Source organism: Elgaria multicarinata, chromosome 18 (assembly GCF_023053635.1).
Source record: "Elgaria multicarinata webbii isolate HBS135686 ecotype San Diego chromosome 18, rElgMul1.1.pri, whole genome shotgun sequence".
Taxonomy (NCBI): Eukaryota; Metazoa; Chordata; class Lepidosauria; order Squamata; family Anguidae; genus Elgaria; species Elgaria multicarinata.
The window spans coordinates 3858013-3911652 of record NC_086188.1 but is presented as its reverse complement, the minus strand read 5'-3'; the positions used below and the strand labels follow the sequence as shown (position 1 = coordinate 3911652).

Sequence of the window (53640 nt, the reverse complement as noted above, 5' to 3'; positions counted from 1 at the left end):
GCATGCAGAAGGTTGCAGGTTCGATCCCCGAGGTAGGACTAGGGAAAATTCTTGACTGAAATCCTGGAGAGCCGAGGCTGCCAGTCAGTGTCGCTAATACTGGCCTAGTTAGACCGAAGGTCTGACTCAATATGAGGCAGCTCCTAATTCCCTCTGCAGCAAGAGAAAATGGAGATGCCGTCAGCATCTGGCAGTAACCAGCTGTGGAGAAGGTCAGCTTCAAGGCCCACCAGCCAATCTGCTTAGCATCTCACCGGCCTTGTGGCTTTTCCTTCCTCTCTCCCCAGCCCAGGATTCATCTCCCCTCTGCTTGTTTGAGAGAAGCCAGTGGGGCAGGCGAGCAACAAAATGAACTTCCCAGGGCGAGGTGAGCGTATTGTCAGGGTAATGGATTCTCCGACGTCTTTATTGGCAGGGGTGGGCGAATGAATATTTGATAGGGCTGCGGCTTGTGCATTCACCCCTCTCCGCCCCCCCTTTCCACCTCCACCGCCTATCTTGCGCGATTAATATTTGATCACGTCCAAAAGCTACAAGGAGCCGTTGAAAGCCCAACAGAGGAGCAAGCGGGAGGCAGTCGTGAGGGATTGCAGCAGGAGTTGCTTTCTCGCTGGAGGGCCTGGTTTGGCAGAGGTACTGGCACGCATCCCAATCCGTGCCTCTCCCTACCAGCTGCTTTCTTGCACATCAGGCACTGTTCTCGGCTCGGACAAGAATCCCATGTGCCACTCCCTCGGTCACGGCCGCTGGAAACTTCCCACACCTTTTAAAGCCTTGGAATCTGAAAAACAGCAAACCTTACCTGCCTCACCTGGGCTGACCTGCACGGATGTGCTTTTCTCCTGGTCAGCTGCCACATTCATCTGCTCCTGCCCGTTCTCGCCACACCCGTGCTTCCCCGGGGCTGCAGAGAAATGTTGCTAATTTTTACCTACCGCAATCACACATCCAGCATCTAAACACCCAGAAATTTCCCCCACTTCCTCAAGGGCTCAGGGTTCCTGTTTTCCTTTTCATTATCTTGATCGTTGTTGGGAGATGTAAGATGGAGACAAGAGAACCGTATTAAAACAGACCATTTCAAGCTACGGCTCTTCAAAACTGCTGCCAAGTCGAGAGGATCTGTTTGATCTGGGGAATGTTCTCCCCATGGTGGCTTTCCCCAGATCATTCTCTTACTTTCTTGTAAAGCTGCCCTTCCCACGGTCACGTTTGTGATGCCCGTTTCGAACCTGAAGACGGGGAGGAAATTAAGCCTAGGCTCAGTTCTGCCGTTGTGTTTCAGGCGTGACTTTGGCTTTCTTTCACACTAGGTTTGAAAGAAACTGTGCCCGCTTGCTTTGAAGAGAAGCAAATTTGCAAATCGCAAAAGTGGCCATCTGTCATCCAACCATGTCATCACATCACGTGTCCAATGCAAATCACTCCCAGTTTTCTTTTATTTGCACAATTTGGACGATTCCATCTCCCAAGGACAAAACAAGTACTGTGCTTGGTCCCTGTCATAAAATGGCCAAATCTGTGAAAGGCGACGAGATCCTTGGCGTGTATTGCTCAGAGCAGATTTCTTTAAACCCACTTGCATCCTTTTCAAAGCTCTGTTTTAGAGTGCTGTGTAATGTTCGTTCTCTAATGATCAGATCTCAAATGTTTCATTTTATTTACTAATTAAAAACGCATTTATCCCAGCTTTCCTATAAATTCAAGGTCGCTAGCATCAACACAAATGCCATTAAAATGCAATGAAGTCATTAAAGGGAACAACCAGCAGGGAACAGGGAGCAGATAAAAGCAACAGGACAATTACGAACAGTAGGCATAAACAGTAAAAGTATTGTAGCATTCGGAAATGCAGGAACTCATCCTGATAGCCTCCATAGCCACGCTCCCAAGAGAGGATCAGACCAAGGGTCCATCTAATCTAGCTCTCTGTTCACACAGGGGCCGACCAACTGTCAACCAGGGAACCACAGGCAGGACACGGTGCAACAACACCCTCCAACCCATGTTCCCCAACTAGTGTACACGGGCTTACTGCCTCTGATACTGGAGGTTGCACTTCTCCATCAGGACTAGTAGCCATGGGTAGCCTTCTCCTCCAGGAATTTATCCAAGCCATTTTTAAAGCCCTCCAAATTGGTGGCCATCGTCACCACAACTCGTGGTACTTTAACTATGCAGTGTGTGAAGAAGTACTTCACACCCTGGGAATCCAAAAGTGCAGGCAGATGTTGGAATTCAGCCAAGAAAAGAAAAGGGAGGGGAATCTCTTTCTTTCTCTCATTCTCTGACTTCCTCTATCCTAATCCTACACGGACAATAGCAATACTTGATTTGCTTGTGAGTGGCAACCATTAATGTAATCATTGATGTCTGTACTTGTTGCATTTCAGTTCCCTCTTGACGACAGTTTACACACTCACCGCCGCTGCCAACATGAGCATATAAATCTGTCAATTTGAAATTAACACTGAATGCCTCTGATGAAATGTGGGCAGTGTCAACCGAAGCTCATGCCAAACAAAACGAGTTTTTACGGTGACACAAGACTTTGTTGTTGTTACTCCGAAGAGACTAACGGCTACCCCTCTGGAAATCGGTAAAATTTGGAAGCCTTGTTATCACTTGTCGGAGAGTCCCTCCGTGACGCTGGCGCTCTGGCATTGCTCATGCTCTGAAAAATGGCCCGGTGATGCAGTCATTCACGTTGCCGCCTCTGTTACACTACTGCTAGAAAGATGGTAGGCTTTAATTAAATCACTGAAGGCCCCCAAAAATCTTCTGACACCTTTGTGCTGTGGTGGAAGGACATCAAGGAAGGGGTAAGGTAGGTCTCCCTAGGCTGGCCCTTCCAGAAGAGGCCCTCTTCCTTGACCCAGGCTATCATTCCCTTTGATCCCTCCCTCACTTCTAAACTTGACCATCATCCCCCTCAGCTGGGGATGATGGGAGGTGCAGTCCAACACATCTGGAAGACATTGGCCATGTTGTTGGAAAAGAGTGCCCTCTCTGAGGCAGAGTTGCTATGGTAGTTGCTAATGAAATGTTGCAAAGTCGGAATATCTGGACCGGAGCATTCCTAGATAACCAAAAATCAAGTTAATGTTCTCTTAAGGAACAGTGAGTACCTATCTCTTTGTGTTGATGCTTGCCAAAAGAAAATGCAATGTATTCTCTTTTCCAGCTAGAAATTTCCTGTTAGATGGTGTCTACGTATGCAGCACCAAAGAAGATAGTGTATAAAACCTAGCTACCTCCCTTGAGAGGTAGGCACATGCTTTGCAGCAATTAGCTCCTTTATTTATTTATTTATTTATTTATATATTACATTTTTATACCGCCCAATAGCCGAAGCTCTCTGGGCGGTTCACAAAAATTAAAACCATCATAAAACAACCTTGTGTCTCTTATTCTGCAGAATAAACATTGTTAGACCCATACTTCATCTCCTCTCCTCCTTGTGTGCTGTATTGGACTTGGTACACCAGGGAACGAGCTATTTTTGCAACAATGTTAGCTGGGAATGATGGGAGCTGTAGTTCAACACATCTGGAAGACATTGGCCATGTCTAGAAGACATTGGCCATGTTAGCTGGGAATGATAGGAGCTGTAGTTCAACACATCTGGAAGACATTGGCCACTTTAGCTGGGAATGATAGGAGCTGTAGTTCAACACGTCTGGAAGACATTGGCCATGTTAGCTTGGAATGATGGGAGCTGTAGTTCAACACATCTGGAAGACATTGGCCATTTCTGGAAGACATTGGCCATGTTAGCTGGGAATGATAGGAGCTGTAGTTCAACACGTCTGGAAGACATTGGACACATTAGCTGGGAATGATGGGAGCTGTAGTTCAACACATCTGAGGGCACCAGGATGGAGAAGGCTGCCCTAGAAAGAAGGAAAGAAGAGCACTCTGCCCATGCTCAGGGGCTCTGTCCTTTCTGCCTCCCTCCCCTCTTTTCGCTTCTCTCCTTTCCAGCCGGAAAATTCCATCCCCAACCGCTCCTCCTCCTTTTAGTCCGCCTGGACCATCGAGATGAACGGAAGGAGCGGCTTTTCTTCCCTCACCCCGGTGCTTGGCAGGAAGTGGCTTTTTTGCGCAGGCGCGGTTGCTGCGAGGCGCACCGGAAGGAAGCAGACCGGCAGTGGCCGCTTTCCCCTGTGCCACGGACCGGAGGGGACGGTGGGTGTGCGGGGGGGGGGGGGTCGCCGGGTTGCCATGACGACCATGGCTGCAGGGGGGGAGAGAGCGATCAGGTCGCTGTTGCTATAGCAACCATGAAACATGAGGCCTCCCTGGAGGTGGGGGCTGAAAAGGGGGGAGGAAATGAGGGGGGCTGTTGAGGGAGGGGGTCAGTTTTATAAGTGGGGGGAGTCAAGGGGGAGCCCTGAGGGTGTGTGTGTGTGTGTGTGTCAGTCAGTTAGGCCCTCTTATTCATCATCATCATTGTAATCTTTAGTCTTCTTTCCTTGTATTTCCCCTAGTATTGAGGGCTCAGAGTCCTTTATGTGTTTAAAGTAAAGGCCAACGTAGGGTGTCAGATGAGGGGTGGGGGAGGAAGGGAGCCTGCGGTATTGGGGGGGGGGGGCTGGAAAGGGAACAGTTTTGGGGATGCTGCTGGGAGAAGGTGGGATCGAAAGAGGCAGTGTGGGGGGGATGGGGGAGGAGAGGAGGGAAGGTGGGGGTGGCTGTAAGTGGGGGGAGCAGAGGCAAAGGAAGCTAAGGGGTCTGTTGAAGGAAGCTGAGAGGGGTTGGGGTCATGTTTAGGAGCAGAGGTACGGGGTGTGTGTGTCAGAGGAGAGATCTGGTGTAGAGTGGGAGCTGGCAAGAGGAGGGTGAGAAGGGAAATGTAGGTCAGGCTTAGCAGGGGGTTGGACTCGATGGCCTTGTAGGCCCCTTCCAACTCCACTATTCTATGATTCTATGAGGGAGGGATCAAAGGGGGAGTCCTGAGGGAAATGGGGTGGGAAACATGCCTAGGGGGCTTCTTTCACCTCCTGCTCCCTCGCCCCATGTCCTTGCCTGGCTTTCCCTAACCCTTCCCTCGCCCTTCCTCTCCATCAGGCATTATGTCGCTGTCCCACTTGTACGGCAAAAATGACGCCATGGCTGATGACGATGTGGAGATGGAGAAGTTTGAGATCACCGACTGGGACCTCCAGAATGAGTTCAACCCCAACCGGCAGCGCCACTGGCAGACCAAGGAGGAGGCCATTTACGGCATGTGGGCTGAGCATGACTCCGATGACGAGAGACCCAGCTTCGGGGGCAAAAGGTACAGCCGTTCCTGCCGATGCCCTGAAAGTTCTGATCAGAAATGTTCTGATTTGCGAGTCTCTTCTCCAAAGTTCTGTATCCCTCTTTCCAAATTTGTGACAGCATTAATGCTGAAACAAAGCAGATGGTCACCTTTGAGGGGAGGGTATATTTCTTATTCACAGTTAACCCCAAACACAATCCAGCTATTGTAGCAAGCATACGAATTTACATGTTGCAACTTCTGAATTTGGGATATTCATTTGACAACCTGAGTAAATTTCAGCCAGTGGTGAGCTTCAACAGAGTAGAGCAGCTTCACCTCTGGATGCATCTTTGTAGGCCGCAGAAACACCTCTGATTTTCTCCCCCCTCCCCCCAACCCAGGTCTCGAGATTACTCCGCCCCTGTTAACTTTATCAGCGCCGGGCTGAAGAAGCCAGCAGCTGATGAGATAACGGATGAAGATTCTGATGAGGATGAGAAACCTGTGAAACAGGAAGAAATTCCCAAGGAGTTTGTGCCAAAGAAGTTAAAGACGGTGAGTTGTTCTTACTTGTTTTGGCCATAAATCATTGCAAGTTCTTAGTAGTTCTGGAACCTATGAAAGCAGTGGTTCCCAAAGTGGGCGGGTACTGCCCCCTTGGGGGCGGTGGGATTGCATAGGGGGGCACTAAGAGGCAAAGGGGTGGCAGAGGGCGCTCGAGGTGGTCTTTTCCTAGAAGCGCCTCTCCAGAAGGTCTTAAAACCCAGGGACATTTTTATGGGAGAAGGTAGTTTGGTCCTAAGCCATATAGGGGAAGAATCCACACATGTATTAATACCGTTTAAGAAGAGTCCTTTTAACGGTGAATTGAAATGTTTCAAAAGCACCAGAACGCTAATGAAGAGACATACCCTGCTTGGTGTGCCCTGTCACGCCGGCTGCAAAACAGAGGCATTTGCTCTCTTTTCCCTCCCTCCCTCGGCAAGCCTGTGGCGGGTGCTTCGGATTTTGAATAAATATTCAATTAATAGTTACTATTTTGAATTTTATTGTTATTATCTTCCTTAGTGGGTCGTTGAAAACCGCTATTCTGAATAATGATTTTTATAGTGTAGGGTAGGGGGCACTGGGCATGAGTTTGTGGAACCAAGGGGGCGGTGACCTGAAAAAGTTTGGGAACCACTGTATTAAAGGATCTCAGGGAACACTAACCGTAATGAGAAAAATAGACAGTCTCAATTTTGTTGGTGTGGTGTATGTGTAGCCTCAGTTTGTAATACCCCAAATAATTGTGCAGTCCTTCTCTAATAGAGCTGCCAGTACCAACACACATGGGATGAACTAGAATATTTAATTATTATTCTCCCCCCCCCTTCCCCCCCCTTCTTCTTTGTAACCAGGGTGGCAATTTCAAACCCAGCCAGAAGGGCTTCGTAGGAGGAACCAAATCCTTCACGGACCTTGGCAGCTGGGAGAGGCACACCAAGGGCATTGGGCAGAAGCTTCTTCAGAAGATGGGCTACGTGCCTGGCAGGGGCCTTGGAAAGAATGCTCAAGGTGTGGCACAACCCCTCCTCCGCCTCATTGCACGGGCTTCCTTGGAAATGCAAGACAAGTTGGCCTCTGCCTTGCTTTCTCCCTCTTGCAGAATCAGCCTTCCAGTTTGTACATTCCAACTCCATTACGTATAGGCAAAGGCTTTTCAACCCAAACATCCATCTAGGAATGCCACAAATTAGAATTGTAGAAGATACAATGAACGTTGACAGTGTAGACTGCCAGTTAATTTTGATCTGCTTATAAAATTGACATGGTAGTTGTGAACCTGCAAAGGTTGTAGTTAGCTTGGGAAGACGTTGGACATCTGTAGAGCTGCAGTTTGCTTTTCACCTGGGATAAACAGTCCTCTCTGGGTGAGCAGACAAGAATAAGCAGCACAACTCTCTTCCCAGAGTGCCACAGGGCTGGTTAAATTCCTGACCCTTTCAGAGTAAGGGACGCTACACCACAGCACTTCTTTTGACAGGAGTGGGGGGAGAAATTCACTAGAGTTGCAATTGGGATGCCTGAGTAGTGTGCTTAGGGTACCCACTTCCCTCTCCAGGGAGTTGTGACCATTTTGTGTTCTTAAACTCACTGACTGCTGTGAACTTCCTTCCCTAGGTATCATCACCCCAATTGAGGCCAAGCAGAGGAAGGGGAAAGCAGCCATAGGGGCATATGGCTCAGAGCGAACCACCCAGTCCTTGCAGGACTTCCCTGCCGTTGACTCGGATGAAGAAGCTGAAGAGGTACAACGCAGAAAGAGACTTTCGTCTCCAGCTCAGTTCAGACAACACGTTTCTCAACAGTGGTTTTCGAACTCCACGGTGGAGTTTTTACACCACCGTTGAGAAGCGTGTTGTCTGGCGGGAAAGCCCCATGCAACGGTGGAGGTTTTTTGGGGGGGGGGAGAAACACTCCATGCAGATTATCCATGCTGCGTTGAGGAGAGATCCTGCACAACTGTTGGGTGGCGAGCTCCGTGGCGTTTCTGTTCATTCATTTATTTATTTGAGTTGACTTTTCCCCCTGGCGATAGAGCTCCCTGGCAAGAGCGGCAAAAGGAGCGAGTGATGCTCTAGGAGAGCCACCAGGATTGTTTTTGGCAGCAATGGCTAATGGGATACCAGGGGAGGAACTGTCAAACGCCGCGATGGATTTTACTCAACTCCACCGGAGCCCACAGTCATTACAGTGCAGTTAGAACATGTTGTGTGGAGAATACCTCCTGAACACTCAACCGCTGAGTGGAGTTCTCACACTGCATTGACTAACGTGTTTTTTGATCTGAGACCGTCACATTTGGGCCTGTGTTTGGGTGAAACATAATGATTTTTCACCTCAAATGGCCCTCTAACATTTTCCCGTATTGCTGCATTGCTGTTATCTCTGGCTTTGTGTCCAAGAGGCTTCTGAGAAAAGTTCATGATTCAAAATAGGGTCGGGGTGTCTGTTTATAGCTTGTGTGTCTCTCCCCTTTTCATTTTGCAAATATTTAAGTTGGGGTACGTGCAAGTTACTGGAATCTGAAACTGCATTTCATTTGTGTACCCGTAACCAGTCACATTGACAGTCAGTAGAGCTAGGGAATGAAAATCTCACCTCTTGCTCTCAGGTAGAGTCCGTAGAATATCTGGCTGTGGAACAGGGCTTCGGTTATTAGGAGCGCCTGCTGTTGTCCCATACTCCTCTGGAGGAACAGCGCCCTTTTGTTGGTGCTTATCTTAAGAAGAACAAAAAGAAAAATCCCTTGAATGCAATTGGCCAGCTACATCCGCTGCTTAGCCCCATAGGGATAAAAAGGGCCCAGCCTCCCCCCACAATAGATTCTGCCCTGATGTTTGTGGAAGACCTGCCTCTATCTCAGGCTTTGCCCCTCCTCTCCCCCTACCCCAGAAATTCCAGAAGGAGCTCAGCCAGTGGCGGAAGGACCCAAGCGGGGGCAAGAAGAAGCCGAAATACACCTACAAGACCGTGGAAGAGCTGAAAGCCAAGGGCAGGGCAGGGAAGCAGTTATCGGCTCCTCAGAAGGAGCTGGCACAAGTGAAGGTACGGCTGATGTCCAAAGCGAGAGGGGGCTGGTTTCAGGGTTGTTCTGATTTATTCCTGGGGTGGTGGGGGAAGAGGGAACATACAAGCAAGAAAGATGGAAAATATCCTCAGGATGCCAGCCCAGAAAGTTCCTCTTCCATGCTTAGAGAGTTAGCTGGATTTCCTTTCTCCTCGGCTGTGACAGATGGCCTGCTGTTGATGAACGCGGCTTTTTGTGGAATCATAGAATAGTAGAGTTGGAAGGGGCCTCTAAGGCCATCGAGTCCAACCCCCTGCTCAATGCAGGAATCCACCTTAAAGCATCCCTGACAGATGGTTGTCCAGCTGCCTCTTGAAGGCCTCTAGAGTGTGGGAAAGCTCACCACCTCCCTAGGTCATTGGTTCCATTGCCATACTGCTCTAACAGTCAGGAAGTTTTTCCGGATGTCCAGCCGGAACCTGGCTTCCTGTCAGTTGAGACCGTGATTCCGTCTCCTTCATGTCGGGTTCTGCGTTTTCTTGCTCGGCAGGTGATTGACATGACGGGCCGGGAGCAGAAAGTCTACTACAGCTACAGCCAAATCAGCCAGAAGCACAACATCCCCGACGACAACCCCCAGCACTCCCCGCTGGGGAAGGACCCGAAGGCGCAAGCCTTCACCCTGCCGGAACTGGAGCACAACCTGCAGCTGCTCATCGACCTGACTGAGCAGGAGATCATCCAGAACGACCGGCAGCTGCAGTACGAGCGGGACATGGTGGTCAACCTGAGCCACGAGATCGAGAAGGTGGCCGAGGTCCTCGGCCACGAGGAGGCGGACATCCGCGACCTCAGCAAGGTGCTGGAGCTGGTGGAGGAGTGCGAGAGGCGGATGCAGCCCCACTGCGAAGACCCCCTGACCCTGCCCGAGTGCGCCAAGATCTTCGAGACCCTCCAGGATAAATACTACGAGGAGTATCGGATGTCTGACCGCGTGGACCTGGCGGTGGCCATCGTCTTCCCTCTGGTCAAGGACTACTTCAAGAACTGGGACCCTTTGAAGGTGAGTGCAGGGTGTGTGCTGGGCTGCTGGAGTTTGGCCTCCCGTGTGGGTGGCTTTGAAAGCAGCTCTTGAAAGCTCTGAGCAGACGGGGGCTGGCGAATTCAGTGGCGCAGGTGCTAGCCCTCAAACCTGAGGGCTGGACAGGCCGCTTCCTCAGTGTATACTTTGCCAATAAACACACCGGGTTGGAGAATGCAAGTTAAAGTTTATTCGTAAGTGTTGCAACATTGGAGCTCCAGTGGGAAATGCAAATTAAGAGCTCCCCGAACAAAGGGATCCTCTGGAATATATAGGCTCTGGTTACATCACTCGTTAGTAACATAATTGGTCAGTGCTCTTCTCTCTAATGGACTTTACTGGTCCGTGCTCTGTTAACAATAGGGTGACCCTATAAAAAGGAGGACCGGGCTCCTGTATCTTTAACAGTTGCATAGAAAAGGGAATTTCGGCAGTTGTCATTTGTATATATGGGGAACCTGGGGAAATTCCCTCTTCATCACCACAGTTAAAGCTGCAGGAGCTATACTAGAGTGACCAGACTTAAAAGAGGGCAGAGCACCTGCAGCTTTAACTGCTGAGATGAAGAGGAAATTTCACCAGATTATCGATATATGCAAATGACACCTGGTGAAATTCCCTTTTCTATGCAACTGTTAAAGATACAGGAGCCCTGTCCTCCTTTCCATACGGTCACCCTAGTTAACAAACTAGGTTACATTGCCAATACAAGGTAAGGTGAATACAATTCATACATCACAGCTTACATTCGACACTGATGGGTTGAAAGTTTTTCCTTTGTCTAAGATGCACTTAGAATCCGCCATGAAGGAATGTTGGGGGGGGGGGGGCAGTTCTTAACCTTTCACCTGGAGCATAGACTTATTTTACAGAATGAAATTCCCTTTTACACACATCACAGGCAGGTGGGCAAAACACTTCCCGGCACCGTCTGAGCTAGGGGTGGGGGGGTTGGGGGGGGGCTTGCTTCCCCACCGTAACTATGGCCAGTAGATGTTCCAAAAATTGATAACTTCCTTTCTACCTAAAAATTATTAATTTATTAATTTATTGCATTTCTATACCGCCCGATAGCCGAAACTCTCTGGGCGGCTCACAGAAATTAAAACCGTAAAGACCGTTCAAAGTATAAAACAACAATACAGAAACACAATATAAAAACACAACCAGGATAAAACCTAGCAGCAGCGTAGAGATTTTTTTTACAGATTTAAAATACAGATTTAAAACAGCGAAGTTAAAAGGCTATGGCGATAAACTTAAAATACTGGGAAAATAAAGTCTTCATTTTATCGGTTTGCTTGTTTAGTTTTTTTTTTTAAAAAAAAATCTCAGTATTTTAACACCTAAATTTAAACTTTGCTATTTTAATTCTGTATTTTAATCCTATATCAATTTCTGCTGTGTGGTTTTTATCCTGGTTGTGTTTTGTATTTGTGTTTTTAGACTGTTGGATGTTTTATTATGTTCTTAACGGTTTTAATTTTTGTGAACCACCTAGAGAGCTTCAGCTATTGGGAGGTATAAAAATGTAATAAAATAAATAAATAAAACAGTTTTCCTTCTACTCTTCTTCTGTTGAGGAGAATTCTCTCCCAGCCTTTCCTACAACAATCCTGCAAGCTTCATGGCTGAACAATAATTTGAACCCAGGTCTCCCTCTGCCAACACACCATAAAGTTGCCAGAAACACCACATCCCCCTTTCTATGTTACACTTGTGGGCTTGTGTACATAACACACGTGTGTGTGTGTGTGTTCTTTCCTCTCTCCAGGACTACATGTATGGCACAGAAATTCTAGCCAAATGGAAGAGCTTGCTGGAAAACGATCAATTACTATCTCATGGCGGGCAGGACCTTGCCTCGGATGCTTTCCATAGGTGAGTGGACCATCCGTGCACATTTGTGTGTGTGTTTTTCTCTGAGAGAAAAAGCATGCTTCTAAAGCGGCAGTAATTCTCTTTATTTGGCTCTCTTGTAACTTGTTTGTAACCTGTCTGGCAGGGTGGGCTAGAAATACCTAACCATGGGTGGCCTGCTCATTTTGAATGTGGGAAAGGCTTTAAAGCTCCCTGAATAGCTTTGAGCAGGTCTAAGGGTATCAGAGAAATCCACAGTGGAATCAGATGAGTTCAGATTTTTAGTTATTTATTTAGAATATTTATATACTGGTCCCCATTGAAAAGTTTCGGAGTGGTGTACAAGATACAATGAAAATAAAAACAGAATAAAACACTTAAAAACAAAATTTAAAAGAAGCAAAAATAGATTCAAGGCTGCATATTAAGGAAAGGCTTCTTGGAATAAAGATGGTTTCAGGAGGCGCCGAAAGGAGTACAAGGTTAGCGCCTGCCTGACCTCCAGAGGCAGGGAATTCCACAGGAGGGGGGCCACCACGCTGAAGGCTCTTCCCCTGGTGGATTCCAATCGGAGGATGGATCTAGGTGGAACCACCAGGAGCAGGCCCTCGGATGACCTCAGTGACCGGGCAGGTTGGTAGGGGAGAAGGCGTTCTCTCAGGTATCCTGGTCCCAAGTTGTTTAGGGCTTTGTACACAAGTACAAGAACCTTCAACCTGGCCCGGTAGCGAATAGGCAGCCAGTGCAGTTCCCTCAGCAGAGGAGTTCCATGCTGGAAAGGGGCAGCTCCAGACAACAGCTGAGCTGCAGCATTCTGCACTAGCTCCAGCTTCCGGAGCAGCTTCAAGGGCAGCCCCACATAGAGCGCGTTGCAGTAATCCAATCTTGAGGTTACCAATGCCTCTACCACCGTGGCCAGGCCATAGTTGGCGAACCAACCGAAGCTGGTAAAAGGCACTCTGAGCCGTGGCGGCCACTTGAGCCTTCAGTGACAGAGATGGGTCTAAGAGTACCCCCAAACTATGAACCTGATCTTTCAGAGGCAGTGCAACCCCATCCAGACCAGGCAATGAGCCTGTCTCCCGGACTCAGGAACCGCTCACCCACAGGGCTTCCGTCTTGCCAGGATTCAGTCTCAGTTTATTGGCCCTCATCCAGCCCATTACTGAGTCTAGGCACTGGTCCAGGACCTGCACAGCCTCACCTGATTCAGTTGTTACAGGGAGATAGAGCTGCGTATCATCAGCGTATTGCATTTATGAATTCTACCTGTGGATTCCACAGCTTTCCCGCTGTCGGGTGGGTTCCGTGAACTTGCAGACCGTTTTCCTAACCTTTGGGAATTTCGCTCAAATTTCATCATAGAAAAATATGCGATTTTTTTTTAAAATAACCTCTGCCAAAAACGTAAATTTCCCACATAGGCTAAAGTGTGAAAACGCACATTTGGGGGGGGGGGGGGAAATTTGTGCATTTTTCCAGATGTGGATTTGCGCAAATTCACTGACGGGCTGACAATGAAATGAAAGGCGCCTGACGAACAACCAAACGCAGATGGAGCGGACTTTACACAATCCGTACACCCCAGAGCAGGTCACACCCATTTGTCTACCTGGCAAGATAAAAGCTGACAAAGAAATAATTCCTAACTTGCCCCAACTCCATGCAATGAGCAGGGAAAGGAAGTCCGACCGACAGCGTGTCCGAAAACGCCTCTAGTCTCTACCAGAGAAGCCAACTTGGTCGTGCAGGTTTGCTTCCTGCACCGCTCACGCCAGGACCCTTTGCTCCCCCAGGCTGATGTGGGAGGCGTGGATGCCGTACGTGCGGAGCATCGTGGCGCAGTGGCAGCCCCGGAACTGCATCCCGATGGTGGACTTCCTTGACAGCTGGGGGCACATCATTCCCGTGTGGATCCTGGATAATATTCTGGACCACCTGATCTTCCCCAAGCTGCAGAAAGAGGTAGGAGGGAAGCTCTTTTGTGCGGCTCCGTGAATAAGCCAACGCAGAGGGGATTTTAGCTTCAGCAGTGCCTGTCCCATAGAATCATAGAATAGCAGAGTTGGAAGGGGCCCACAAGGCCATCGAGTCCAACCCCCTGCTCAATGCAGGAATCCACCCTAAAGCATCCCTGACGGATGACTATCCAGCTGCCCCTTGAACGCCTCTAGTGTGGGAGAGCCCACTAACTGATTCCATTGTCGTACTGCTCTAACAGTCAGGAAGTTTTTCCTGATGTCCAGCTGGAATCTGGCTTCCTTCAACTTGAGCCCGTTATTCCGTGTCCTGCACTCTGGGAGGATCGAGAAGAGATCCTGGCCCTCCTCTGTGTGACAACCTTTTAAGTATTTGAAGAGTGCTATCATGTCTCCCCTCAATCTTCTCTTCTCCAGGCTAAACCTGCCCAGTTCTTTCAGTCTCTCTTCATAGGGCTTTGTTTCTAGACCCCTGATCATCCTCATTGCCCTCTTCTAAACCCCCTTCAGCTTGTCTGCGTCCTTCTTGAATTGTGGAGCCCAGAACTGGATGCAATACTCTAGATGAGGCCTAACCAGGGCCGAATAGAGAGGAACCAGTCCCTCCCGTGATTTGGAAGCTATACTTCTAATAATGCAGCCCAAAATAGCATTTGCCTTCCTTGCAGCCATATTGCACTGTTGGCTCATATTCAGCTCTTCATGGGCAGAGAGCCTCGGCCGCAAAGCCCTTGTGGCTGAAGGTCTCTGGGTCTCCTCCTCCCTGCTCATCTCTGCTCTTGCTCCAAGGTGGAAAACTGGAACCCCCTTACCGACACGGTCCCCATCCACTCGTGGATCCACCCCTGGCTGCCGCTGATGCAGGCCCGGCTGGAGCCGCTCTACTCGCCGATCCGCAACAAGCTGTCCAGCGCCCTCCAGAAGTGGCATCCCAGCGACTCCTCCGCCAAGCTCATCCTGCAGCCCTGGAAGGAGGTCTTCACCCCGGGGTCGTGGGAGGCCTTCATGATCAAGAACATTGTCCCTAAGCTGGGTGAGTTGCCGGAGCTCAGCGGGTCTCCCCAACAAAGCAGAAAGGGGCGGACGGGGCCGAGAAAGGCCACGGGTATGATGCAGGCGGGAACGTCCCGCAGGAGCAGCCTCCAAATCGTGGACCGAGAATAAAGCGCACGGATTAAATGTGCACGAATTATACTCGCCCATCAAAGGCTTTGGATTCTTAACTAGGTTTGGCTAGGTGTGGGATTTCAGAGGTCGAGGGAGAGGTCAGCCCTTAACGGTCCCTGGACCTGATTTGGGCCACCAGGCGCCCACCTATTGCCTACATTCTTGCAGATTTATTTGCAATTGAGAGGTGTGCGGGGGTGAGTGCAAAGTTGTGGCTGAGACACCCCCACCCCCACCTGCACTTCGCCACATTCTCCCCCTTCTCAGTTGCTCTTAGCGGCAGACGAATGCAGCTTAACTTAGAACAGTGGTTCTCAACCTGGGGCGCTCCAGATGTGTTGGACTGCATCTCCCAGAATGCCCCAGCCAGCAGAGCTGGCTGGGGCATTCTGGGAGTTGTAGTCCAACACATCTGGAGCGCCCCAGGTTGAGAAAGGCTGACTTAGAAGGACGCGGGTTGGTGCCTCCAGACCACTGAGACGTTTGCTCCCCTCTAAGAACCTGGTTGATTATCCCTGGCGTGGAAAGCAGGGCAGGAGGAGCAGCGGCAAGGAGAACTCCAGCTATTGGGCCCTATAGAAATGCAATAAATAAAACGACTAAATAAGCCGTTGAGTCCGTGGGAGAAAGGAAGAGCTGAAGAGCTGCTGCCTGCCCTACACCCCACACCTTTTGGGAGTCCTCCCTAGACAGAGTCCCTATTTCAAGGCTTTTCTCTAAAACCTTTAAAAAGCAACCTGATTTGGGGGATGGGGACGAGGGGTGCTCAAGACACCTGTGGGGTGTTGGCCGTACCTTAGTTGGTTTGCCCTGGGGAGGGGGGGGGGAAGCCCAGTGAGCGTCATCACTGGGAGTGATGCAAACAGCCCCCCTTCCGTCTCCAGGCGGTGTTGCTTTAAGGTGCCTTTGCCCTCTGCTCCTCCTCCTCTTCCTCCCCAGGCCTGTGCCTGAACGAGCTGATGATCAACCCTCACCAGCAGCATATGGACGCCTTTTTCTGGGTGATGGACTGGGAAGGGATGATTTCCGTCTCCAGCCTGGTGGGCATCCTCGAGAAGCACTTCTTCCCCAAGTGGCTGCAGGTGCGTGGCCCTGAGAGGCGGGCTGGGCTCGGGAGCCCCCTGGGGAGGGAGGGAGGGAGGGAGGGAGGGGCGGCCGGGTTTCGCGAAGCGGCGCTCCGCTCGGCTCTTCCGCTTTCGGATGGCTCTCAGCGCAAAGGGATTTCGTTCGGGGTCGAGCAGGGATGGCGCTGCACCGTGCAGGCAGCCCACGAAGCAACCTTGCAGTTTGGCTCGTTCACCTGGACCTGCTTTCTCTACGTCGGCAGGGATTGTTGCCTTGCGCCTTTTGACCAGCGCGGTGTTGGTTTTTGCGGGGTGTGTGTGTGCATTGCGTTGGCCTTGGGTGGCATCTTAGGACACCTTCTCTCTCGATCAGAAATGCATCATTGGCTCAGTTGTGAACGGCTTGTCCTCAGCCAGCAGCCCCCAAAGCGCCCTTGAGCCCCCTGGCCTGCTCTCTGTGCCTAGGGGTGGGATGGGGTGTTGTCATGCTGCCGATACAGTCTTCCTCCTCCCCGTGCAGGTGCTCTGCTCCTGGCTCAGCAACAACCCCAACTACGAAGAGATCACCAAGTGGTACCTGGGCTGGAAGTCTATGTTCTCTGACCAGGTGCTGGCGCATCCGTCCATCAAGGAGAAATTCAACGAGGCTCTCGACATCATGAACAGAGCTGTCTCTTCCAGCGTCGGTGAGTGAGCCGTTGCCAACCTGGCCCTGCGTTCGCCTGCATCCTCTCTCTCTCTCTCTCTCTCTCTCTCTCACACACACACACACACACACACACGTGCACACTTATTTATTTATTTATTTATTTAAGCATTTTTATGCTGCCATTCAGCCAAAAACGGCTCTCACGGCGGCTTACAAAAGTATTTCTTGACAGTCCCTGCCCACAGGCTTACAGTCTAAAAGACATGACACAAAAGGAAAGGGGATTGGGAGGGAGGAGGAGGAGGAGGAGGAGGGGGGAAAGGAAAGCAAATTCAGGCACTACAATCTTAGTTGCAAAGTTCAGCAGTTAAAGTTGGCAGTTGGCAGCAGGAGGGAGGGGGCTCTCAGCTGGAGCTGGACCCAGGCACGATGGAGAGGTGTCTGGCTGCTGCTTCCTCCCTCATTGGTGGCCTCTGCAGAGACAGTAGGTAGCAGGAAGGAGGGGGCTCTCAGCTGGAGCTGGACCCAGGCACGGTGGAGAGGTGCCTGGCTGCTGCTTCCTCCCTCACTGGTGGCCTCTGCAGAGACAGTTGGTAGCAGGAGGGAGGGGGCTTTCAGCTGGACCCAGGCATGATGGAGAGGTGCCTGGCTGCTGCTTCCTCCCTCACTGGTGGCCTCTGCAGAGACAGTTGGTAGCAGGAGGGAGGGGGCTCTGAGCTGGAGCTGGACCCAGGCACGATGGAGAGGTGCCTGGCTGCTGCTTCCTCCCTCACTGGTGGCCCACGCTCCCGGCCATAGCTATTGGCTCTTTGTTTGCTTGTTTAGAATGACATCTGCTTCACCTGAGAGAATGAGATCATTAAATTTATTTATTTATTTATTAAATTTATATACCGCTCCCTAGCCGAAGCTCTCTGGGCGGTTCACAAAAATTAAAAACAGGGAACCTTAAAAAGTACAAAATTTTAAACCATCAAAAATATAAAAACAACAGTATCCATTTAATCAACAACAGTTCTGGGGTCCGTTAAAAACAAACAACTTAGCATATGTTGTTTAATGTTAAATGCCTGGGAGAAAAGTCTTGACCTGGCGCCAAAAAGTTAACTATGTTGGTGCCAGTTGAGCCTCGTCGGGGAGATAATTCCACAATTGGGGGACCACCACTGAAAAGGCCCTCTGGGTGATGGACTGGGAAGCTTCCCTCGGAGTAGGCACTCGGAGGAGGACCTTAGATGTTGAGCACAGTGTATGGATAGGTTCATGTCGGGAGAGGCGTTCCCTCAGGTATGGTGGTCCCAAGCCATGTAGAGCTTTACAGGTTAAAACCAGCACCTTGAATTGGGCTCGGAAACGTATAGGCAGCCAATGCAAGCGGGCCAGAATCGGGACTGTGCAAAAAGAGTAGCTTATAATAATTCACAATGTGAAATGGAGGCTGCGTTCATACGCACATTTGCCCGGGAGTAAGCACCATTGAGCAAAACGGCTCTTCGGAGTAGACGTCCGTAGCAGCCCTCTGTGAGAGGACAAGCGCTTTCTCCTTCACTTGTATTTCCTTAGCCAGCATTCTTTCCAGTCCACCAGCTACTAATTCTCCTGCTCTTGTCGCTCCGGTTTCAGAAGTTCTGTCCCCCCCCCCCCCCCCGGTTCAAAACTAAAACGCAGATGGGAGAGGCGAGACTCCTCTGGCTGCCTCCCCCCAAAGATCCCTCTGTATTGCTAATGCCGCAGATCCACCTTTTGTCAGCTGCCTGACCCCGGATGCGCACATCCTGCGCGCCGGGGCCGGTGGAGGCAACGCGGCTCCCTGGGCTGCCCCTCTCACTTCCGCCTCCGTTTCTTTCCCCAGGCGGCTACATGCAGCCGGGGGCGCGGGAGAACATCGCCTACCTCACCCACACCGAGCGCCGGAAGGACTTCCAGTACGAGGCGATGCAGGAGCGCCGGGAGGCCGAGAACATGGCGCAGCGGGGGATCGGCATGGCCGCCGGCTCCGTGCCCATGAACTTCAAGGACTTGATCCAGACCAAGGCGGAGGAACACAACATCGTCTTCATGCCGGTCATCGGGAAGCGACACGAAGGGAAGCAGCTCTACACCTTTGGGCGCATCGTCATCTATATCGACCGGGGCGTGGTCTTCGTGCAGGGCGAGAAGACCTGGGTGCCCACCTCCCTGCAGAGCCTCATCGACATGGCCAAGTGAGGGCGAGAGAGGCTGGGACCCGAGGGCAGGGCTCTCGCCCCTCGCGTCCGGGGTGGCCGCCTCGCGGGGCAGAGGACCAAGAGTCAGGGGTTCCCAGGACTGGGTTTGTGCCACTGTTGTCTGGGGACGTGCTTGAAACTGTCACAAGCTGCAGAGAGGGCTTGGAAGGAGGCCGTCGGGCCTCAGCCCTGGACTGAGACGGCTCGTTGCGTAATTAAAGCGTGTCTAACTTATTTTGCTAGCCGCTGTAGCACTGAAATGCCAGAGACCCAGAACCAAAAGACTCCCAATGGGCCTTGTCCAACTTAGTCCGACTAAGGTTCTGATAGTTTTTCTGGAAGACGCTGAAGCCGTGATAATAATAAAAAAAACACCACCACTGCACTGAATGCTAAAATCTGATTTCCATGTCACAGCATTGCCACCAAAAGAAACAGTATGGTATTTATTTATTTATTTATTTATTATTACATTTCTATACCGCCCAATAACCGGAGCTCTCTGGGCGGTTCACAAAAATTAAAAACACTCAAAGTATAAAACAACAGAATAAAACCATAAGCTGCAGTAATCTTTAAAAACAAGCTGAAGTGTAAATGGCACAGGCCCTGAAGGGGGAAACAGGAGCCCAATCCTGCTTGAGTCCTGGCATGATCACAACTTGGCCTCCTTTTAACCCACAAGAGAAGGGAAACTCCCTCTCCCGCGTGAGGAACGACACCAGAGTGGAAGAGAGATGAAGCCTCAAGCAGGCTCTGCCCCTGTCTCGTTCCAAGCTCCATTGGTAAGAGAACGTGAGAAGCGGAGCCTTCGCAGAGCTCGTTCACGACTCGCGCTCGCCGTCTGTTTATCTTTGGTCTCCTGCAGAACGGTTCAGCGTCCAAACCCCAAAACATAGATAACGTGGTTTGTTAGTCCTCAGCTAGTGACAGGTAACTGGCTTAAGTCTGGGCCTGCTTCTCCTTTACATCCTCTGGAACGGCAGTGCTGTCATTGTTTCTTCCTGACGATCTCTACCTGATCTTCATCCCGGTAAACTGGCTCTTCGTGGAACTCCCAGACCTCTCGGGGAAGGTCCCTCAGTTTGTGCAAAGGGAAGCAGTGGACAGAGGTGTCATTAAAGACGTCCAGATATTGTCGGTGAGAAGGAAAGGCGTCTTCGTGGGTCGCTGTTAAAACCTAGACGTGGGGAAGCGCAATAAGGGAGAGTTAACGTTTTCCATAGAATTGAACGGGCCCTTGAAAGGGGTGGTTAGGAATCTTTACTGTTAATGTGGTAACAAGATACAGGTATTACCAGCAACAGGTCCAAATGAACTGGCTTTTTGCCATCTTTTGGAAAGCTGCACCATCACCCAAGCAGGATAGTTTGCCTCTTCCTCCAATCTTGAACCTCCCACCCATTACATAACCCACCTTAACCACTGCTTTCCGTTCCGTCAAAGCGTGCTCTCTCAGTATTTGTGTGGTCTAATTTAAGCTACTTGGTAATAGGGGAAAGGAAAGGAACCTCTCGTGCAAGCACTGAGTCATTGCTGACTCCTCGAGGGACGCCTGCTTTCGCTGACGTTTTCTTGGCAGGCCTTATAGCGGGGTGGTTTGCCGTTGCCTTCCCCGGCCGTTATTCCCTTTCCCCCAGCTAGCTGGGTACTCATTTTACCGACCTCGGGAGGATGGAAGGCTGAGTCTACCCGAGCCGGCTGCCTGAAACCAGCTTCCGCTGGGATCGAACTCAGGCCGTGGGGAGAGTTTCGACTGCTTTACTGCTCTGCGCCACACGAGCTAGAACTATTTGCAGAGATGATCTCCGGGCGTAAAAGAAATCCAGCAGCTGACGAGTAGCAAAATTTTAACGTGATTAATGTGCAGAAGAGCCGCGGCCTAACCTGCCGTATCCTGGTTTGGCGGGATCCGAAAGTTGGGGCTCATTAGGACTGAAGCGCTTATCGATGTTGTTTGTAAGCAAAATAGCTTTTAGTTGCTCTGCGAGACGTTTTGCTTTGATCGAGCGTGCTCAGCTCTCCCGAACAGCGAAAGAACAAAGGCCAGCAGTACGAAGGCGTAGGAAAGCGCGAGGATTGATTAGTTTCCCAAACGAGATGCTGATGAATGAGGGAATCCTATTAAATGGGAAACGATTACTCCTATTTAATACAACAGAGCCCTACCTTTGCGATGTAACAATAATCCTGTTGGAATATCTTGGTCAGCACCCTAGAAACAAGAGTGGGGGCAGACAGCATCAGAAAATATTTGGAAGCGGGGGGGGGGGGAACACACACCCTCAACTCCACTGTATACTGAACAGAACATTCTCCCAAGCCCTCTATGCGGGAAGCGGCAGTTGCTAAATTGCACCCGCTACAATCGTGCTGGCAAGAATCCTCAGCAAATTGGTCCGTGAAAAGAAGTTTGGTTTTCAAAATCCAGTGGGGAATTACGAGTGTTGGAAGCCAAATGCCAGATAACAGCCCTGTTCTTGTGTAGGCACTGGGGGACTTCAGGTATTTATTTATTTATTTATTTATTTATTGCATTTCTATACCGCCCAATAGCCAGAGCTCTCTGGGCGGTTCACAAAAATTAAAAACATTTAAAGTATAAAACCATAATATAAAATACAATATAAAAGCTCAACCAGATAAAAACAGCAGCAATGCAAAATTACAAATTTAAAACACCCAAGTTAAAATTTATTTATAGACTGTTAAAATGCTGGGAGAATAAAAAGTTCTTCAGCTGGCGTCTAAAAGCATATAATGTAGGCGCCAGGCAGACCTCTCTGGGGAGCTCATTCCACAGCCGGGGTGCCACAGCAGAGAAGGCCCTGCTCCTGGTAGCCACCTGCCTCACTTCCTTTGGCAGGGGCTTGTGGAGAAGGACCCCTGAGGATGACCTTAAAGTGCAGACAGGCACATACGGGAGGAGGCATTCCTTCAGATAGCCTGGCTCCAAGCCGTTTAAGGTTTTAAATGTTAGTACCAGCACTTTGAATTGGGCCCGGATCTGGACTGGCAGCCAATGAAGCTGGGAAAGGACTGGCGTGATGTGGTCTCGTCGGCCAGTCCCTGTTAGTAAGCGTGCTGCCCTGTTTTGTACCAGTTGAAGTTTCCGGACCGTTTTCAAAGGCAGCCCCACGTATAACGCATTGCAGTAATCCAAACGAGAGGTTATCAGAGCATGGATCACTGTAGCTAGGCTATCTCTGTCCAGATAAGGGCGCAGCTGGTATATCAGCCTAAGCTGATAGAAGGTGCTCTTTGCCACTGAGTTCACCTGTGCCTCAAGTGACAGTTCTGGATCCAAGAGCACCCCCAAACTCCGGACCGGAAGAGGCAACCCCTGACGTTCTGCCTCCCTGCACTGGGATGAGGGGAGCGGAAGGCCCCCGTACCTTTCTTCGATGCCCTTGAAGCTATTCCCAATGATGGCCGTTTTGGAGAGGGCCTCTGCGGACCAGTTGCTCCACAGCAGGTTGTTGTACAGAGCCTTCCCACAGTGAATCATGTAGAAGACGGTAGGATCGCGGACAGGCCGTTTCCCCTCCTGGGGGCAAACAAAGCAGTGCATAGAGCAGACGTCACTCGAGGCCTACCGCCAATCCCTAGGGATTTAATAAAGGCTTGGGCAGCCTCGCAAACAGGTATCTGCCCCCTCCACCCATCAACGGCTGGGCCGGTACCCTGACCGCCTTCCTTTGCGAGATTCTCAGCCCCAGGATTCTGGTTAGCTGCTCCCCTTTCTCCGGAGCTCACCTCGTTCTCCAAGAGCACAGTCAGGCCGAGATCCCGAAGGACTTCGATTTCCAATGTGGCGAAGACAGGGTCAAACACGAAACACCGATTCTCTGGGATCTGCAAAGAGAAATGGAACACGGCGCGATTCTCACGAAGCGACACCCTCAAACTCAGCCTGACGGACCGCTGCCCTCACCTCGAGGTGCTGCAGCAGCAGCAGCAGGAAGGCCAGCTGGTAGCGCGCCTTGACGCAAGAGGAGAAGTTCCCGACACCGTAGCACACGCACTCCAAGCCGCCCACTCCGCCGTTGGGTTTTTGCGGTGGCTGGGTGGTGGGTTCAAGGACTGTCTCAGCTGGTGCGGTGAGACACAGGTTCTCTAAGGCACCGAGCGCTTTCTCCACTGTGGGCTCGGGGTCTGTCCGCCCGGCCAACAGGTGTTTCCTGAGAGAGTTTAAGATGGTTCCTGGATCAGGAGGAAGAGGCTGGAGTGAGTCTAGGAGAAGAGCTCAGCTGGATCACAGCAAAGGCCAACGGCCGACCAGATGCCGAAGGCTACCATCAAGGAATGAAATCCAATTATTGTCCTGTATTGTTAATCCCCAGACCCTTTTCTGCAGAATTAAGTCTGCCTCCGGAGACGTGGCTGTCACAACGGACAGCTGCCTCCTCCAGTCAAACTCTCCCACCTGCCTCTTGTGACAGCGGATCACATCAATGAAGAAGAACGTACCACATTTCTTTGATACTAAGACGCACTTTCCCCCTCCATATAAACATCTCTAAAAACAGGGTGCGTCCTAGAACGCAGGTGTGTTTATTATTTCTTAGAATCAAACAGAATTTTTTTCTGTTGGTGGTACTGAAATTAGTGTGCGTTTTACAATCAATGGCGTCTTAGAATCGAAGAAATACGGTAACAGCCATGCTGGAGACCAAGGGTCCATCTAGTCCAGCATTCTGTTCACCCAATGGCCAACCAGTTGCCTGTGAGGAAACCCACAAGCAATGCAACAGCACCCTCCTGCCCATGTTCCCCAGCACGTAAGCATATTGCCTCTGGTACTGGAGGAAGCACAAAACCATCCGGACTAGTAGACATTGATAGCTGTGCTCTAATTAAGGTTTTGTTTTAATTTGTATTTTGTTGTAAGCTTCCCTGCGTTGGTAGAAAGCCGGGATTTATTTATTTATTACATTTTTTAATACTGCCCAATAACCAAGGCTCTCTGGGCAGTTTACAACTAAAATCACAATATGCAGAAGTCCAGGGGAAACTTGTCTAAAAAGGATACGTTTTCAAGAGGCGTTTGAAGGATATAAATGAAAGAAAGACCTGTTCTTTCACAAACACACAGTAATCCAGGCATGCATTAAGCATCTTCCAGCCCACGTCGAGTACAGTAAGCTAATAATCTTGCCAAGGGAAGAATTGGGCACAAGACTTACCTAGACTAGAATCCCAGAACTCTGAGCTTTGCAGTTCGGAGCTGGAAGAGAAAGACGGGGAGGAGAGGAAAAGGGGCGTTTATTTTAGTGCAGGAGCAATAGTAGTCGGGAGCCACCAGTTTTTCATCCCAGGACCTGCATTTAAATGCCAGTGGGCATGTGGAGAGTGCTCTATCCTTGAGCATGGGCCGAGTTTTCTTCCAGTACTGTTGGGCCCCCTACCAGCCCACACATAATGGGATGAGGGAGTGCAATGTCTAGGCAGACGTGCACCCCAGAACCTCTCATTCTAGACAACAGCAGGCAAATCCCCAGCCTGTGCAGTTTTAACTCACAAGTTCCACTGCGTTCAAAGGGCTTTGGGGCGGGTAACTTGCGGCCCTCCAGCTGTTTGAAGCTGTCATCAGCTCCAGCCAGCATAGCCAAGTGGATCATGGGCCAAAACATCTGGAAGGCCACAAGGTGCCCAGGGGAATCAGAGTAGCATCATGGTTCAAGGACTGAGCCGTGAGCCAGGGAAGCTCCGCGTTCAAATTTCGCCTCCGCCAGAAACTCGCTCGTGGTCGTGCACAGGCTGTTTCTAGCTCCAGCTCCCAGTTTTGGAACCACCCGCCTGGCCCTGCCTTGCAGGGCTGTTGTAAGGATGACTGAGCTAACTCTTGAAGCAGTATTGCCCTATTAGCAGGGTGCAAGGCCTGTGTGGTGCACGCGCAGAGTAAGGATGGGGCTGGAGCCCTGCCGGGTCAGGCCAAGGTGGGTCTACCGGACTCAGCACCTCGTCTCGCGCACTGGACCACCCGATGCTGCCAGGAAGCGGCATCTGAACGGCTAACTGCAAGTCCCATCATCCCTAACTGCAAGTCCCATCATCCTCAGAGGACACAGCCGTTGGTCCACCAATCCTCCTGCGGTGCTGGGCTTTCAGCGTTGGTCACCCAGCCCGGCTCCATGCATACTGGGGATGATGGGACTTGCAGTCCGACGCTGCATTTGGGTCTCTTTCTCTCCCTCCGCCCTCACCGAGCCTCCTGCAGCCGCCGCCGCTGCAGTTCCACCGAGCCAAGCTCCGGGCTGCCCTCCCGCGCCCCCTTCTTGCGCCGCCGCCGCCGCCTCTTCCCCGCCGGGCGGACCCAGCCATCGCCCGCCCCGTCGGGTTCCATGCAGCAGCAGCAGCAGCAGCAGCAGCAGCAGCAGCAGCGCGATACGACCAGGACGGTCCCTTCGCGGCGCCCGTCTTCCGACGTGACCATGCTGCCATAGAGGAAAGGCGGCAGAGCAGCCACGCTGCGACTTCCGGTTCTCGCCCTCACCCTTGGGCGCCGCCATTTGCGGGGCTGTAGAGAGAGGCCGCGGCGGCAATGGAGCCAAATGCCGCAGAATGGGGTGGGGTGGGGGGAGAGACCAGGAAATAGAAGAGCCACCCACTCCGTTTGGTCTCTCTGGAGGGTAAGTTCCTTGAGGGAGGGAAAGAAAGAGATAAAGAACCGCTCTCCCCCTCCTTCCTTTCCAATCTCTATGGTTCTCCTTACCACCGCTTCCGCACACTTCCATGGGGAACCGGAAGTGCTGCCCTGCGCATTTTGGCGACGCTCTTTCCCGGTCACGTGCCGGGGAACCCGGAAGTGGCTGCTGCTGCTGCTGTCCCTTCTCCTCCTCCTCCCCCTGCGCTGCCAGGTCGGGGAAGCGGCGAGAAGAGCGAGGGCGCCTCTGAGCGCGTGCAGAAGGTACCCAGGAAGGGGGAGAGAGCGCGGCAGGGCAGTAAGGCAGTGCCTCTGAGCATGGGCAGAGCGCTTCTCCGACCAACCAGAGATTGGGAGGCCTCAGCCAGGTGGGCTTTGACCCGCTTCTGCCTCCTCTGGTCGCCTCCAGGCTCTTCCCCTTAAGCATCTTTCTCCCTCTCTCCCCCCCTTTTCTCCCTTCCCTCAATTCTGGCCTCACAACAACCCCACCAGGTAGGCCAGAGTGGTTAGCTCACTGGCACCTACCCAGGGAGCTTGACAGCTGAGTGGGGATTCGAACCCAGGCCTTGGTCCAGCGCTGCGGCAGCAAACTTTTAGGGTACGGTGAGATCTGGCGGCTGCCACCCTTTTCCTTTAGCAAGCGCCATCCCTGCCAGGGGAACTGGGGCGTTAGGACCCGGCAGCGTGTGGTGAATGGTTTCATTTGCTGTATTTCTGGTGCCAGGAAGAGGCGATTGTGGGATTTGCACGTTGGCCGTCTGGCCCTGTATCCCTTGACGTGGGCAGGAGGGAAGGAGGCTCCATATAATAATAATAATAATAATAATAATAATAATAATAATAATAATAATAATAATAATATCCACCTCTCTATCGGGCAGCCAATGGTCTTCTGCCGGCCCCAATCCTTGGCACCGGGTAAAGAAACTAGCCCCCCACCCCTTCCGCCTTGCTTGCCACAAAAGGCTGCTTGAGCCGCCCACAACTTCCCCAAACGATCTTCAGTCCTTCTCTTACACCATGGCCCGGTGCAGAGACGGGCTCCTCAAAGGCCAGCCATTTGAATGGACTGAGGTGCACCGAATCCTGCCCAGGATCAGGCCTTTGCATCACTAGTATTGTATTCATTGCACTTAAAAAAAAATCCTGCTTTTCCTCCAAGGAGCTCAAAGAGCATGGAGGGCGTGCCTCCTCACAACAGCCCTGTAAGGTAGGGTAGCCCGAGAAGCCATGACTTGCCCAGAGCTGCTCCCTGAGCTTCATGGCTGGGTGGAGATTTGAACCTGCGTCTCCTCTCTTCCCCACATTGGCTGTCATGCTAAGTTTGGATGCTGGATGTTCATCAGCTGCTCTCGGTCACATGACTTTTGGGCAAACATCTTCATGCGCTAATCTTTTCATTCCTTAATTTTAGGGTGAGGGAAGCCACGCCTGGAGCAGGAATCACAAGACGCTCCGGAGAAAGAATATTCCTCGTGGCCTCTCGCAAATGAGTACAGCGTCCTCGTTCGCAGGCTTCGGCCCAATCCTGCCTCAGTCCCCAAGCTAGAATCCAAATGGCTTCTGATACACTAAAGAAGGAACCTCACCGGATCATGTGGCGGACTTGAATATTTGATGGGCCGCAGCTCTGTCGTTCCTCTTGTCCCAGCCAGGTGAACAGACACATTTCTTGGGTTCTGCGTTTCAGCTGTGGGGCTGCATCTTAGTTGGAGTTGCTTGGCATGAAAACGAGGGGGAGGGTGCCCCGTTGGCACCAGCCTTGTACAAAAGTCCCCAAGCACCTCTCGGGGGAATTTTACCCTCCTGAGCCAGAACCTGACTCTGGACTGAAGCCTTTGGTTTGTTGATGGAACGGTGAGCGTCTCCCTTGGACATGAATCCAGTTTTATTGCACATCTTTGGGGAAAGGAACTCTTCCTGGAGATCATGAGATGCGGTGAAGAAATTCTAAGTTAAATGGCTGCCTCCACCCAGGCTGATTCAGCGTCCAGTGCCTGGTAAGTCCTACTACAGTATTTATTATTTATTAAAAATAAGAAATAAATGTAAATGCATCCCTCCCTATATCACTGGGATCTTAGGGCGGCATACAGGTAAAATTATACGAACGGTATAAAACTATAAAACTCTCTTTTCCCTCCCTCTCTCAGCAAGCCTGCAGCGGGTGCTTCGGATTTTGAATAAATATTCAATTAATTGTTACTGTTTTGAATGTTATTGTTATTATCTTCCTTAGTGGGTCATTTGAAAACCGCTATTCTGAATAATGATTTTTATAGGGTAGGGTCGGGGGCACTGGGCATGAGTGTGTGGAACCACTGGTGACCTGAAAAAGTTTGGGAACCCCTGGACTAGATGGACCTTTGGTCTGATCCAGCATCAGGGCTCTTCTTATGTGCTTAAAACCAAGTGCCTGGATCTTGCAGCAATTCCCATCCAAGATGTGACGTGCCCTCAAGAATCCCGGTGTAGGGCTCCCCGCACCCTGTCCCTTCCAAACCCCCCTTACCCAGGAAATGCCAGGCAGCTGTCTGGGGCATCTTGACTCGGCTCCCTTCAGCTGGAGCATCCTGACTCACGTGGTGCTGATCCCTTCCAGGTGGAACTGCTTTTTCCTCTACGACGGCTCAAAGGTGAAGGAAGAAGGGGACCCCACGCAAGCCGGGATTTGCTATTTCAACCCCCGCCAGGTAGGGGCTTCCTTGGCGGCTCAGCCTGTGGCTCTGGCTCCGGAACTGCTTGGCCTGGGTGGTTCTTGCAGGGGTCGGCAGCTGCGGCAGAATGGTCCTTTGCCCCGTCGGCAGACACGGTTAAGTTAAGGCCACTTGCCGCACCTGGGGCCCTCCACGTACGTTGGACTGCGACTGTGGGCAACTGGGTTGGACTACATCTCTCGGACTACACCTCCTTCATTATCCTCCAGCCAGCATGGGTGCTGGGAGTTGTAGTCCAACATATCTGAGAGGGCGTGAGGTTGGGGAACGCTGCTGTACACACGTAGCTGGGTGCGAGTCCCATTGAATCCAGTGAAGCTTTTCTGAGTCAGCAAGTGTAGGTTTGCACTGCCTGAAAAGTGAAACTCAGGATGCCCCGGGATAATGTCCCAAGATGCCCCAGGGTAATGTCCCAAGATGCCCTGGGGGTAATGTCCCAGGATGCCCCAGGGGTAATGTCCCAGGATGCCCCAGGGGTGATGCCCCAGGGGTGATGTCCCAGGATGAACCAGGGGTGATGTCCCAGCCTGAATCCCCCCTGCCACCAAATCTGAGTATGTGGAAGAGAATCGGGTCTCCTTGGTCCCTTTTTTCCCATGCCCCCTCCTTCCTAACCTCCCTCAGCAAGTTTTATACTATGCATTTCTTGGGACAGGGTCCTATTAAGCCCAGTGGAGCACCGTCTGCTATTTATTCATTCATTGATTCATTCATTCATAGTATTTATAAGCACTTTTGAGGGCCCTCACAAAGAGGAATGATACAAGAGGCAATCAAACAGCTGTGCACCAGCATTCCCCAACCTGGTGCCCTCTACTTGCACTATCAACTCCCAGCATCTCCACGCAGCGTGGTTGGGGAGGGCTGGCGTACACTTACTAAGAGGGAAAACGACTGTGCATCACCCAAGCCAATCCTTGGCACTCTCTTATGAGTCCGGTTACTCAGGCTCTGAGTTTGGCCGACCCCCGCCTTGGAAGCCATGACCAACCCTCCCGTTCTTCCCTCTTTGTCTCATAGACCCCTCTGGACCAACAGGAACTGCTGTGCGGACAGGTGGCCGGCATGGTCCGCTGCATGCAGGAGATCTCCGGCTCTCCGCCAGGCCTCATCCGCCTGCGGAAGCTGAAGTTCGCCGTAAAAGTGGACGGAAGCTACCTCTGGGTAAGTCTTTGCCAGGCAGGGGGCCGTACCACTCTCTGGCTCTCAGAATAAGCTTGGGGAAAGGATACGCCTGGCGGTGGAATCTAGGGTTGTACGAATTGTGTAAGATCAGTTCCGTCTGTGTTTCACGGGTTGTCAGGTGCTTTTCATTCCATCATCCGCCCACTAATGAAATCTTTTTTAATTTCCGAATTTGCGCAGGTACGAATTTGCGCAAATGTGAATTTGCGCAAATTCCCTTAAAATGCTCATTTCCTCTCTTTACCCTATGAAGGAAATGCTCGTTTTTTGGCTGTTTCTTTTTTTAAAAAACAATTGAGTACCTTTTGATGGCAAAATTCGCGCCAAATTTCCAAAGGTCCCCGAAATCTGCCCAACCGGGGGTGGGGGGGGGAAGCTGGCCTGCTGCAGAATCCACGGGGCGGATTCATAAAAAACCGAACTCATTTGGTTCTGCTTTGGATTCCTCCAACGTCCCTAGTGGAATCTCCAGCGACGGAGGAAATTTCCACGTCTGTTCCTGCAGCCTGGCGGGAGCGTGTTGGCGACGCACCCGTGGAGGAGGTCTTTCACAGTCTTCCCACATACGTTTATTTATTTTATTTATTGCATTTCTATACCGCCCAATCGCCGAAGCTCTCTGGGCAGTTCACAAAATTAAGACCAACAGTATAAAACCATACAATATAAAAGCACAACCAGGATAAAATCAGCAGCAGTGCAGAATTACAAATTTAAAACACAAATTGAAAACAGCAAAGTTAAAATTAATTCATAAGCTGTTAAAATACTGGGAGAATAAAAAGGTCTACAACACCTATTGGACTACATGTTGGACCACGACACCTATCGTCTTCCCAGCCAGAAGGCCAATAGTTGTGCTAGCTGGGGATTATGGGAGTTGTAGTCTAGCACATTTAACCAGTGCTAGTTGGACGAGGCTAATGCCCTAGACGGGCCTGTCTTGGCGTGACCCCTCAGCGCTCTTCCACACTAGAGGCCTTCAAGAGGCAGCTGGACAACCATCTGTCAGGGATGCTTTAGGGTGGATTCCTGCACTGAGCAGGGGGTTGGACTGGATGGCCTTAGAGGACCCTTCCAACTCTGCGATTCTATGATTCTATGATTCTGCCCTTAACACCTCTTTCTCCTGGATGCCAGGAAACTGGCACTTATCTTCATATGCGGTGGAATTGTGAACGCGTACAGAGGTTTTGGCAAACAGCGTTTAAGGAGATAAATGAAATAATAGGATGGAATTTAGAGATATGTCCAAGTGTAGCATTGTTGTCAATGAATGAGAAGGTTAAATGTACGCAAACTTGTAAAGAATTAATAACTAACCTATTGACAGCAGCTAGATTGATGATAGCCAGGAAATGGAAGGAACAAAGGGATTATCAATTAGAAGAATGGTATAAGGATGTCTGGGATATTTCTATTAACGATAAGGCTTACATGTAGTACTAAAGTTAAGAAAGGAGTGTTGAAGCGAAATGATTTTGAAGAGATATGGAGACCGTTTGTGGAGTTTGTGTTAAAAAAAAGGGGAAAGGGTGTAAACCTTTGCAAGAATCGTTACAATTTTGGAAAGGAGAATAATGGTCCCGGGGGCCGGGGGGGGGTGCGCTTATTATTTTTATTATTTTATTATTTTATTATTATGTAGTATTTTAAGTTGTTGTATTGTTCTTATTGTGTTGGGTTTATGTGATAGTTAATGGATGTTTGCCCGGACCTTAAGATCATCTACAGGGGCCCTTCTCCGCAAGCCCCTGCCAAAGAAAGTGAGGCAGGTGGCTACTAGAAAGAGGGCCTTCTCCGCTGTGGCACCCCGGCTGTGGAACGAGCTCCCCAGAGAGGTCCGCCTGGTGCCTACACTGTACTCCTTTCGTCGCCAGCTGAAGACCTTTTTATTCTCTCAGTATTTTAACACTTCATTTTAACTTAAGTTTAAATTTTACTGTTCTAACTCTGTATTTTAATCTTATATCAATTTTGCTGCGTGGTTCTTATCCTGGTTGTGCTTTTTATACTGTATTTTGTACTTGTGCTTTTAACCTGCTGGTTGTTTTATCATGGTTTTAATTTTTGTGAACCGCCCAGAGAGCTTCGGCTATTGGGCGGTATAAAAATGCAATAAATAAATAAAATAAAATGTTTGTCATATAAAATCAAATAAAAATTAAAACGAAACACCTCTTTCTCCCGCCTCCTCCTCTCTGGCGCAGGTGCTGGGCTGCACGACCGACCTCCCCGACGTCAGCTGTGAGCGCTTCCTGGAGCAGCTGATCGGACTCTTCCGCTTCTACAACGGCCCCCTTCGTCAGGCCTACACGGTGATTGCCCGTTCGGCGGGGCGGGGTGGGGTGCGGCGGGGAACCTCTTTCAGCCCCAGGGCCAAATTCAGAGAAGGTTTCAGGGGGGGTGCGGGGGGGAGCGCGTTCCAGCATTGGGCGGGGCCAAGTTTCGGCTGAGACATTGACGTGGCCTCTGTGTCCACCCCAGGAGCGGACCCCGGAGGAGCTGGGCCAGGCGTGGGAGCGGTATGTGGAGCACCTGCAGCACCACACCAGCGACCTCCACCGGATCTTTCATTCCCTCTGGGCCTTGGACAAAACCAAAGTAACTCCCTGTAGGATTTGCTGACATTTCAGCCTTTGCTACTTCTTCTGAGTGCTTTCACCTCCTTCTTTATCCCCCCCCCCCCCCACACACACACCCTGCCCCCGAAAGCAGTTTATTTATTTATTTTATTTATTACATTTATATACCACCCCATCGCCGAAGCTTTCTGGGCGGTTTGCAAAAGTTAAAAACAGTAAACATTAAAACATATACAAAATTTAAAACCATCAAAAACAACAGTATCCATTTAAACAACAATTCTGGGGTCCATTAAAAACAAACTTAATGTTGTTAAATGCTGTTAAAATGCCTGGGAGAAGAGAAAAGTCTTGACCTGGCGCCTGAAAGATAACAGTGATGGCGCCAGGTGAGCCTTGTCGGGGAGATCCTTCCACAGTCGGGGGGCCACCACTGAAAAGGCCCTCTCCCTTGTTGCCATCCGCCAAGCTTCCCTCGGAGTAGGCACTCGGAGGAGGACCGTAGATGTTGAGTGCAGTGTACGAGTAGGTTTATGTCGGGAGAGGCGTTCCGTCAGGTATGGCAGTCCCAAGCCATGTAGGGCTTTATAGGTTAAAACCAGCACCTTTAATTGGGCTCGGAAACATATAGGCAGCCAATGCAAGCGGGCCAGAATCAGTGTTATATGTTCAAACCTCCTTGATCCTTCCAGAGGATCCATGACAGCCAGGCATTCCCGGCCCGGCAATTTAAAAAACCACAACACCAAAAGAGAAACAGGTGAGGAGGAGGAGGGGGGGAAGCGTTGGCACGGAAGGTTGAATGGTCTCTCCTTGCCCCTGTCCAGGTGGAACCGCTGCTGTTGCTGAAAGCCGCCCTCATCCTTCAGACCTGCCAGCGCACCCTGCACGTGCTGGCCGGCTGCATCCTCTACAAGGGGCTGTGAGTATCCTTGGGGCAGGTGCCTGGGAGGGCTTCCCTTGGGGCTCCCTCGCACCCCGTCCCATCGGCGCACTCCTCTCTGCCACGTGGCACAGGCCCAAAGCGTCTACCGCCGGGACACAAAAACCTCCCTCCTGCCCTGGGGGACGGGTGTCCGTCCCTTCTCCAAGGTCCCAGGCCGGACATCATACTGGCTGTGCATGATGGGACTTGCAGTCCAACACCTCTGGAGGGTACCCGGTTGGGGAAAGCCGCCCTAGCCAATGCACCACACTAGGATAAATCAGGCCAAGCTCTGCTTCATTGTCCAATTTGGGGGTTGGGAATGAAATTCCCTCCCTCGACACACACACCCTGCCCCGATTCTGAGCCAGAGTGAGAGCGTTTAGTGCAAATATGGCTCAGCCCATTCCAAACTCCCATTTGCGCTCGTCCGAAGTGGTTCAGCCACAATTATTATTATTATTATTATTATTATTATTATTATTATTATTATTATTGGACCCGAACCATATAGAATACAATCACTCCGTGCATGCGCGATTGCACAGTCTCCCGGCTCGTTGCGCCCTTGGAAAGGGAACAGCACCTCCCACTCAAGGCAAACCCAGCCGGGGACTCCCAGGTGTGTTTGAACAGCGACGGCTGCAGTCCGGGCTGCCTCATTCCCCCCAGGAACTCACAGGCGTCTCTCTTTCCCCCACCCCTCCTTCTTCCCCCACCCAGGGTTGTCAGCACCCAGCTGCCACCAGACCTCACTGCCAAAGTTCTGCTGCAGGAGGCAGAAGTGGAGCCAAAGGTAGGTTTCCGCTCAGCAAGGTGGTGGCTTTGGTAGGTGCCGGCTCCCTATTTGGGGGAAAGATTCGGCACGTTGGCGCTTCGCTGTGCCGGTGTGGAATCCGAAAGTCGGGTTTCTCCCGTGCAATCCTGGCCATTGTTGCCTGGTCATTGCAGAACCCCTGCCCGCGACCTCCATATTTTCCTCCGAGGCACCCGAAGCTCCTAGTTCTCTGGAAAGATTGCTTGCCAGAAGCAGGAGGCTTGATAAAAATGTGCATAAAAATGGTTCATTTTGGCTGGCGGGGGCAGAGTTTCCAGAATCCTACTCCAGAAACATCGCAGGTATTTTCTCTATTGGCGATTCTCGCTCTCTGCTCTCATTTTAGGACGAGCCAGGAAACGCGGAGGTGGTGCAGAATGACGGTGAGTGCTCCCCGCGAGGAGAGAGGCCTGCCTGGCTGCCCAGTGCCAAATAGTGGGGAACCAGTACTTTGCGTGATTTCCCTCATTCGGCGTGTTTCAGCCTGCGATTCGCCCCTTGGACGCCCAAATAACTACAGGTGCAATCCTATACACAAAAGAAGTCCTATGTTTCCCAGCATGGGGCACCCTGGGAGGTGTAGGACTTCTTTCCTGTCTAAACACGCCTAGGATTGCTTCCCAAATGTCCCAGGGTGATTATCCTTCGGGGATCAGGCCCGCGGAGACTTCCTTCCGACGTCTCCCCAAGACCGGGGCCGGATAAATCCCTTGCTCCTTTTCCTAGGAAGCGCCCCGACGTCTTCCGTGCAGCCCCCTCTACCTCAAGGGGTTCGGATTACGCCCGTGTACCTCTTGGAAGAAGAAGCAGCCACCCTCCGGGACTTCCCTGTGGAGTGGATGACCAGGTACGGCAGCAATCGCAAGCGTGTGAAGGGGCTTCTTCCGGGCAGCGCTGGGGTCTCGCTAGCCATGGCTTTGGTTACCCCTTTGAGACTCAACGTTTGCAGGTCCTCAGCCTCTGTTTCTCCTACACCCTGGATCTTGGCTGCTGTATCCTGGCCGCCGGCTGACCTTCGTGGGGCGGAGGCAGCGTCCTGTTGGCTGTACCGGATGCATCCCGGCCGTCTCCTCTAATCCTTTTTTAGAGCCCTCCAAGCGGACCTCCGTCTCTACATCCAAGCGTTGCAGCACCTTCCAGAAGTGAAGCCGGACTCTTCCTCCATCTCTCCCACCTGTCACTTCCGTTGGGTCGCCCTCCTTGAATTTCAAAAGAGGGAGAGTAACGTCTTTCTCTCTCTCTCTCCTTCCCCGTCCAAAACGTAGCCATTCCCACGGTGGCCAAGATGGCACGACTTCCCCAGCTGCGGCCGGCGGGCCGGACGGCACCAGGCTGGTGAGGATGGCCCTGTACGTCCACTGCGTCCGAGGCTTGGTCCTCTCACTCCTGGCTGAAGAACAGTTTGCGGATGCCGGAAGCTCCATTGAGGACGTGGTGAGAGACGTTTGCTCTTTTCGATCGACCCCACGGCGGTTTCTTGCGGCTCGAAGGCCCTTCCTGAGCTCCCCACGGCAACGCGCCTTGCCCGCTCTGTCGATTTCAGTGAATGACTGTGCTCCCCCCCCTCCCTCTCCTGCCTTCTCTTGCAGTATCACAGCAGCCTGGCCTCTCTCAACGGCTTGGAGGTCCACCTGAAGGAGACGCTTCCGAAGGACGGCCTCCCCTCCGCCAAGACCACCTACGGCTTCGCGCACTACGACTCCATCCAGAACATCCTCACCAGTGAGTGCTGAGCCCGGGGAAGGGGACGTGGGTTGCTAGAGGCAGCCCGCGCTGCAGGAGTCAGTTCGGCCCGGATCCATCCTGCTCCTCCGTTCTCCAGTGACTGGAAAGAGATCTTGGGGTTGTGGCGGACAGCGCGATGGAAACGCCGACCCGGTGCGCGGTGGCTGTAACCAAAAGGCAAACTCCACGTTAGGCATCGTTAGAAAAAGAATTGAGAATAAAACTGCCAGTATCCTACCGCCTTCATACAAATCTACGGTGAATCACAGAATAGCAGAGTTGGAAGGGGCCTACAAGGCCATCGAGTCCAACCCCCTGCTCAATGCAGGAATCCATCCTAAAGCATCCCTGACAGGTGGTTGTCCAGCTGCCTCTTGAAGGCCTCTAGTGTGGGAGAGCCCACCACCTCCCTAGGTAACTGGTTCCATTGTCCTACTGCTCTAATAGTCAGGACGTTTTTCCTGATGTCCAGCCGGAATCTGGCTTCCTTTAACTTGAGCCCGTTATTCCGTGTCCTGCACTCGGGGAGGATCGAGAAGAGATCCTGGCCCTCCTCTGTGTGACAACCTTTCAAGTATTGGAAGAGTGCTAGCCTGTCTCCCCTCAGCCTTCTCTTCTCCAGGCTAAACATGCCCAGTACTTTCAGTCTCTCTTTATAGGGCTTTGTTTCCAGACCCCTGATCATCCTGGTTGCCCTCCTCTGAACACGCTCCAGTCCACACTTAGAATACTGTGTACAGTTCTGGTCACCACACCTAAAAAAGGATATTATGGAGCTGGAAAAAGTGCAATGAAAATAATCAAGAGGCTGGAGCATCTCCCCTATGAGGGAAAGTTGCAACAGCTTGGATGGTTTAGCTTTGAAAAAAGGAGGCTCAGGTGAGACAGGATAGAGGTGTACAAAATGATGCCTGGTGTGGAGAATGTGGATAGGGAGACACGTTTCTCCCTGTCTCAAAATACTAAACCCCAAAGGGGGTCGTATCCCACGAGGCTGGCTGGTGGGCGATTCAGGACAGAGAAAAGGAAGGACTTCTTCACACGGCGCATAGATATGTTATGGAAATGTTATCGGTGCTGGCCACCGATTTGGATGGGTTTAAAAGGGAGTTGGATAAATTCCTGGAGGCAAAGGCTATCCACGGCTGTTAGACCTGATGGCTATATGTTACCTCCAGTAGCCGAGGCAGTGAGCCTGTGTGCACCTGTTGCTGGGGAACATGGGCTAGAGGGTGCTGTGTGAAGAGAATGCTGGACTAGATGGACCCTTGGTCTGATCCAGCAGAACTCTTCTTATGTTTTTATGTAGATCCTGCTTGGCTGTTAGCCATGGTGGTGATATGGAACCGCCACGTACGGAGAGGGGGACGCCCTACCGCTAAAGCTAGAGGTGGTCTTTCAGCTGCTTGCGTGGCTCCCTTGACGACTTTGTTTATTATTTATTTATTTATTTATTTATTGCACTTCTATACCGCTCCCATAGCCAGGGCTCTCTGGGCGGTTTACAGAAATTCTAAAATTGAGATAAAAACAAGTATACAAAATTTAAAATTCTAAAACATAGGACATACACACATAAAGCATTAAAAAACTAAACTAAACATGTGGGTGATTAAGATGTGCCGCCATATGCCTGGGCAAAGAGGAAAGTCTTAACCTGGTGCCGGAAAGATAGCTGCGTTGGTGCCAGGCGAGCCTCATCAGGGAGATCGTTCCATAGTCTGGGGGCCACCACCAAAAAGGCCCTGTACCTCGTTGCCACACACCGAGCCTCTCTCGGAGTAGGCACCCGGAGGAGGACCTTAGATGTTGAACGTAGTGACCGGGTATATTCACGTCGGGAGAGGCGTTCCATCAGGTATTGTGGTCCCAAGCCGTGTAAGGCTTTTTAGGTCAAAAGCAGCACCTTGAATTGGGCTCGGAAACATACAGGCAGCCAGTGCAAGCAGACCAGAGCAGGTGTTATATGGTCGAACCTTCTGGTTCCCGAAATCAATCTGGCCGCTGCATTTTGCACGAGTTGCAGCTTCCGAACCGTCTTGAACGGGTGGCTCCCCTTCCTTTCTCCCTTTCCAGCCAACTTCCTGCCGACCACCGTCGCTCAGGACCGGCCTTTCCTGAGAGCCGCTAGCCTGATCCACGCCAGCTTCAACCGGATGCCCTCAGCTTCAGAAATCACTGTCCGGTAAGGAGAGGGTGGCCCAGGGCATGTGCAAAGAGCACGCCGACACACAGCTGGGTGGATGTCCCTCACCTGAGAGCTAAAGCGCTGCAGGGTCACGCTGGGCCCAGCTGGGGAGGGACGGACCTGAGACGGAGGCGTCCACGTAGCCCCCCTGGAGCGAGAGCAAGGTCTGGAGCTCCGAGTCAGTGGCCGCGCTTGGATGCCGCCGGCTCTTGGCACTCGTAAGGTCGGAAGCCACGGCTTTCACTGCCCGCTGCTCACCGGGAGCAGGGGGCTTGTCGGCTCGCAGCCATCAGGGGCAGTAATTGGCCGAGGAAGGAGGTTTTGCCGTCGGGCACCGCTTGCTCGCTGGCGTGGAAACAAACCGTGACGTTTGTGAGCAGATGGTTGCGTTCCAGCAGGCTGAGCGAGGCGGCTCTGCTCTTTGCTTGGGGGCCGATGGCTGTATTGGTATTTTATTTCCATTCCTCATTTCTCCACCCCCCTCTCCCTCTCCCCCTCTCCCCACGCTCCCCCCAGCTTAAGGCAATTTAGAAACACGCGACACCCGCACCGTGACCCAACCGAAATGAACATGCCCCATAAAAATTCAGGTTGCAAGCTTGGGTTGGCTAATTGGCATGCTTAATCAACTCAGCCTTTAATTGCTGATCCCTACTGCCTGCCTCTCTCCCCCACAGGAGGAAAGCAGGCCAATTACCAAGCGAGTCCCTCGCTTTGCGGATCGGATCCTTTTGAAGCGCCTCGCAGGTTTCGCGTTTTCGTCTAAAAACAGCCGTCTATTTTGCTGGCTCAGGGGGTGGGTGGGGGTGGGGAATCCTTGCAGAATCCACGCCCTTCTCGGGGCTCGTTCCGCATGGCCGTTCACGTGGTGACCCAGCCCCTGCGCACGTTAGAAGATGACGCTGGCAGCTGCGGTTAATTCACGACTCTTAAGAGGGTTTCCTGCGTCGCAGATGGGGTGGAAATAACTCAGAGAGCTTTCCCTCCTCTGAACCGGGAGCGTTAAAGATTTTGTAAAGGACTAAAAAAAACCACAACACGTCATCATGCTCAGCTTTAATTTTAGCGCATAGTATTTAACATTTTAATCAGGGCTGTTTTAACTGTCACCCACGTAACTAGACGCTGTCCTTTTCGCTCAGCCTGCTCAGAAAAGCATCCTTTCCTCAGCACTGTGTTTAAATCTGCCTGTCTGCTTTACACCTTCTGCATATTGTAACATCCCCACTCGAAGTGCCCTCGTCAGGATCCTGACACATCGACTTGGCTGAAAGACCTCCGACCAGTTAGCGGCCATTTGTTATTTTTTAAAAAATGCACCGGCGTTTGTGTGTGCCTAGGAATGCTAGGTTCCGTTTTAAAATGGGTCATTTTCAGGCTAAAATGACATGGAAGTTTCCCACGTGGGCTTCCCGTGGCTATTAAAAAGTGAGTTGGTGCTTTGCTGCCCCTTTCAATGGGGTTTAAAACAGGGTAAGGAATGTGCGTTCGGTGGCCTCTCAAGTATCTAGTCCTCAAGCCTGGGGCAACGTGCTTTCGGTCATAGTCCCCTCCCGCAACCAGGGAGTGGATCTTAGAGGATTATGGAGAGACTTCAGGCCACCTTATCGGTTGCTCTTCTTCTGCATTTTGGTCGTGCCCTCGTCCCCATTTCCCCCCCGTCTTGACTACCCCCCCCCTTTCTACCCCTCCAGAAATGCCTCCTCGGCCGTGTACGCCTGCCAGAACCCTGTCCAGGAGACATACTTCCAGCAAGTGGGCTCCCCGCTCCGCAACTCGGGCGTTCCCAACCCCCAGGACAGTGCCTTCGCCTTGCCCGGCAAAGCCAAGCAGAAGCTGCTGAAGCATGGGGTGAACCTCCTCTGAGTTGGGACAGCCAGCGTTGGCGGAGCTTTGCCTAAGCTACGAACTGCCGGGACGTTTTCGTACGGCGGTGGACGTGTTTGATGGTGGTGGGTTTTTTTAAATCTGTCGAACGCTGCCAGGACTTTTATTCCGCTCCGTGCTGCCTCAGCTGTTCCCCCAAGTGCTCAGTCAGCCCTAGCATGGGCTCAGCCGGGTAGGTCTCGTCTCTCCTGAGCTCAGTAACCCCAAGCAGGTGGAGTAGGCATCCGTGATCACTGTGCGCAGCGAACGTTTGCTCCTATGCCAAAGAACATGTGAGCCGGCTCCGTCCCTGTCGGGCAGCCCTGGCTACACCCACACCTCGCCCCGCCCCACCCGCTTGGCCCAATGCAAATTCCAGATGTGAGGAAGCCCTCTGGATAGGACTGCCCACACGGGGCTAAATTTGTAGCTCACCTCCCCCTGGAATTTCTTTGGAGGGGCGCTTCTGGAAAGCCATGTGGTACAGTCCTCCCAGGACTGCACCATTTCACCCAGCTCATCCAAAGCCCTCTCATCAAGGAGGACGGCTCTGGAGGAGCTCACTTCCTACGCCGAAGGGGTTTTCCGGGTAGGGGGTGCTTTGGAACCCCGTATCATTTCCTCAGCTGCAGATTCAAGCGACCACAGCCCTGGGAGGGCTCTTTCTGGACAGGAAGGCTGAACGGCTTCTCTCGCTGCATCAGCAGTCCCATCAGCTTTCACCCTCCCGTCACCGTGCCGCTGAGCCACGGGAGTCTTGTTCCCCCAGCCCACGCAGACACACCTGGCTTTTTAGCCAGCTCTCCTGCCTCCCCCGTGGAACTGTGCTGGCTGCAGCTGGGGAGAGGCCTCTCTCTTTGCACTGGCTGGTGGTAGCACTGCTCCACGGCCGCGTGGAAGGGGCCCGGCCTCAGCAGGGCCAGCCACCCCCCATGGCCTCTCTCCTGCCCCCAAACCCCTGGCTTTCTTTCTCCCTTCTGAACTGGGTTGCACCCCCCCCCTTCGTCCTCCCTCTGGCAAGTGGGACCAGATGGCTTCGTGCACTCTCCCTCTGCCCCCCGACCCGACCCAACTCTCCACTCATCAGAGCAGGCCAATCCACTCAAGTATCTTGGTGGCAGCAGGCATTTGCAGTGGAGAGGCGACCAAGCTCCTTCCTGCGGGGGCGAGACGGGAGACGTTTCACGGCACACCTCAGCACTATACTCGGCACCGTGCCGGGGACAATAAAGTTGGCCCAGGGCTTTGAGCTTTCCCATGAACTGTTCTGACCATGTCTTCGTTGCGCAAAGGGCTCAGGCCGGCCTTGAGAGCACTCCCTGTTCCTGCGGGGAAGTCCGGCCTGCAATTCCGCTTCAGTCACGCCGGAGTCCTTCCCGCCCTGCAGGAGGAGAGCCAGGGGATCAGGGCCTTGAGAGGTGGCGTCGGGGCGGTGCGAGCGACTCCGCCTTCCAGCCGTCAGGGGTTGTTTGCGTAGCAACAACGGCAAGGAAGCTCAACACCTTCTGGTTGTTTCTAGAAAAGCCACGGCTGCCGGCTGCCACGCCATCTGCCGGCACCATCCACGGAGGCAGCGGGCGAGCCCTCTCCGGCATGACGCTTGGAAGAAACCCTTCTCAGAGGGAGACCTTGGCCACGTGCCACACACGCCCGTCGCTCCCTTTGGCTTTCATTCCATTCACACACACACACACACGCATAGGATGTGACTTCTGGAATTGAATTCACTGCCTCGCCAACGTCGGCTTTCGTTTCTCGCTGAGCACAAGCTCCTAGTCCTTACCGCTTTAAAGAAGTGTTTCTGCAAGAAGTGGGGCCAGGCTTAGTAGAATGGTGAAGGGCGGAAGAGGCTGCAGGGGGCCTCCAGGAAGGCAGGCCAGAGCACGCACGCTCTCCGCAGCTAGCAGAAGTTAGAATAAATACACAAAACGGGCAGACGTGTCAATGTCAACATCTACCTTGGACACGGACGTGATAGTGCGGAGAGAATATGGCCATTCTCCCTCTCTCCCTCAAACCACACCCTCCTACCCACCGGCGCTGTGCGAAAGGGAGAATTTCAACAGCTGCAACTTCTCCTTCCTGGCGTTGGGACGGCAGAAGAGTCCACACCTGCAGAAGCGATCCCTCCAAAGCGGGAACACCCGCCCCCCCCCCCACCTCCCCGTCCCAACCAGATCCCGACACCTGAGCCCAAGAGCGGGTACGAAAAGACATGGGCGTATTCCCACCAGGAATGGAAGTGTCGGTTTCCCAAACCTTCCCTCCGAACCCAGGCACGGAGGACGCGCAAGACAAAAAAAGAGCAACCTTGTTCAGCACAACTGTTTATTGACTAGCCCGGTTGCTGCTGGCACAAACGTTAACTGAGCCGCCACACGCTTTTACAGAGCTCCTTTGCCTGCATGGAAAGACCCTCCAGCTATTCAGTCAGACGGGGGCGTTAAATAAGATCATGCACGGCTGCTTTTTCCATTTTGCTTTTCCCCACACAAGATTGTGACGTGTGAAAACTGCTACTGCGATGGAGTTGAAGAGACAGTCGCCCTGCCTCGCTCTGAACTCCAAATCCCTTCCACTGAGGATTTCCGGAAAGCCTCCTCCGCGCCCGCCTCTTGTCTCCACACCCGCCCGCCCGCCGGCCGGCCTGGAGAGCGTGCTGCGTTCCGCCTTCCTTTCCCAGGAAGCCCAACGGGTGCTAGACGCGTACCCCGATCCACGCAGGGGCCCAAACCAAAGAAACAAGAAGGCACAAAGCAAGCTGATGCAAAGCTTGAGAAAAGGGACCGGGGGTCCCGCGTGACGACACCCTCCGCAGCCCCGCACTTCTGCGTTGCTCCGCTCTCGCCCACTTCCCCTGCAAAGAGATGGCAGAGGGGGGCATCTGTCGTGCTTCAGCCAAGGGGGAGATGGACGATCTCGGCCCACGCTAGGCTGTCTGGACCACCGTGAAACCACAGCAGGGAGGGTGCTGGCTGTGACACTGTTCCTTCTCTTCCCCTCCCACTCACTCCGACTTTCACTTGCGTTCCTTGGGTGGGCCGGGGGATGGGGTGCTTTGTCTTTACAGACGACCACACGATAAAAGTTGACACGGCTACATTCATCATCGACACCACCCCTGGGGCGGTTAGATTTCTAAGTTCTGGACACCGTAAAACACAGTTAGCGACGGAACGCACACTACAGCGGCATGACGCCGAACCACAGAGTAAAAAGGAGGTGGGGGTGGGTGGGAATGGCAGCCACCCCTTCCCTCCCTCCCTCCCCACCTAACCCCAAGCAAAGGATGGAAAGGAGGAGACCGCAAGGTGGACGTTGCCATGTACAAAAATCCAGCATGAGGAACGACCCCCCACGCTGTGTGTGTGTGTATGTGTGGGTGTATCTGTGTGCGTGTGCTTGCACAAGGGCTGGCACGCCAGCTCGGTGAGGAGGTTGCACCAGCAGCCGCCACTTCCTCCTCCTCCTCCAGGCTGCTGGGCTGCCCTCCAGCCTGTTTCGCCAAGAGGAGTCACGTCATCGTCCCGGAGCGAAGATAAAATCGAGGGCCTGGCGTTCGGCAGCAGCCACATTGGGATGCCAGAGGTCCACCATGAACACGGCCCGGGGGCCTTCCTCGGGGGGACCTGGGAGAAGAAGAGAAGAGCAAGGGAAGCCAGTGAGACCTCCGTTCTCCAAGAACCAGCCTTGGGCCCCAGAATGCGTCTCAGAGGGGGGGGGGGGTGGAAAACCAGCTGCTACGGATAGTTCGCAGCGGTCCTTCCGTGGTTGGGAGGTGAACTGGCTTGCTGACCCCACCTCATCTCACCTCTCATGTGAATCTTGCAGGAGAAAGCCTTCCCCGACCAAACGCATGCCAATTTCTGGCATGCTGCCTTTGTATTAAAAATCAATAAATAGAGTTGCTAGTCCTCAAGGTGGTAGCAAGGAAAAACTTAGAAACGTCTCTTTCCGCTCCCCTCGTGTTCCGTTACCTCGTGGGCGCAAAACCGCCCGCGCTGCAACCTTCCAAATGATCTGACGTTGCAGGGCGTGTGCAAACTTATTTCGTCACCTGCTCGCGGATTCCTTGTTGGCTGCTGTGTGGACGGAGTGCTGGACTGAGACGGCCCTTTTGTCTGATCCACCCAACTTCTAACTCAGAGCTTTCCAAACTTTTCATGTTGGTGACACACTTTTTAGACCTGCATCATTTCGCGACACAGTGATTCGGTTTTCCTAGCAAACCGGAGGTTAAACTAACCCCTTATACGAGATACGGACACATAAATACATTACAATATGTTCGCGCGACACGCCGACCCACTGCAGCTGACACGTTAACATGTCACGACACAGAGTTTGGAAAGCTCTGCTCTAACTGGTGGCTCTAGCAGAGAGAGGACTTTCCTAGCCCCACTTGGCCAGCTCCCTCTTGAACTGGGGACCGCCAAGGGCTGAACCCGGGACCTTTTCCCTGCTCTCCCCATGCCTTTCATTTATTTCATTCAAACTTCTGAATTGTCCCCTGAAGGAACAGCCGGGCAAAGGGTTCTACCTGGACCTCTGAAGCACAGCATCCCTTGTCCCCCTCTTTAGGCAGTAAGTTGGCGCACTTGGGGGTCCTGGAGGCTGCTTGAGCATAGCGTCCGCTCAGATGCCCCTGAGTTCAGCCCCCCTGTGTCGCTTCTCCCCCCCCCCCGCCTCCCCAGTCAGGCCAGGAAGCTCCCCGAACCACGTCCTCGATGGCCACGAGTGGCAATGGGGAGTTCTGCCCCACGATTCACAGCCCCGCCCTCTCCTGAAAGTTCCACTTGCCACAGCCACGGTAGTGGGGGACGCCTCCCCGTCTCAGGCAAGCCCCTTTGCGTTCAAAGCTCCACTGGGTACAGGATGGGGTGGGGAGGGGAGGGGAGGGGAGGGGAGGGGGAGCCATGCACCAGTCGAAGGGGCGTGCACTTGCCTCCGTGGAACGCCGTGTGCAGGAAGGAGTCGTCGAAGAGGAGGCAGCGGCCTTCGGCCCAGCACTGGGGCTCACCGCCCACCACGAGTTCACAGTTGCTGGGCGTCTTCAGTCCTGCGAGAAAGAAGAAGAGGGGAAGGGGGGGGACCTCAGAAGAAGCCGCGACAAAGCCAGAGGCCGGCAGCCGGGCCCAACTTGCCTTTTAAATAATAATAGCCCTATTTCTTCGATTCTAAGACACACTTTTTTCCCCATATAAACATCTCTAAAAATGGGGTGCGTCTTAGAATCGCATGTGTGTCTTAGGGTTTTTTTTCTGTTGGTGGTACTGAAATTAGTGTGAGTCTTACAATTGATGGCGTCTTACAATTGAAGAAATACGGATAATAATAATAATAATAATAATAATAATAATAATAATAATAATAATTCTATTTGTTACCTGCCTCTCCCTCTGGAGGGAGGCGGGGTACAACACAAATAAAAAAACCATAAAATACAAAAAACTAATTGAAATATTTAAAACGAATACATTATTAAAAGCAGCAAATTATTAAAAAGGCATCTTAAAATTCAACTGGGTCGGCCTGCCGGAAGAGATCAGTCTTTATGGCGTTCTTAAATTCTGGAAGACTGTTAAGTTTATTTAATTTATACACCGCCCCATAGCCGAAGCTCTCTGGGCAGTTGACGAATCTCTCCGGGGCAAGCCATTCCACAAACTGGAAGCGGCAGAAGAAAAGGTCCTCTGGGTAATACCTGTCAGCCTTGTTTTTGTTGGCTGGAGAAAATTCTTCCCAGAGGACCTGAGTGTGCCGTGAGGATTGTATGGGAGGAAGGCGATCCCGCAGGTAGCCTGGACCCAAACCATGTAGGGCTTTAAAGGTGATAACCAACACTTGACCATCTGTCAGGGATGCTTTAGGGTGGATTCCTGCACTGAGCAGGGGGTTGGACTCGATGGCCTTAGAGGCCCCTTCCAACTCTACTATTCTATGATTCTGCGACTTTGTACTTTGCCCGGAAACTAATCGGCAGCCAGTGAAGCGATTTTAAGACTGGTGTAATGTGGTCCCCCGCTAGGGGCAGATCCACACACAGGCTTCGGGACGCCCTGAAGGCGCTTTAGGGTGCCCCGAAATCGATGATGTACACCCTACCTTAACCGTTCCAAGAAGAGGAAGAGGAGGAGGCGGCCCCGCATCACCCCTCGCGGGGACGGGATGAAGAGTTGCTGCGCCCGGCGGCTTCGCCGAGGAATCAGCTGCCGCCCACCTACCTGCCGGCCTCCTTTTGCAGGCGAAAGAGCCACCCGGGCCCATCCAGCTCGGAGAGCTCGGCAGAAGAAGCCGCCGCTGGCTTCCGCCCGGGTCATAGAGCTTAAGGTTAAGGTAGGGTGTACATCATCGATTTCGGGGCGCCCTAAAGCGCCTTCAGGGCGTCCCGAAGCCTGTGTGTGGATCTGGCCTAGGTGTACCGTTGACCAGCCTGGCTGCCATATTTTGAACTAGTTGAAGTTTCGGACTAGGCACAAAAGTAGCCCTATGTAGAGGGCGTTGCAGAAGTCGAGCCTCGAAGTTACCAACGCGTGCACGGCCGTCTTTAGGTCTTCCGACTCTAGGAAGGAGCACAGCGCCTCCCCTCGAGCCGACGGGCGTTCGCAGGCCGCTGCCTCATGCGGTTGCTGCACGTGCCTCCAAACTGCTTCACGGGATCAGATGCGGGACTGTGTTTTCTCTTCCGCTCCTGGCGCTGCATTCGAATGGGGAGGTTTTGTCTCGCTGTCGCGACTGACTGCCATCAACGCAGCCATCCATCATGAACAGCTTGAATCCTTTCCTTTTCTCTCTCTCTCTCTCTCTGTGTCTTTTTGAGCCATCGACTCGGCCGGTGACCCGGATCCCTTGGGGACGGTCAAGCCAGGCCCTCTGCACCCAGCACCACCCAGGCAGGTTGTGGCATCGGCCTTAAGGAAAAGCCGGTCCACAGGCGTTCCTCCTGGGCAGGTGCAGACGGACGGGCTGGCTGGCAGCACACACGGCAGGCCTCTTTGCGGTTGCCATGGCAGCAGCCCAGCCTGGCAGTGCAAAATGAGCCGTGCGAGCAATGGGAACGTCAGCAGTGTTCAGGTACATGAAAGGGTGCCACAGGGAAGATGGCCCTATGAAGAGAGACTGAAAGAACTGGGCATGTTTAGCCTGGAGAAGAGGAGATTGAGGGGAGACATGATAGCACTCTTCAAATACTTAAAAGGTGGAGAGGAGGGCCAGGATCTCTTCTCGATCCTCCCAGAGTGCAGGACACGGAATAACGAGCTCAAGTTAAAGGAAGCCAGATTCCGGCTGGACATCAGGAAAAAGTTCCTGACTGTTAGAGCAGTACGACAATGGAACCAGTTACCTATTATTATTATTATTATTTATTTATATAGCACCATCAATGTACCTAGGGTGGTGGTGGGCTCTCCCACACTAGAGGCCTTCAAGAGGCAGCTGGACAACCATCTGTCAGGGATGCTTTAGGGTGGATTCCTGCATTGAGCAGGGGGTTGGACTCGATGGCCTTGTAGGCCCCTTCCAACTCTGCTATTCTACGATTCTATAATTCTATATTCCCTGGCCACAGAAATTAGGACAGGGGATAACGGGTACGAGTTACAGCTACCCAGATTCCGATTAAATATATGGGGCAACGGCCTGACGCTAAGATTTGTACAACAGTGGAACTGGGTTCTCCATCTTTGGAGGTTTTTAAGAAGAGGTTGGACAGCCGCCTCTCATGGATGGTTTGATTGGTTTTCCTGCACATTGCAGAGGGTTGGACTAGATGATGATTATTATTATTATTATTATTATTATTTTTATTTATTTATTTATTTATTTATTTATATAGCACCATCAGTGTACATGGTGCTGTACAGAGTAAAACAGTAAATAGCAAGACCCTGCCGCATAGGCTTACAATCTAATGATCCTTGTGGTCCCTTCCAACTCCACAATTCTATGATTCATCCTTGGTTCAGAGCAAGGCAGGGAATGCAACCAGGGTGCTTGCATCCTGAACCATCGGCAACGCGCCGGTCCCTTGCAAAAGAAACCCACTCCCATTTTAATTTTATCTACGAAGATCCATGTCCTAGAAAAGGGGGCGTACAAATCGGAGGAATGCATTGTGCAACTCGGTGCGTGAAAATGCATCAAGGTACACAAAGAACACAACCCCAGCAGTTGCATTTTCCCCTCCACCATAGTGGCAAAACCTCCTTTTCAGACAACTGGATAGAAGTTCCCCAACGTTCTGGTCGTGGTGAAAGCAATGCTAAGGGATCACACAGAGAAAGCTGGGATCTAGCATCGCTGCTAGGTTTTATTCCGGCTCTGTGCTTTTATATTGTGGTTTTCTGCTTCCGTGCTTTATGTGGCACCTTGTGGTTTTAATCTTTCTGAAATGGCCGGAGAGCTTCGGCTATGAGGCGGGATAGAAATAAAATAAATATAACAGCCTTCCACATCCTGGCCCCCTCTGTGTGTAATGTGTGGGTCATTACAGACCCCGTCGCCTCTAACCAGTGTGGCTGTTGGCCCAACCTATCCAGAAGGCACCAGCCTGGGGAAAGCTGATTTCTGACCTTCAGCCTAACCTACCTCACAGGGTTGTTGTGGGGGGATAAGGGGGAGGATCGCCTAAGTGCCTTAGGCTCCTTGAAAGAGGCCTAAAGGTGGTCTGTAAATGTAATATTAAAGAAATAAATAAACACTTCGGCTCTGCAAGGTCTGTATTAAGACAAGCGGCCCAAGAGCCAAATTCCCAAGGAAAGGGCTTTGCAACCCAGCTCGGATCTCATTCGCTGGGGAGGGAAGCGGCTCACAAAATTCTTTGCTTCCGTCTTGGCTGGTCGGCTCAGGGGCAGCTTCTCTTAATCGCCCGGGAGAAATCACCGGGGGAGCAGAGGGTGAAGAGGACATCAGAACATAAGAAGAGCCCTGCTGGATCAGACCAAGGGTCCATCTAGTCCAGCACTCTGTTCACACAGTGGCTGACCAGCCATCGGCCAGGGACCAACAAGCAGGACATGGTGCAACAGCACCCTCCCACCCATGTTCCCCAGCAACTGCTGCACCCAGGCTTCCTGCCTCAAATACTGGAGATAGCACCCAACCATCAGGGCTAGTAGCCATGGAAAGCCTTCCCCTCCTCTTCCACGAATTTATCCACCCCCTTTTAAAGCCATCCAAACTGGTGGCCAGCACTACATCCCGCGGCAGTGAGTTCCAGAGTTTTAACTCTGCGCTGTGTGAAGAAGCCCTCCCTTTTATTTGTCCTGGGAGTCCGCCCTGACGGTGGGTACGTACCCAGGTGGCACCGGATCCGGATGTTGGTCGGCCCGTAGTGCTCGGTGATGACCGTGCCCGGGGTCAGCACGGAGAGGCAGGCGTTCCCGAAGACGTTGTTGCCAATGCAGGTGCGGAGGCTGCCCAGCAAGCGGTACGTCCGGGGGCACTTCCGACAGTTCCGGGGCACGCAGGCGCCCTGGTTGACCAGGTAGAAGGTCAGCCACTCGCCACTGGGCGTGCCGTTCACCTTCCAGCCCTGCGGCAAGCTGCAGTTGGAGAAGGCCTTGTAGAGGGCCTCGAACTCGCCCGCGATGGTTTGGAAGTTGCGCTCCAGCAGTTCCACGTCGTGCTTCTGGGCGTCCCGGGAGAAGTACGGCATGGTGGCCAAGTCGGGCAGGAAGAAGACCTCCGGCTTCTGGATGGAGGGGCGGCTGTTCAGGTAGCGGCCCTGCTCCCGGATGCCCTTGTGGATCCGGCCCATGCCCGACCAGGAGTAGCGCTTGGCGTACTCCTGCAGGTTGTGGTAGAGCTTCTGGTTCAGCCCGTCGCTGTGGGCGCAGCGGACGCACTCGGGCGCGTGGCAGTGGGTGTAGCCGTTCTGCAGGCCGTGGGCGTCGGCGCCGGCCTGGATGAGCGAGGTCCCCATGACGTACGGCCGGGGCTGTTCTCGCCCGACCTGGTAGCAGTACCACACAAACATGGCGAGGAGGAAGGCCACGGTGCCCAGGGCGGTGGCGTCGCAGTCCCGCACCGACTGGATGCTCATGCCGATCAAGTCCCTCAGCCTGTCCAGCGAGCCGCACCAGCCCGCGAGCCACTCCAGGGGCATCGTGGCCGTCTGGCGGTACACAGAGGAGGACCAAGCCCTTCAGTTCTCGAGATCCCCACCGGCACCCGCGCCACGCAGGTTAGCCCAGGCAAGGGAGGAGACGTCGGTCCCGGGCGAGCGACGTCACGAGATCCCAGAGCGCAACATCAGCGGGAAGGTTTGTGTCTGTTGTGCGTCTAGCCGGACCAGACTGGCGCCGTTTCAAGCGCCGGAGCGCTTCCGGTAAAGGCTTCGGGGCGATTCATTCTGCAAGGCGAGTTCTGGGCACGTAAGAAGCCGAGGAGAACGGCTTGCTGCTACACAGTCAACCCAGTTTCAGACTGCGACGCCCTCGAAAGATCTTGGTAGATCTCCACGGCTGCAATGTGGTGATTATCATGGTCTTTTGCTCCCGGGAATCTTCACTCCCCCCAGAAGCGAATCTTTCTCCTTTGCGTCGTCGCCAAGCTGAATTAGTGAACGACGACGTTGGCCAGACCTGGGGACAGCGCAACCCAGGTGCCAATTCTTCAGTCTGTTCTTGTCGAAGGGTCTGAAAGGGAAAGGCAGAGCATTGGTCAGGGAGAACTGGGACCTCTGTTTCATTTCCCTGCCCCCGTTTTGCCAAACATCGCCCCTCTTGCCAGGCTCCGTTTTCGTGCCGGTGGGGTTGGGGAATCTTCACAATCCAGAAGCCCTGCAAAAGGAGCCCAGAAGAGCCCAGGATGACTGCTCCAAGCCGGCCAAGGGGACAGCAAAACTTTCGCCACGGCTACCCAGCCTAAAGGGAGGGGAACCGTTCATTCGGACACCCAGGGAAGTCCAAAGAGCAGTGTCAGCATCTCCAGACCAGGACAAGCTGCAACGAAGGCGTTCCAGATGCCCCAAAGGAACTGGAAGAGAATAAGCTGGAGCTAAGCCAACATCCTGACCCGCCATGGCAGCTGGAACGTTTGGTTCTTTGGCAATCCCCTTCCTGCAGAGATCAGAAGACACCTGGCCCTGGGTGTGACCACAGGCCCGTCTCGCCCAGCATTCTGTTCACACGGCAGCCAACCGGCGGCCTAGGGGACGCCCCAAGCAAACCCAGAAGTGCCTTTTGGTGCTCCCAGAACAACAGGCTCCGGGAAGACCTGGACTCCGACCAGGGCCGTTCCTTGCACAAGGCAGGCCGATGTCGGTTAGGGAGTGGGGGGTATCCTTAAAGGGCAGCATGCGGGCCGTTTAGGATCATACGTTCCCCCGCATACACACGCTGGGAGGGCTCCCCTCTGCTCCCACTAAACGCTTTTGCCAGAGGGTCTGAACAGCAGCGTCTGTGTACAATTGAGGGCAGCAGGAAGAAGGGGCGGGGGAAATCAATATCTAAATGGCACTGGTGTTGCGCACCAAAGGCAACGCATAGAATCTCCCAGGCAGCAAAAGATGTTATGTAATGAATGGGTGGGAGCGAGGTAGAGAAGTAGCAGCAGCAGGGAAGTGTCATGGGGGGGCGGGGAAGAGGGATCTACTCGGAGGTGTTTCCAAAACTAAACCTGGGGGCGGGGTGGGGGGGGCAAGGTAGCAACTCTGTTCAGAAGCAAGGGGGGGGGGGGAAATCTCCCCTGCTCTCAAGGAAATCTGCTGGCAGGCATGGAGGGAATCTCCCAGGGCGGATAAGCAAACGCCGGGGTGAGGCAGGCAGAAGCTTTCCGGAGCACTGGAGAAGAGCCAAAATGCTTGCCACCCTCAGATAAGCCGCGGTGGAACACCAAGCCAAAGCGATTGCCCGATGCCAGCCACAGGGAGCCACGCGGCCAGGGCTGGCCACCTGCCTGCCTGGAGCTGGTCTCCTACCGCAGGCCTCACGATGCCCTGGGGCTGAGCAAATGGGCCCGGGGGCCGGATGCCTGGTTCCTTTTGCTGCCACAGCTGAGCTCTAGAATGTAAAGAGCTCGCCGCACAGGGAGTGCCTCTGAGCACGCGCAGAGAGTCTCGCGAGGCGGACGGGGGGAGGTTCTTCGCACGCAGGCTGGGAACCCTGAGAGCTCCCCACGGCCCCTCAAATCAACCCCCTCCCCATTAAGCTGCTTCCACACCCTGCCTTGCCATCTCATCCCTGAAGGCCAGGGGTAAGCCTGAGGGCGTCACACTAGAACATGCTTAAGGAGTGCCCCTGAGCATGTGGAGAGTGCTTTCTCAGAGCCTTGAATGCGAGATGGGGTGGGTAGGTTGTGGATTTCTGGGTAACTCAAAGAAACCAGAGCCTAGGGATTTCGTGCATCAAAGAGACTGCCTGGCACAGCCAAGGCTGGCAGGTCAGAGGCCTTCCAGGGCGACATTGTGACTTGGGGGGGGGGGGGCTAAAGAAGCCCTTGTGGCATCCTCGATCTGGGCCCACTGGCTCTATCGGCACCCTCCCTCTGCCTCCATGGGGACCCCACCTGTCACGGGGTGGGGGGCGCCCATCTCCCCCCACCTCCCCTGTGCAAAGCTCCCCAGCGGCATCAACCGCCCCCTCCTCTGGCACAGCCCCGCACCACTTGGACCCAGTGCCAGCACTCACCCAGGCCCAGCCCGCGAGCACGTGCAGAGCGCCTGCCGGGAGTCCCAGCCCTGCTGGGATCGGGGCCAAGCGCTCTCCAGGGGAGAGGAGGGCCCCGCGCCGTGGTGCTCAGCCGCCACTTCCTCCTGCAGAGACCAGATCCTGTCCGGCGCTGGGCGGAGCGGACGTGGCCGCGGCCGCGGGGAAGCACCGGCTGCGAGGGAGGAGGGTCGGGCTGGGGACGCGGGCGAGGGTTGGCGGGGAGGGGGGACCCAGCCGGGGCGCGTGGCTCCTTGCAGGATGGTGGGCAAGCGGAGGGTCCCCTGCTCCGGGCCCGCCGCCGCCGCCGCCCGCGCCCACCCACCAACCTGCTGCTCGCCGCCGGGGCTCCGCGCTCGCCCGCTCGCCCGCCCGGCCTTCCTGCTCCGGGCTCTCCGGCTCGGCAGCGCGGACCACAACTCCCAGCAGCCCGCCCGGCGAAGGCGCGGGAGGGGCCGCCCCAACCCGTGGCGCGCCCCGGCGAAGAAGATCGAGCCGCCGCGCCGCGCTCCCCGTCTCGCCGCCGTGCGCCCAGGGCGCAATCGCGGCCCGCCGCCTGCGGGGGCTCTCCGGAGGGGCGGGCGGGCGGCAGGCGCCGAAGGGTCTCGGGGCGCGTGCAGAGTGCAGCGTGCCTCTCCCAGGCAGCATTTCTGAGCGACCCGCGGGGCGCCAGCGAGGGAGGGAGAGAGGGAGGGAGCTGTACGCCGCCCAGGCGCTCCGCCTTCGTGGCGGGGGAAGGGGCCGCGCTCCCTCCTCGCCACCCCCACCCGACCGGGCTGTTCCGCGGACGGGACGGGACGGGAGGTGTCCGAGGACCGGCAGGACGCAGCGCAGGCTCGAGCCGAGCGGGGCTGCTGCGCTCCGAGGAAGCCCACCTGAACACAGCAGGGCTTCCTTCCCAGTAATCATCCACGAGGAGCGCGCGTGTGTGTGTGTGTGGCCTTGCGGACTGGGAGTGATGGGAGTTGTAGTCCAACACGCCCCAGGTTGGGGAAGGCAAATGAAGCCCCCGTGACTAGTAGCCCCGGACTAGTGGGCTTCCTGCGTCCCGAATTGGCCTGATCCAAAGCCAATGACTGATCGTGTGTAAGAAATCGTGGAGGCTGGGGGATTCCTCCACCCAGGCTTCTTTGTGTGTATGTGTGTGTAAACATTTCTATCTTACACTTCTGTTTATTTATTATTTATTTATTTATTACATTTCTATACCGCCCAATAGCCGGAGCTCTCTGGGCGGTTCACAAAAATTAAAACATTCAAAGTATAAAACAACAGTATAAAACCATAATATAAAATACAATATAAAAGCTCAACCAGATAAAAACAGCAGCAATGCAAAATTACAAATTTAAAACACCGAGTTAAAATTTAGTTATAGACTGTTAAAATGCTGGGAGAATAAAAAGGTCTCCACCTGGCGTCTAAAAGCATATAATGTAGGTATTAAGCGAACCTCCTTAGGGAGCTCATTCCACAGCCGGGGTGCCACAGCAGAGAAGGCCCTCCTCCTGGTAGCCACCTGCCTCAC

The 53640-nt window shown here is 53.0% G+C and overlaps 4 protein-coding genes across 6 annotated transcripts; 2 read left to right on the top strand and 2 right to left on the bottom strand.

The window, feature by feature from the left end:
* Window positions 1-4111: 4111 nt before the first annotated feature.
* On the top strand, window positions 4112-19308 carry TFIP11 (tuftelin interacting protein 11). The gene is made up of 13 exons (XM_063143690.1): window positions 4112-4188; window positions 5071-5281; window positions 5650-5803; window positions 6649-6805; window positions 7412-7539; window positions 8687-8839; window positions 9352-9864; window positions 11657-11763; window positions 13539-13707; window positions 14511-14754; window positions 15828-15970; window positions 16473-16638; window positions 18454-19308. Exons 2-13 carry the CDS (start codon window positions 5076-5078, stop codon window positions 18807-18809), a joined length of 2496 nt encoding a protein of 831 aa, XP_062999760.1. The 5' UTR covers window positions 4112-4188; window positions 5071-5075; the 3' UTR covers window positions 18810-19308.
* A 97-nt stretch (window positions 19309-19405) lies between these two features.
* On the bottom strand, window positions 19406-25154 carry SRRD (SRR1 domain containing). Its single transcript, XM_063143691.1, has 7 exons — window positions 25015-25154; window positions 23995-24035; window positions 22743-23011; window positions 22565-22663; window positions 22204-22355; window positions 20978-21023; window positions 19406-19988 (listed from the first exon to the last, which is right to left on the bottom strand). Exons 1-7 carry the CDS (start codon window positions 25152-25154, stop codon window positions 19800-19802), a joined length of 936 nt encoding a protein of 311 aa, XP_062999761.1. The 3' UTR covers window positions 19406-19799.
* A 483-nt stretch (window positions 25155-25637) lies between these two features.
* HPS4 (HPS4 biogenesis of lysosomal organelles complex 3 subunit 2) lies at window positions 25638-40724 on the top strand. 3 transcript variants are annotated; one of them, XM_063143966.1, is made up of 14 exons: window positions 25638-25718; window positions 26869-27454; window positions 28057-28147; window positions 29192-29335; window positions 31567-31674; window positions 31844-31960; window positions 32769-32863; window positions 33590-33662; window positions 34030-34066; window positions 34410-34530; window positions 34949-35117; window positions 35273-35405; window positions 37485-37593; window positions 39291-40724. In XM_063143966.1, the coding sequence occupies exons 2-14, from the start codon at window positions 27414-27416 to the stop codon at window positions 39460-39462; spliced, it is 1410 nt and encodes a 469-aa protein (XP_063000036.1). In that variant the 5' UTR covers window positions 25638-25718; window positions 26869-27413; the 3' UTR covers window positions 39463-40724. The 3 variants fall into 3 exon arrangements, with proteins under 3 accessions (XP_063000036.1, XP_063000037.1, XP_063000035.1); XM_063143967.1 differs by lacking the exon at window positions 25638-25718 and adding an exon at window positions 25776-25822; XM_063143965.1 differs by lacking the exon at window positions 25638-25718 and adding an exon at window positions 25963-26052.
* Window positions 40725-42439: 1715 nt separating this feature from the next.
* ASPHD2 (aspartate beta-hydroxylase domain containing 2) lies at window positions 42440-52133 on the bottom strand. Its single transcript, XM_063143968.1, has 4 exons — window positions 52095-52133; window positions 48760-50102; window positions 44408-44521; window positions 42440-43091 (listed from the first exon to the last, which is right to left on the bottom strand). Exons 2-4 carry the CDS (start codon window positions 49568-49570, stop codon window positions 42982-42984), a joined length of 1035 nt encoding a protein of 344 aa, XP_063000038.1. The 5' UTR covers window positions 49571-50102; window positions 52095-52133; the 3' UTR covers window positions 42440-42981.
* Between the last annotated feature and the right edge of the window lie 1507 nt (window positions 52134-53640).

Bases quoted from the DNA above. Each gene is read 5' to 3' on its own strand.
- ASPHD2 (XM_063143968.1), bottom strand. From the start codon at position 49,570: ATGCCCCTGGAGTGGCTCGCGGGCTGGTGCGGCTCGCTGGACAGGCTG. The intron at 44,522-48,759 runs GTACGTACCCAC...TCTTTCTCGCAG, and splicing joins CCGGATCCGGTGCCACCTGG to GACTGAAGACGCCCAGCAAC. The intron at 43,092-44,407 runs GCAAGTGCACGC...TTCTTCTCCCAG, and splicing joins GCACACGGCGTTCCACGGAG to GTCCCCCCGAGGAAGGCCCC.
- TFIP11 (XM_063143690.1), top strand. From the start codon at position 5,076: ATGTCGCTGTCCCACTTGTACGGCAAAAATGACGCCATGGCTGATGAC. The intron at 5,282-5,649 runs GTACAGCCGTTC...CCCCCAACCCAG, and splicing joins CCCAGCTTCGGGGGCAAAAG to GTCTCGAGATTACTCCGCCC. The intron at 14,755-15,827 runs GTGAGTTGCCGG...CTTCCTCCCCAG, and splicing joins GAACATTGTCCCTAAGCTGG to GCCTGTGCCTGAACGAGCTG.
- SRRD (XM_063143691.1), bottom strand. From the start codon at position 25,154: ATGGAACCCGACGGGGCGGGCGATGGCTGGGTCCGCCCGGCGGGGAAG. The intron at 24,036-25,014 runs GTGAGGGCGGAG...TTTCTCTTCCAG, and splicing joins CGGCGGCTGCAGGAGGCTCG to CTCCGAACTGCAAAGCTCAG. The intron at 22,356-22,564 runs GTGAGCTCCGGA...GTTTGCCCCCAG, and splicing joins CTGTGCTCTTGGAGAACGAG to GAGGGGAAACGGCCTGTCCG.
- HPS4 (XM_063143966.1), top strand. From the start codon at position 27,414: ATGGCTGCCTCCACCCAGGCTGATTCAGCGTCCAGTGCCTG. The intron at 31,961-32,768 runs GTAACTCCCTGT...GCCCCTGTCCAG, and splicing joins GGGCCTTGGACAAAACCAAA to GTGGAACCGCTGCTGTTGCT. The intron at 32,864-33,589 runs GTGAGTATCCTT...TCCCCCACCCAG, and splicing joins TGCATCCTCTACAAGGGGCT to GGTTGTCAGCACCCAGCTGC.